Source organism: Pleurodeles waltl, chromosome 11 (assembly GCF_031143425.1).
Source record: "Pleurodeles waltl isolate 20211129_DDA chromosome 11, aPleWal1.hap1.20221129, whole genome shotgun sequence".
Classification (NCBI taxonomy): domain Eukaryota; kingdom Metazoa; phylum Chordata; class Amphibia; order Caudata; family Salamandridae; genus Pleurodeles; species Pleurodeles waltl.
Genome location: NC_090450.1, coordinates 238,547,182 through 238,619,270, shown reverse-complemented (window position 1 = coordinate 238,619,270; position 72,089 = coordinate 238,547,182).

Here is a 72,089-nt window from a genome sequence, read left to right as displayed (position 1 = left end):
AATACATAAAGCCCAGCTGTCACCCCACCCAGACATGTGACCAGGGACGGGCAGTAGGCACCAAATGGCTAAAGTAAGACAATGTCAACTTTCTGAAAGTGCCATTTTCAGAATTCCAACTTAAACTCCAACTTCACCTTAAGTTAGGATTTTAAATTGTGATTCCAGGGACACCAAACTTGGGGGCTTCTCTCTTCTCATTTGAAAATTAAGCTTTTGAGGTGTAATTATGTACATCCAAGGTTACCCTCATGGGAGAGATAGGCTTTGCAGTAGTGAAAAACAAATGTAAGAGTTTTTCACCACTAGCGCATGTGAAGCTTAAAAGTACATGTCCAACTTTGTAAATATGCTGCACCCTCTAGGCCAGGGTTCTGCAAAGTCGGTCCTGGAGAGCCGGGTCCATGCCAGATTTTTAGCATATCTACATTTAGAAACAAGATGTTTCAGAAATCTACATTTTTCTAAATGTGGATATGCTAAAAATATGGCATGGACCCGGCTCTCCAGGACTGACTTTTCAGAACCCTGCTCTTGGGCATACTTTAGGGGTGACATATGTATTACAAAGGAAGTTTTGGGTCTGGTAAAATACTTACATTGCCAGGCTGATATGGCAGTTTAAAACCGAACACACAGGCTCTGCAAAGTGCTACTTAAGTGGGCTATTTAAGTGGGTGGCACAATCAGTGTTGCAGGCACAGTAGCAGAGTTTAATGTACATGCCCTGGGCACATTTAGTGCACTCTATTAGGAACTTAAAAGTAAATTAAATATGCAAACGGGGGATAAACCAATGTTACCACGTTTTAGCAAGAGAGCACAAGGACTTTAGAACTGGTTAGCACTGGTAAAGTGCACAAAGTCCTAAGGCCAACAAAAACAAATTCAGCAAAAAGGTGGAGGAAATAGGCAAAAAGATTGGGTATGACCCTGCAGAAAGGGCCAAGTCAAATGGGGGAGCAAGGTAAAACATTTAGGGCAAGACCACCCTAAGACTGACAAGTCTAACAGCTACACACTGCACATTGTACCCTGATACATCCGTGGTTAGGCTGTCAATCAAATGGTATTACTTCATTGAGCGATCAGCTAAAAAGAAATGAATTTGTTGACACCTACTTAGCATATGCATGGTCAAAACATGACTGACTTTTGCTAAGCTTTTATATTCTCGGCCAACTGAAGCAGAAGAGGAGCGTCCATAGATCAGTCTTGAAAAATAAAATTAATTAGGCTTGTTGTAATGGCTTTTAATTAACTGAACGATAAATGTAATTGACATTTTATTCCATGCTATATGAATGTGTGACGCCTCTACTGATATGGTCGATAGAGGTGCCATCTAAAGCTCATCATATTGGAGCTGTACAGAGTAGAACTTCCTAGACAACTATTTTCACGCAGGCAAAACAAGTCACTTGATAATACTGCTGTTTAGTCCTAAGAAACAACATTGTGAGTAGTTTATGATAATATGTTGCCTCTTCCCTTGTGTTTCTACAGAAAAGCAGCTCTATTTATAATTTGCTGCAAACCTAGAAGCAGCCAGAATAGCTACAGGGGACGTGGAGTTCCAAGTGACAGATGTTTTCTTTGACTCTTTCTTTATGTTGGGCCTTAGCCAAGGAGTGAGGTCTGTATTTTGCCTCATCCCCCATCTATATAAAGTTACGCTTAGAAACATAGGCCCAGATTTAAAAGGGCCTTGCACCATTCAAATGCCACATTAGTATAATTTTTTAAGCTAATGTGGTGTTAGAAGGCAAAAATGCCACGCCATATTTACAAAGTGGCTCAATGCGTGCATTGCACCACATTGTAACCCTTTGCGCTACACTATGCCTGCTCCAGGCATAATGTATGCAAAGGGAGGCATTCCCCCGTTAGTGTGACCAATATAATATCACAAGGAAATCTAAGAGATTTCCTTGCACCATTTTTTCAGCACTTTTAACGCCTTCTCAGAGTAGGAGTTAAAAGGAGGCTTCCATTGGTTTCAATGAGCCTCTGGGTACTTTGTGAGGATGAGCATCAACATTTTTGGGGAACAGGGTCAAAACTGATTTGCATATGGCTGGATCCAAACTGGAATGGGAATGGGTAGCAAAAACAATGGATTTAGGCCCAGATATCTGAACTGGGGGTGAATGTTTGACATTGTTCAGCATTCCTTCCATCACTTGTTCTTTTTGCATTTATCACCCTAAATGGGAAGGGTATGCCCAGATGTGGGTTCCTTTCTCCCTCCCATGTCAATGGAGTCAAGCTATCCTGGCTGATGAAAGGTGATACCCTGAAACCAGTCCCAGGATGCTTATTTCCAGTCCAGGGAGAACCTGACTTGGCATTTTGGGCTGGACTGTTCCCATGGGGAACAGGGTCAAGACTGATTTGCATATTGCTGGGTCCAAACTGGAATGGCAAGGGTAGCAAAATGATGGATTTAGGCCCAGATATCTGAGCTGGGGTGAATGTTTGACATTGTTCAGCATTCCTTCCATCACTTGTTCTTTTTGCATTTGTCACCCTAAGCTATCCTGGCTGATGAAGGGTGATACCCTGAAACCAGTCTCAGGATGCTTATTTCCAGTCCAGGGAGGACCTGACTTGGCATTTCGGGCTGGACTGTTCCCATGGGGAACAGGGTCAAGACTGATTTGCATATTGCTGGGTCCAAACTGGAATGGCAAGGGTAGCAAAATGATGGATTTAGGCCCAGATCTACGTACTGGGGGCGAATGTTTGACATTGTTCAGCATTCCATCCATCACTCGTTCTTTTTTGCAAAAATATGTTGGGCATACTATTGAAAGGAAAGTGCATATAGCGCAGTATAGATTTACTATTTCTAACTCCACATCTACATTCATTGAAGAGATATATCGCATAGCTACAAATATGTGGAGTGAGGTATATAAAATCTATACTTACTTGCCTGTCAATTTTTTGGATTTGAAATCCTGTCCTCGATATTCTGGTCCATCGATATTCTACTTTTGATAATCAGCATGCACACTGTAATTCTATGTGAAGAAATATGTGGATTTTTTTAATGTAAATATTTAAGCACACTCAATCAACTTTCCACAATCCAACTTTAAATACTATCACTTGGATGGGAATTAAGGTAGAGGGGTGAAAAGTTGTAGAGTAACTCAGAGGTTTGTATATTTTGTAAAATGTTTTGTGGAATGCAAAGCTTATGAAGTTCCTTTAAAAAAAAAAAAGAAAAAGCTGACCTTAACTCAGAGTCCCACCCCTATACCTCTTAACTCAGGAATTATATGTCCAGCCTCCACCGTCCAGATTTTGTTTTTGCTTTGACCATCTCAGTTGCAAGGGTTCAAGGGATAAATTAGGAAACTTCATCTGCTTTGTAAAGTGTTAAGTTTTCTAACTCCACCCAACTTCGTAAGGGAAGTTTTAATTTAACTGATCATTAATTGAAAATTACTTTACAGAAAGCTTAGAGCATATCCATCAAGATTATTTTGAGAAATTAGTGGAAAACAGTGTTTTAAACATTCCAGGATTGCAACATTATTGAAAACTAAATAGAATTTAGATGTCATTTTACTGTGGAAGTTTGCAAGGTCCTACAATGAATTTGACTATAAGGCTGTAACAAAAAAATATGGGGAGTTCTATTACATTTGATCAAAAGTACCAGTCAAAACAGCAAGAACTTGAATCAGACACAAACATTAGCATACACCCCTCATAGTTACAAGTCGTGAGAAAGGTGCTGTAGAGAAGGAGACCTTTGTTAGACATCAACCAGCAACAGGTAGGGATGGTAAAGGATAGGTAATTGTGTTAGCCTGCGATGGATCCATTTCAGGCCTTGCTGAGGCCATGAGTTCCATTTCCAGCTTTGAGAGTCATAGATGGGCTGGCAGCACTGCCTTTAAGGCTCGAGTGGTAATTTCATGGTTTCCTACTAACATATAGGATCCTGCCCTGTGATAACATCTCTCTTTGATACTGCTTGCATAGTGCATCCCATTTGAATGGTACAGAGTCCTCCACTTCCAGAATTATGGTCAATCTCCACTCTTTTGCATGCAGTAGTCTCCTTGCATAGAGTCGAATCCTCAAGCCAGCATCCTTTATGTGGCTAACATTTCTTGGACGATAACACACTTTTTTGAGTGGTCAATATAGAAAGCATGGAAGTCTGTCATGTGTACTAGAAATGCTAAATAGTTACTTAGTATTGTCCGGCATTGCTACAGATACAGATAAAAGTCAAGCTTCATGTTATAGAACAGACAAGAGACTTCCATATTTAAATGTACACTGAAAAGCCAAATCACCTCTTAAATAGACATCTGAGCAAGTAGGTTGCACTTTCCAGTGTCTATACAAGCAAATGGAGACATGGTTGATGTGCATTAAAATGGTAACCATCATCAATTTTCAGCAAGGATATATATGAACAAATAACAAAAAGATGCAATTGTTAAGCAATTTCCAAAATGCAATCTGGATCAAGTAACAATGATAAGACCCTATTAGGACTGTAAAAACAACTCTGCAAAGAGATTTTTGGATCTTTCACTAAAGTCCCTTTTAAAAAATAAAGTGCAAAATTGTGCATTGAAACCATATTGGACCAGGTGTATTAGCCAAAACATGATAATGCATTAATTCCTCTTGAAATCTCCAGTCACCTTTTCTCCTTGTATATCTAGCTATTATTTTGTCAATTTAGGCTCTCCATTACTTTCTCTATTCTCTCCCAGTCTGTCAATCTCTGTCCCCACTGCCTCTCTCAATCTGTTCCCCACTACCTATTTATGTTTACTGCTGCATTTATCTTCCTATTCTGGTCTCTCTTGGCATCTCTCATGCTTTTTTCTGTTTTCTGTCCTTTCTTTCTCTCATTCTTCTATCCTTTCCTAGGACCTCTTTTCTCTATTTTTTTCTTCTATCTCATCTGAACTTCTAAATAGTTTCTATTCTCTCTCTAGCCCTCATCTCTGTAGACCATGTATGGCAATTGAAACATTCTCTAGACTGTGCATGGCCATTAGCAGCACCTGCCACTTTTCTTTGGCCTCTGTACTTTTCGCTATTCCTCAGTCCCAGAAGACTACCATCCTGTGGAGCCTCCTGGAAATAAATGAATGGGCCTCTTGGAAATGAAGAATCTCTTAGGTAGTGCAATATAACTATCATACTCATGCAGCCGGCTGACAATTCTTGTTATACCAGACATCTGGCTCTATGGATTTGTCAGGCTTTAACTGCTTTACGGAAGACCATGATCCATTGATGTCCATCACATTACCTTCACAGTGAGGTGGACTCCAACAGGTCATCCACAGTACTGGAAAAGAAAATTTTCTGGTAACACATTTACCAGAACTATTTTCTGTTCTAAAATCAAAGTTGGAGTGCAAGGGACCTGAGTTTTATTTTTTGTTTTGTTGTATTGCACAGCATGTGTGTGCTAAGGTTACACAGCAAAACAAAAGTGAAAGCAGACTAAGCTAATAGAATCTGCGGGGATTCAGAAATGCCTTACTACACAACATATCTACACTAATCCCGATAAAAATAATACCCCACTTAATGTGACTGGTCGGTTGCCTGTGAAAAGAAAGCCCCCCTAAGCCCCGTAAGGAAGAAGGAGACATCAAGATTTTGTCATTCAAATTGACCCATTCTGGCAGCATAGGAAGCTGTGGTATTTAGGCCAGGATCGGTCGGCACTCAGTAACCTGACAGGTCTAGACATTTCTGAAAACAAGGGGCCAGATTTACATGGCCCAAGTGCCTCTTTGCGCCACACTAGCATCATTTTTTATTTATGGTAATGTGGCTCAAGGAGGCAATTTTTGCTGCACCACTTTGCGACCCCTTGTACCACATTATGCCTGCATCAGGCATAATGTATGCAAGGGGAGGGCGTTCCGGCGTTAGGAGGCCCACAAAAATGGCGCAGTGAAATTTGCAAGATTTCAAAGTGCCATTTTTGGTACAATTTTTAACGCCTGCTCAGAGCAGGCGTTAGATATATGCACCCACATTAACCTTTGCTCAACTAGCATCTGCATTTTTGATGCTAGTGGAGCAAAGCACCACAATAGCGTCAAAAATTGTGATGCTATTGGCCTATCGACCGCTATGGTGTGCCGTATTATAAATACAGTGCACACATGGTGTTGTTAGGTGCAGCAGGAGGCGACATAAGCAAACTGGCGCATCAGTAGTGATATGCCAGTTTCTTCTAAATTTGGCCTGAGGTTCCTAAGATAGTCTGGGGTGATGTGACTTGTGTGACTAAATTACAGATTTTCCTCACATTTCTCAGAAGGAAAATTCCAGAATATGCGAGGATTAATGATTAGATAAACATAAAGCAGCATTTCAAATGTGTCAATACATTTCAAAAGCAGATTCGTATAACACAAATCTTAAATTACAATATATAATAATCAGAAAATGTTACTCAAGGGTCTGCAGAGATGTCTATAGATGCCAGCTGCAGAGGCCCTGATTATGGTTTCCATATTATTTGGTTCGAGGAGATGATCCTCAGGGTGTTGACCCAAGTATTGTTATCTAGATATTAAACTATTTTTGAAAGACAGGTTATACTGGCTCATAAGATATGTGTAGCCCTCTGCAGCAGGCACATTCACCTAACAAACTATCTTCCTCCTGCAAACAAAATAAAGATCTGTAGAGAAGATACATTATGTCACAGGCTATATTTCTTAACAGGCTAATGTAGGCTGGAGCAATGTCAGTCAGCTGTTAGTTGTACTCTGCTCCAGCAAAATAGGCTAATCAAAGTATAATGCCATATTGGATACTGCAGTTTTCTGACTGGACATTGCTTCTAAGTGGCTGGTAAGTTTGGGTAGTGACATCCACTTATATAGCAGGTAAGGGAAAGGTCATGAAAGTTACAGGCTTACGAACAACATGACTCAATGCCGTGTATACTTGTGCAGTCTTCTCACACAGCATATTCTTATTTGACACACCATATTTAAAAGATAAGAAATGAGTTCTGCTAATCCCCACTGATTTCTAAACCTCTCACCTGTGACTGTGAACTAGTGCTGGTACCACCTTTAACATTAGCTGTTCACACTCAACACCGTGGCACCCTTCAGAGGTCGATCATATCCCTGTTATTATTCAGCATCTGCCTAACCCCCCTACCAAAACCAATTAAATCATTCAAACTCACCTGGTACAACTATGTAGATGACATCCAGATCATTTTAAAAATGGATGGCTTGAGAGACTTTTACTCTTTAAAACGTGATGACTATCATAAACATATGGATGATGAAGAATCATCTAAAGCTAAATACTACAAAGATAGGGATTGTGACCTGTGGCCAATGGCGAAAATAGCATGCCTGCCATTGGCCTAAGCAAAATGAGACCCCTCTAACAATATTAAAAGGAATCAGAAACCTAGGGGTAACCATGGATCCAGGTCTATGTTTGATACCACATGTTAATAATGTCAAACACAGCACCTTTTACACAATGAAAATATTTTATTTTACCTTGGATACCTACAGAAACTTCAAGCAATACTCAAACTTGCAATCTCTCAGCTTGACTTTGCCAGCAGCCTATACCTTAATGCACCTACAATTATCATACCCAAAATACAACTCATCGAAAGTGCTGCTGCAAGAATTGTTCTCCACCTTTACCTAAGAGAACACATGACTCCTGACTTACAATCACTCTACTGTCCACCTTCAGCAAGAAGAACAATGTTCAAGGCACTTTGCATTGACCACAGAGCCTCCAAAAAAAAAGGACCGCTCTACCTACCAGCTAACTTCAAGCAATGCAAACAAAAGAGGACACTGCGCTATAGGACTGCGCCTCTTATCGTCATACGATCTTACCATAAGGAATCATGGGAGACATTGCTTTCGCAGGGCAAGCTGCCAAACTCCAGAACTGACAGCCAGCCAGCCAGCATTTGAAGCTTCCAGGAACAATTACACTCCCTGGGAAAGACAATCACACCCTCAAACACAATCTTCAACGTACAATCTACAGAGTTAGAAACAACCCAACTAGCAAACTACTTTCGATAGGCAGGCAAAGTGAGGAGGGTTGACCTGTGGTTCACAGGAGCACTATATATTTCATATTTCATTTACAACATTTCTGGCCCAAGCTAGTACTAATACAATAACACCCAGTGGTCGACAGCCAACTTCAACTTACACCTCTTCTATTCACACGGCATATCTGCTATGAGGGTTGTCCATCACCAGTATTGAACAGCCAATAAACCAGCTATCACTGAAAGAACAGGCATGGAATAACTGAAGAGATTTGTCACAAACTTCAGGTCAGTTGGAGGAGTTTATTCTATTCCATGACTGTAGGTCCCAAATATCTGCATACTGTGGCCGCTTATTTACATTTTTACAATGACATTTAGATATGGGATGATAATAACAATACACATCCCAGCAGATCTCTCCACTTCTCTCTCCCTCCTTCCATGCCAGCTCAGACTCACAAGTATACACATACTTCCTGATTGGTAAACCCAGTGCAGTAACCACTGAAGTAGACAACAGTCATAAGAGATACAATAAAGGTATCTGCAGAGCTGTTTAATGCTGCCAGCTTACTGAAGTCCACGAACTGTACGTCTGTCTCTCACACCTCATCATTCACCACACTGCTAGGCGTCGTGCCTCATAACATGATAACCTCACCTCAGTGGTAGACACACATGACATAAAAACATTTTCTACATAGTATTACAAAACAAGGTCAACACCCTTACAACTGCATGCCAAGTGTAGCTTGCTGCAGATATACATAAGCACATCGGTGCGACACAAAGGAATAGTAAGCGCTATACCAATGCTACGATACAATACAATATTTAAAATTTGTGCATCACCAAGATTTGTTTCGATCATATTAAAATCTTTGTTTCCTTCACACTTCAGAATTACAAAATATATGTGCTTCATTTGTGCGTTTACAACTGCTGATATGTGGAAATATTTGTACAGTTCAGCTATAGGTGTTTACATGTTTTTGAGTATTAGAAACAAATTGCAATCCTGCAGAATTTCTCTTTGCACTCCCTGTATGCACAACCACTGTGATTATGTGATTCTGTGGGGCCACTGCAGTTTCCACATAATTAGGAATTTGCTGCATTTCTCACTTAAAACATATTCTGCTGCATATTCTGCAGGTTTTGACCCCAAAAAATTGTTTCTTGGTCAAATGGACTAAAAGTTACTAAAAATGCTGCAACACGAGCTGCTGCACAGTGGAAGGCCCATTGCAAAGGTTGACTGGTCATCTGCTGTTGTTTATAGCTTTTGTAGCTGTATTTGGATGTGGACCTAATATTGATGTGAAAAGTTCGCTCAGGCAGCGCTAACATGCATCAGAATGACAAAATGATAAAGTAATCGTAGCACAAAATGTGCCACCTTAAGCTGCATAATTAGCATTTTCTTGCTACATAATTGAGTCAATCTTGCTACATAATCGTGGCCTCCCCTGCCACATAATTCCAGTTGCCCTGTCTGTACCTCAGTCAAATTGTCACATAGTTTACTTTACGAAATCCTCTGCCGTTTCAGGCAGAAAACCAAAAATAATTAAACATCTCCACATTAGTAAAATAAGGAGCAATTTGTCAGAAGAAATTGCCTGACAATTTACAGCAAATTTACCTGTTAGACTTTTCATCCTTGGCGTGGTCTCCCCTAACATTTTGCCTCTTCATCCTAGGTTGTTGATTTGTGCTGGACTCTGTTTTTGCTGTTGTTGTTACTCTGGGCACTTTACCGCTGCTTGCCAGTGCTAAAGTACAAGTTCTCCTGTATGAAATGTGTATGTAATTGGCTTTCCATGATTGACTTATTTGATTTACTAGTAAGTCCCTAGTACAGTGCGCTAGAGGTGCCCAGGGCCTGTAAATCAAATGCTACTAGTGGGCCTGCAGCACAGGTTGTGCCACCCACATTAGTAGCACTGTACACATGGCTCAGACCTGCCATTGCAGTGTCTGTGTGTGCAGCTTTTAACTGCCAATTTTACTTGGCAAATGTGCCCACTTGCCAGGCCTAAACCTTCCCTTTTCTTACATGTAAGCCACCCCTAAGGTAGGCCCTAGGTAGCCCCAAGGGCAGGGTGCAGTGTATGTTTAAGGCAGGACATATACTAATGTGTTTTTCATGCCCTGACAGTGAAATACTGCTAAATTCGGGTTTCACTGTTGCAAGGCCTATCTCTCTCATAGGTTAACATGGGGGCTACTTTTAAATATGATTAAAGTGTACTTTCCCTTTGGGAGCAGATAGACATTTGGAGTCTCTGAGCTCACAATTTAAAAATACATGTTTTAGTAAAGTTGGGTTTGAGATTGTGTGTTTGAAAATGCCACTTTTAGAAAGTGAGCATTTTCTTGCTTAAACCATTTGGTGACTCTTCCTGTTTGTGGATTCCCTGTCTGGGTCAGTTTGACAGTTGGGCTGGTTGCACCTCTCTCTAGACAGTGACAAAAAGGGAGCTGGGGTGTAGCCTGCGTATCCTGATGAGCCATCTGTGCTAGGAGGGAGGGGAGGAGTTGTCACTTACACCTGAAAGGGCTTTGCCTGCCCTCACACAATGCAGTCTCCAACCCCCTGGTGTGTGTCTGGAGCCTGGCCTGGACAAAGCCGGATTTCACAAACAAGGGAGACGTTCCTTTGAAGTAAGCCTACTTCAAAGGCCAAAATGGGCATAAGAAGGGCACCCAAAACCACAGACTTTAGATCACTTCTGGACATCAAGAGGCACCTCTGCCTCAAGAAGAGCTGAAAAGCTGAGAAGTGCTTCCCTGCCTCTGACTTTGCTTTGTGGAGCTATCCTGCAGTTGCTGCTTCTGCCTCTGCAAGGGGACAAAGACTGTGTGCCTTCCTGCTTGTGAAGAAATCTCCAAGGGCTTGTGCTGAGCTTGCCTCCTGTTGTTGAAGTCTCAGGGACATCAAAGACTTCTCCTGCCAGCACCTGGACTGTCTGCTGAGATTCCTGCCCTACCAATTGGTGCCCTATCCAGTTCAAGGGGCTTTGGAAGGTGAAGCTAGCAGACCAAAACTGAAAATCCACGCACAGACCGTCATGTGGGTAAAATATTGACGCACCTTCCGAGACGTGGCTGTAAAATGACGCACCCCCGGCTTCTTGGTAGAAATTGATGCTCTACCAGCATCACGGCTGGAAAATTGACTCACATAGCTGGAAGAACAACACGCAACACCCGCTGACGGAGGCTGATAACGTCGAAACCCACATTGTGCAGTTTTGCTGATACCGTGCAACAAGATTTTTGATGCAAATCTTGCTGGCTGTGTAAAAATGATGCAACGCCTGCCCGGACCCGGGTGCTGCCCGGATTGACGCATCGTTCCCCTGCGGGGAGGAAATATGATGCACTCCGACCCGGCCGGAGAAGGAGAAACGACGCACGGCCTCACTTGAGGGTGAGAAATCGACGCACCGCTTACCTCTTTCGACTCACCTATTCGTGGTATTTTGACGCTACCCAGGTACTTTTCAAGGCTAACAGTGTTTTACTGTTTGCTACAGGATTTAAGACTCTTTTTGCTTTTTAATTCCTAACTTGACTTGTGTATGATGGATTTTTGTTGTTTTGGTCTTGTTTTGTTTAGATAAATATTTCCTATTTTTCTAAACCTGTGTTGTGTCATTTTGTAGTGTTTTCACTGAGTTACTGTGTGTGTTGGTACAAATACTTACACCTAGACTCTGAAGTTAAGCCTGCCTGCTTGTGCCAAGCTACCAAAGGGGTGAGCGGGGGTTAACTGAAGGTGATTCTCCTTTACTCTGACTAGAGTGAGGGTGCTTACTTGGACACGGGGTAACCCGACTGCCAACCAAAGACCCCATTTCTATCACTGGTGATCAGCGATTGGGATTGAACTTGTATTTGTACTTGACATACAGTGATTAAGTGTGCAATACTGTTTTCAGTGGAGACCACTACGTGACCACATACTACTTGTCTTGTGATTTTGCTTTTCTCTTTTTTGGATTTTTCCCTACTTCAACTTTGTGGTAATCCTTGATTGACTTTTGAACTTCAATGGGAACTTGTTTTCTGCCTTTGGAACTTTGCATTTCTGTTGACTTTTCATCATGTCTCAGTCTGGAGATGCATCAGCTGGAGCTGCTTTTGATTTAGGGAAACTGGAGAGTTACACAGTGGCCCAATTGAAACAGTTCTGTAAGGATATTGCCTGCCCCATTGATTGCAAGAGGCACCGAGGGCCTGGGTGGCAGCCACAGAAGATGAGGGGCACAGGAGATGAGGATGAGGAGGAGGAGGAGGTGCAGAGAATTCACAATGGTATTGTGGGTGGGCCTGTTCTGTCTAGGGTGAGGATCTGCAAGGCAGGTAGCAGTGTCTCATCTAAGGGTCTGACTCCTGAAGAGTTGCAGGACAGACAGGCAGAGAGGGCTCACCAGGTGGATTTGGAGAAAATGAGGATGGCCATAGAGGAGAAAAAGTTGATGTTGGCTCATGAGCTCAGCTTGAGGGAGCTGGATCAGAGGAGACAGTCTAGTAGGGATACTGGCAGCAACATCACAGTGCAGCCTGAGAGGAGGGTGCACATTCCTTAGGACCTTGTGAAGGATTACAAGAGGGAAGATGACATGCTGCTGTGGTTTAAGGGGTATGAGTCTGCTCTCCATATGAATCTGGTCCCTTAATCTCATTCGGGGGCGGGTCTGTGGAGGCACTTTGAGGCAGAGGGAAGAGATACTCTGACATCCTTAGGGGATCCCCAGGAGCTCACTTACCCTATCATGAAGGATGCCCTGATTACTAGGTATGGCCTCACCCCTGATCAGTATAAGGACAAGATTAGGTCCTATATGAAGAAGGAATCCCAAACATGGTTGGAATGTGTTGATTCATTCTGTAGGTCACTGGATGGTTAGGTGAGGACAGTAACATGACAACATAGGAGGTGCTTTACAATCTGATTGCTTTGGAGCACTTGTACAGTTTATGTTTTCTAGAGCTGCGCCAGCACCTGATTTACAGCAAGCTGACTGACCGCAGGAAGCTTGCGCAGGAAGCAGGCCGCTCGCTGGAAGTGCACCAGGGTCCAAAAGAGGTATGAGGGAGACCACACCAAGGGTGGGCAAGGTCCCTCTCAGAAGAAGGGGGGGAAGGGTAAAAAGGGGGAGTTCTCTAAAAGGCCCCAATCTGATTCCCAGGGTAAGGATTCCCATCCCCCCAGTGAAAAGAAGCCATGGTTCTCCAAAGGGAAACCTGTGGCAGGGAGTCCCCCACATAAGTGCTATGCATGTGACCAGGTGGGTCATGTGAGGGGGGACCCCAAATACCCCAAGAGTACACCGGCACCCACTGGTGCGCAGCCCCAGGGTTTGGCTAGTGTAGCACTTGGAAAGAAGTTGGTTCCAGGTGGGTGAGAGCCAGCTTAAATGGCCCATGTCTCACTAGGGGACAATTAGATGGTCCAGAGAACCTTAGTGCCTAAGAACACTAAAAAGTACAGGCAGTGGGTGACCATCAATGGACAGAGGGTAGAGGCTCTGAGAGACACAGGAGCCAGTGTTACTACAGTGAGGAGTCACCTGGTGTCTGAAGAGCAGATAGATACCTGGGCACTTCACCAACTAGTTGCAGTAGACAACTCAGAGGGCCTGTGCAGAGTGGTACAGGTTCACTTTGAATGGGGGGGTCCCAGGTTCCTTGAAGGGAGCTGTGAGTCCAACCATGCCTGTAGATTGTTTGCTTGGCAATGACCTGGGGGATTCACCTTGGAAGGAGGTGGAACACATGTCACACTTGGAGATGTTAGGTATGCGTATCCACCAGGTCGATGGCAGCCCGTCAGGGTGATCAGGAGACCGTGGAGCCTGAAAGAGGGGCCTAGGTGTCTGCCAGAAGGAGGAAGGGCAAGGGGTACGGGAAACCGGCCCCAGAAGTTCCCACGGTCCAGGAGGAGGCCGAACATGAGGGGGAGGCCTTAGAGCTTACAAGGGAATAGGTGGCTGAACTAGGTGAGGGCCCTGAGTTGTCAAAGTGGCAACAGGAAGGGGGGCCCACCAGGGAAGCATTCTGTGAGGCAGAGAAGTCATCCCCTACTCTGGAGGGTTTGTGGCAGCAGGCTGCAGACCAGGCGTCTGGCAAGGAGCCTGAGTCACATTTGATTTACTGGGAGGATGGGCTCCTATATAGTGAGCCTAAGGTTCCTGAGCCTGGGTCAGCCCGTGTGGTGGTGGTACCCCAGTGCTTTAGAGCCTTCCTACTGGGTGTGGCTCATGATGTGCCTTTAGCTGGTCATTTGGGGCAGGACAAGACCTTTGAGCGGCTTGTTACCCACTTCTATTGGCCCCAAATGCGCAGGCACTCTGATGCTCATTGCAGGTCTTGCCCAACTTGTCAGGCAAGTGGCATAAGTGGGGGGAAATGTAAGGCTCCCCTCCAACCTTTTCCTGTTGTCAGTACTCCCTTTGAGAGCGTTGGCGTTGACATTGTGGGGCCTCTGGTTCCCAAGACAGACATGGGCAACAGGTTTGTCCTGGTCTTGGTAGACCATGCCACCCGGTAACCAGAAGCCATTCCTTTAAGATCAGTAACCGCCCCTGTGGTGGGCGGTGCCTTGATGAGAGTTTTTACTCATGTGGGGTTTCCCAAGGAAGTGGTGTCTGATAGGGGTACCATCTTCATATCTACTTACATGAAGTCTCTGTGGAAGGTGTGTGGTGTGACGTATAAGTTCACAACACCTTACCATCCCCAAAGTAATGGTCTGGTTGAGAGATTCAACCGCACTTTGAAAGGCACGATTATGGGCCTGTCAGAGCCCTTGAGGTGGAAATGGGACGTCCTCTTGCCATGCCTTCTGTTTGTTTACAGGGAGGTGCCTCAAAAGGGACCTGGGTTTAGTCCCTTTGAGCTGATCTATGGCCAGCCTGTGAAGGGAACTTTAAGTCTGGTCAAGGAGGCTTTGGAAAAAGCTCCTAGTAACCCCGCCAGGATGTATTTAGTTACATGCTGGCTCTGAGAAACCAGACTGTCCGCTTCAAGAGTCTCACACAGGAGAACCTAGAAGCAAGCCAGGAGGACATGAATCACTGGTATGACCAGAATGCCACTCTGGTCGAGTTTCAACCTGGACAAAAAGTGTGCGTGATGGCACCAGTGGAGCCCAGGGTGCTCCAGGACAAGTGGACTGGGCCATTTGAGGTGGTGGAGCGCAAGAGTGAAGTCACCTACCTGGTGAACTTGCAGACTCCCTGGAACCCTTTGAGGTTCCTGCATGTCAACCGGCTCCAGCTACACTTTGAGAAGACAGAGTTGTCCATGCTCCTAGCGACAGATGATGGGGTAGAGGAAGAGAATGAGCCTCTTCCTGACCTCCTGTCTGTAGGAGAAAAAGACGGGTCTGTGGAGGAAGTAAACTTCTCCCCCTCCCTGACTGCAGAGCAGCAGAAGGACTGTCGCCAGGTGTTGGGACAGTTCGCCTCACTGTTTTCCTTGATTCCAGGGGTCACACACTTGTGCACACATGATGTGGACACTGGGGATAGTACACCCATTAAACAAAAGGTTTATAGGGTTACTGACAAGGTTAGGGCTAGCATCAAGGATGAAGTATCCAAGATGTTAATCCTAGGGGTTATTGAGCATTCCAGCAGTACCATTGGGCCAGCCCTGTGGTTTTGGTCCCAAAGGCTGCTGCTCCTGGTGCCACCCCAGAACTCCGGTTCTGCGCGGACTACTAGGGTCTCAATGCGGTCAATAAAACTGACGCGCACCCAGTTCCCCGAGCTGATGAGGTCATAGGTCAGTCGGGAGCTGCCAAATACCTCAGCACCTTTGATTTAACCTCTGGGTATTGGCAGATTGCATTGACTGAGGGGGCCAAGGAGAGGTCTGCATTTTCTACCCCAGATGGGCACTTTCAGTTTAAAGGATGCCACTTGGAATGAAGAATACCCCTGCCACCTTTCAGAGGTTGGTCAACCAGGTGTTGGCTGGGCTGGATGAGTTCTGTGCCGCCTACCTGGATGACATTGCTATCTTCAATTCCACATGGGAGAAACACTTGCAACACTTCTGTAAAGTGTTAGAGGCCCTGCAAAAGGCAGGACTTACTATTAAGGCAAGCCAGTGCCAAATAGGGCAGGGTTCTGTGGTGTACTTGGGACATCAGGTGGGGAGTGGCAAGGTGGCAACCCTACAGCCAAAGATTGATACCATTCTGGTTTAGGAGCACCCCAAGACGCAGACTGAGGTGAGAGCCTTTTTAGGTCTCACAGAATACTATAGGAGGTTTGTCAAGGGGTATGGCACAATTGTTGCTCCCTTGACTGAATTGACATCCAAGAAGCAGCCCAAAAAGATGATCTGGACTGAGTCTTGCCAGATGGCTTTTGATGCCCTGAATGCTGACATATGGACAGAACCTGTGCTGAAGGCACCTGACTACTCCAAGGAGTTTGTTGTGCAAATAGATGCCTCAGAGCATGGTAATGGAGCAGTACTCTCACAGCGTAATGAATAGGGCCCAGATCAACCTGTGGCATTCTTTAACAGGAGGTTGCTTCCCAGGGAACGTAGGTGGAGTGTCATAGAACGTGAAGCTTTTGCTGTGGTCTGGGTGCTGAAGAAGCTAAGACTCTACTTGTTTGGGACTCACTTCCGGGTTCAGACCAACCACAGGCCCCTCAGATGGTTAATGCCGATGAGGGGTGAGAATCCAAAACGTTTGAGGTGGTCCATTTCCCTACAGGAGATGGTCTTTACGGCGGAACACCGCCCTGGTACAGAACACGCCAATGCTGATGGTCTGTCCAGATTCTTCTGCCTTAGTGATGGGAACTCCCTTGAGGTTGGGTAGTTGCTCCCCACTTTCAGCTGGGGGGACACATGTTAGACTTTTCATCCTTGGCGTGGACTTCCCTAACTTTTTGCCTCTGTTTCCCAGGTTGTTGATGTTTGCTGGACTCTGTTTTTGCTGTTTTTGTTACTCTAGGCACTTTACCACTGCTATCCAGTGCTAAAGTGCAAGTACTCCTGTTTGAAATGTGTATGTAATTGGCTTTCCATGACTGGCATGTTTGATTTACCTGTGAGTCCCTAGTACAGTGCACTAGAGGTGCCCAGGGCCTGTAAATCAAATGCTACTAGTAGGCCTGCAGCACTGGTTGCTGCATCGACACATCGCTCCCCTGCAGGGAAGTAAAACGACGCACGCCGACCGGACCGGAGAAGGAGAAACAACGTACAGTCTTGCTTGCGGGTGAGAAATCGAAACACCCCATACCTTTTTCGACGCACACTCACCTGTGCGTGTTATTTTGACACTACCCAGGTACTTTTTAATGCTAACAGTGGTTTACTGTTTACTAAAGGATTTAAGACTCTTTTTGCTTTTTAATTCATAACTTGACTTGTGTATGGTGGATTTTTGACATTTTGGTCTTGTTTTGTTTAGATACATATTTCCTATGTTTCTAAACCTGTGGTGTGTCATTTTGTAGTGTTTTCACTGAGTTACTATGTGTGTTGGTACGAATACCTTTCACCTAGACTCTGAACTTAAGCCTGCCTGCTTGTGCCAAGCTACCAAGGGGGTGAGCGGGGTTAACTAAAGGTGATTCTCTTTTTCCCTGATTGAGTGAGGTCCTTGCTTGGACAGGGAGAAACCTGACTGCCAACCAAAGACCCCATTTCTAACAGTACCTATATAAAAAAAGGCATTTTAATTGCTTGTTCACCTTCTGAACTCTAGCATGTTTATTATGATGAGACTGATAAAAAACAGAGTTTAAATGGAGTTTTCAAGAAATATTCTGCCAGCTGGCTCGGTCACTTTGGGGGGTGGTGGGCGCAAAGATGACTATAGGCTGGCCCAGCCCTCAAATCCCCCCCAGTGGCTACAGCCCTGCTGTCCCACCTCCTGTCCGCCAGCTCCTATGGGGACAGGCCTCTGGATGATGACACACTGTTCTCTAGCTCCCTACCCTGGGTGGAATCTCCAATCCCGGAAGGATGTTGCTGCCCTCCTCTGCAGGTAGCAGTCCAAGAACCCCCTGTGATTCTTGTTTCAATTCCTCCTCTTTTTCCAGATCCCCTTCCTCATCATCATTGTCTGTGGGGGCCTTGTTGGCGTATGTCCTGAATATTAAAGCCTTTTGGAACTCTGCTTCTTGATGCTCTTCTTGACAGGCAACACCTTGTTCTGGAAAAACTCATTGAGCGGGGCTACTGTGTAACTCTTCAGGGTGTCCAGCTCAAAAATCCATTGTTGCAGGTGCAATCACAGATCAAACAAGCAAGTTGAGAAAAGATACATTTTAATAAATCAAAAATGGCATTTAGGGATAATTAGCTTAAATTGGTCTTAGCTATGGAATGGTAGTGTGCTGTTAGTCCTATCCTCACCACAGATCATCAATGTTAGAAATTGGGTTTCAGGTTGGCAGATGTATGCATCCTGTCCTAACAGGAACCACAATCCTGGTCAGGGTAAGTCACAAACACACCCTGCATTAAGCTTTGCTTACCCCGTGGTAGCCTGGCACAGAGCAGTCAGGCTTAACTTAAGAGGCTATGTGTAAAGTATTTGTGCAACACTTCAAACTGTAAAACAGTAAAAACACCACTCAAAAAGATACCACAACTGGTTAGATTTATAGAGCTTAATTTAATTACCAAAACAAGGCCAGAACAACAAAAATCTGATAAATCGAAGTCAAATTATGAATTTCTGAACAATAAACCTAATTGTAATGCTTTCAAGCCCAAAGCGCCAATTGAGGCTATCTGATTGCGCTGGACCAGGTCAACTCTGAGATGCGCAAAGTCAGGGATGCGTCAGGAATGGAGGCATTGTGCCGCTCTGATGGCACTATGTTGGCCTTGCAGCAGCGGTGATGTGTCAGCGTCGATGGAGTGAAACAACAGCATTGATGTGTGAATTATGGCGCTTGAAGCATTCTATACCCACTTCCAACGGCCCAGGACTGGATTGGCACCACTTGGTAGGGCAATACTCTCAGATAGCAGAGTTTAGGTGCTGTAGGTGATAAACTGGACGTCTTTTGTGTCTCTGGGCCTTCATACGTACAGGAGGCAAGCCAGCAAGCCCTTTTAGTCACTCTGGTTCTGGGTTCAAGTGTTGTGGGTCCAGTCCTTCTCACCGAGGCATAGAGGGCAGCAGGACAGCACCACAAGAAAGCAGTTCTCCCAGAGCAAGTGTCCAGAAGAGTAGAAGTCCATGTAGCAGCACAGCAGTCCTTCTTGATGGCAGTGTATCCGCAGGTACAGAAGTGTACTGAGTTGGTAGAGTCAGAAGTCCAGTTCTTATACTCAGTGGTGCCTTTGAAGTAGGGGAGACTTCAAAGGAGGGCTTTGAAGTGCAGAGAGGTCCTCCCTTCCTGCCCTGACTCCAGACTCACTACAGGGAGCTATACAGTCCTTGGAGTGGGATCAGGACACTGCCTATTCAGGTGTATGTGGCTGTCTAGAGGGAATGCACAAGCCTGGCTGCAGGCACACAGGGCTAATAGCAGGAAAATAGCAAATTTCAAAAAGTGGCACTTTTCAAAATTGTAGCAATAAATCTGACTTAACGATTAAAGAGGATTTATCATTACAATTCCATAGGTACTATACATGTCAGATCAACCTGTGGGAGACTGGGGCGGAAATATGATTTCACAGGTTTGATATTTTTACCAATTTTGTCTTTTTAATCAGTATTTACATGACATAAAGAAAACAGGAGTCCCAGAGAAAGATTTATGCAATGTGGGGCATGGATCCCAGGAGGGAAGGGTGGTAGTGGTGTTTCCTCATCTTGTCAGGTGCATAAATGGACACTCTTTCTTTTCCTTCTTCCTTGTAGGTCTTATGGTCAGGCTAGCCATCAGCCCCCTCCAGGAGAAAGCAAATGAAAGCTTGATGAGTATGATATTCTCTTCTCTTTCTATACTTAATCCCATCACCAGATTAACTGAAATGTGACTTTTGTATTTTTTTATCCAAGGAATAACTGGAAAGAGCAGAAGGAGTGGCTGGGTTTACGGGGTGGGTTATGGTAGGTACACGAGAGGGGGAGCCTAAAAATACAAATTGATCAAAAATCACAACAGAAATCCAATATCCTTCAGTCACCACAACTCCAGTGGTAATAATGGAGAGGGTATTCTGAGGGGTGACTCTCTCTAAACTGAGGCATGCATCTTGAGTACTCTCAGACTGTTTCAAACAATCCCCCTTTCCTTGTAGAGACTCCCCCACCCTGTCCCTCAGACACACCGCACTAGCCACAGCCTTCTTCGGCTGCGGCAGGATGCAGTAGTGTCTCTGGCAGGCTCTCCCCCTCCACGTTGAACCACATGTCAGTTTCCTCCTCCTGTTTTCCAGGACCAGCGTACTACTTTTCTTCTTCCTCTCCTTGCCTCATACTGTCAGCGTCGTCCTTCTGTTCTTCGACCTCTGGCTCCTTGTGGTCGGCTTCAGTCCTGCGCTCTCCTTCCTCCCGTCCTTCACTTATGGTGTTGCGTCCCTCTTCTGCGTCAGACTCCATATTAGTTCTGGCTTCCCCCCTCGATGCCCAATTGGTAGGACTTCTGTGTTCATTAGCCCCGCCCCTTTTCCCCTGCCAAGAATAGTCAGACTTTATTTGTGTTGTGTTTTGGTTACTCTATCCACCACAGTTCTGTTCTGCTTTCTTCCCCTAGGTCGCATTTCCTCTTCTGAAGACCCGTTAGGTGGATGGATGTTGAACATGCGATGTAGGTAAGTGGATGGGTTGGGGTTCCTTTACAGAACCCATCCCAATCAGGAATTACAGCCTACTAAATGTCATAATGAATCCCCAATGTTATCCTATGGGAGGGGTAAGTCTCATAGCCGTGAAAAACGAATTTGAGAATTTTTCACTACCATAATATGTAAAGCTTAAAAGTATATGTCATGCGTTTTAATTACATACCACCCTGCCATATCGGCTACCTAGGGCCTACCTTAGGTGTGACTCATATGTAGTAAAAGAGTAGTTTACGACTAGGCAAGGGGGTGTTAAATACCAAGTCGACTGTATTCAGGCTGCAATGGCAGGTTTGAGAAATGTTTTAAAGTGATAGTTAAGTGGGCGACACAAGCAGTACTGCAGGCCCACTAGTAGCATTTGATTTACTGCCCTAGGCACATATAGTGCACTTTACTAGGGAATTATAAGTAAATTAAATATGCCAATTAGGTATATACCAAAACATGTTTTAGGGAGAGTGTACATGTACTTTAGCACTGATCAACAGTGGTAAAGTGCTCAAAGTCATAAGGCTCTCAAAAAGAAATCAACTAAATATGAGACAAGCAGGCAAAAGATTTGATGGATGGTCATCCTAAGGCAGTCAGGTGTAACAGGGATGGTTGTTGCTAGTTTGACTGGTTCTGTAAAACAACACAGTACAGGAAGAATAATGCCTTAATGTGTATGTCTCTTACGCTGTTTGCCAGATATTAACTCGCTATGATGATACTGGATCTTCTTTGGTGTATGTCTGTACAACCTTTAAATATGCTTGTACTTCAATAAAAACATTTTTTTAAATTCAGGCAGCGTTGAGGTGTTAAGTTTCATCACTGGTAAAACTTATAACCTTTTTTTACAGTGTGTAGGCTGGAATACTATGTCTTCGCTGTGACGGAGTAACCTATCCGCCAACTTCTAAATCAGGCTCTAAGTAACCTAAACAACAACCAGTAAATCAGATTCTACGTGTCCACAATAGTTTATGTGCCATAACTTGCAATATTGTACTACATTTGAGCTTGTAGCTTTGCATCTTCAGCTGTTTAGACATAAGCATGTGTACTAACATATGATGTGTAGGCTACCTAAAAAACATTATATATATTTTTTAAGTGGTTTGCTTTATTGTTGAGAATGTGATTCACCATTGCAAACATGATCAATGTCTCATGTCCTACATTAGAAGGAATATATGCTGTAGCATGTCTAATAAACATGATGAGTTGCCACTACTATGCTAATAAATCAATCCTGTAACATGAATAGTACATTGACATTTGTGTTGTACATCTAAGTACCGGAAAAGTTTCTGAAGAAAACTGTTGTCCCAAATGCACACATACGCACGCACACAACCACACACACACATTTTGTTTGAAGTTACATCCATGTAGAACAAGAACTGTTTTATTGGTTTGAGGTTTGGTTCGATCAGTACAGAAAGTGTGATAGCAGACATTTACTATTCTGTTATGGGCTACACCATGCAAGGAACATTGCTGTTACCAAGACTCCAAAAATTAAAGGTAACAAGTTTTCCATATGGAATACTCCTTCCCAAACACGGCGTAATACATATAAACCATAGTACAAGTACCTTAAAGCGTATGGCACTGGTAAAATGATGGTCCACATTTATGTCACATTTGTGACTGAGGGCCTCATTACGAGTCTGGCCGTCCAAAGACAGCTAGCCTCACGGTGAAGGTCGGACCTCCACATTACAACCCTGGTAGACAAACCCACCTAAAGACAGCCGTCCCCACCAGGAACACGGTTCACAATGTGGTGATGGTGGTCTGAGTTGTAATCAGCCAGGGCAGGGCTGAACTCAGTGCTGTCTGGCTGATTACAACTCAGCTTCCCGCCAGCCTTTCCATGGCAGTGTCCCCGCCAAGGAAAGACTGGTGAAAAGAAAGTGATGGGGGCCACAGGGGTAGCCTCTACACTGCCCATGGCCTTGGCATGGGTAGTGCAGGAGCCCCCCTGCCCAGCACCATTGGAATGAGCACTGTCTGCTTTGCAGACAGTGCACATTCCAAAAGGTGCTGGAGTGCTACGATATTGATCTGACTTCCATAAGGGAACAAAGACCAATACTGTAGCACTGTTCCTGCCGGGAAGCCCAGAAGTAATCGTGTACTACAATGTTCCCATTGGTCAGCCTGGTGGGAACATTGTAATATGCTCGGGAGGACGTCACCACACTGGCGGTGGAATCCTCCCCGCGAGTTTGGCGGTCCCGTGCTGGAATCGCCAAACTCCGATTGAAGCCCTGAGTGTCTTGTCCATCAAGTTCTATAAATGGGGCACAAAGACTGATATAGAGTCTGGTGGACAGGTGCTCTGCTATCCTCTATGCATTAATACAAAATGCTATAGAATATAATGCACTAGTAATAAGGCGGAAAGAAGATTTATGGCTTTTGTGACAGAGCAACCAGAAAACACAATTCTAAATCAGACGCTTTGTAATATTGCATTGAGTGTCCTTTTCTTTTTTATAAAGCCTTTAATGTATAAATTCTGGTTCTCTTTGATGTGTGTCCATTTTGTAAATTTACTCTGTACTCTGCAATGTATCACTGATGTGTCCCTATCTGCTTTCAGCTTCTTCTGAGGAAAGCAGGAGAAATGCTGGCCACAATTTAAAAAGACCACTGGGAGACCTAGTTGAAACGTAGAGCCACAGTCATTGCCAGACTCAGAGACCTGAGGGTGATGGGCATTCTAGGAGGCCACTTCACTATCTGATTCTGAGGCCACCATCTCAGGCCAGCCCCTTGTAAAAGTGGTCAAAACTTCATAGGCTACTAAATTTGCTTCTGTGACTGCCACCACCCCTCCCACCAGTATCACCACCACTCCAGTACCAAGCATGCACACAGTCCATACATGGACTACGGCCTCCTTTACTGCAGGCACCTTTCCCCCACTGGTGTCAGAGGAGGTACTAGAAGTTCCTAAATAACACCCTGTGGGGGAGACTGCATTGTTGCAATGCCATCCAGAATGCTAGTTAACAACTGGCTTAAGTGAGTGACATTCTGGATGACATCCGCTGTGCCTTGTTGCAATGCCATCCAGAATGCTAGTTAACAACTGGCTTAAGTGAGTGACATTCTGGATGACATCCGCTCTGCCCTGTCTGCCACTCAAAGTGGTCCTGTCTGCTAGTGGGTCTTCTGAGACCAGTAGTTATAGCACACCTGACCCTCCATATTCCTCCTTCTGACTAAGCCCAAACTCTGAACCAATTACACTGCCTGACCACATTCCAACATTTTTATGACAGAATGTCTATCTCAACAATATCAATTTACACAAATATCAGTGACATATTTATAAATTACAAAAACATTATTTACCCTACACTTAAACTAAAAAAACACAAGTATGAACTACAAAACTAATGCTTTAGCAAATATTTAAAATATCTGAACATGGACATAAATAAAGTAATAAAAAATATTGTCATCATCTTAAGTATACATACAACTACCAAAGTATCAAAAACAACATTATCAACGACATGAATGCCATTAAAAATACACAGTACTAAGGTTTTTTTTGTAAAATAGTCAAATTAAATTATTTACATAAAGTTATTAAACATGGAGGCACAAAAATAAATATTTAAGCATGTATTATCTAATATTTCAAATGAAAAATAAATCAAAACAAAATGTTTTATTTCCCAACCGTTTTAGAGAAAACAACAATAAAACAACCAAAACAATACCTACAAATGCTATTTATCCATTAAAATCCAAAATTGTCTTCAATTAAATTAAATACATACACTTTCATTTTTTTATAATTTTTATATGTCAAAAACGATCAGACAATCATTGCATCAAAAAAGCTTTTAGCTCAATGAAAGACAACAGGAAAAAAGACTTCAATTCTCAAAGAAAAAAAAGGAAAAACCAAGTAAAGAGGGGTAAACAAAACCATTCTCGAACAACATTGTCCCGAATAAGCCCATAAGTACAATCCAAGGCTCCTGATTAAACCTGGACCAGATGCAATCACATTTTCTAACTGAGCGTAAGCCCCTTGATTTAGCCAATGTCAGTTCTTGCTCATGGATCTACTTTAGAGTAGCCCACCACTCATCCACCATGGGGGGGGGGGGTAGAGCCGAAACCCAGGCACTGGCAATACTGAGCCTTGCTGTTACAATAGCAATGGATAACAATCGTTTAAATCCCAAGTCTGTTCCCAGCCAAAACCCAACATAATTTCCTTAAGTGTAAGATAGAAATACTCACTTATACTTGACTCATGAAGCCAACTCACATCTGCCCAGAAACCCCAAGTTTAGGGCAAGAGGCAAACATATGTAAAACATCTGCAGCAAGAAGCACACATTTAGGATACTTGGGCCCTCATTACAACATTGGCAGTAACTACCACCTACAGCCACGGCGACGGCTGCCAACATACCGCCGTTGAGGCTACTAGCCGCCTACACGGATTATGACCGCGAATGGTATTCCGCCACAATGCTGGCGGAATACCGCTGACGGTCATGGCGACGGACGGCGGTAAGGTGGCGCTGCAGACAGCAGCACCGCCATGTCAGCAAAACACTGCCGACCATATAATGAGCAATGATACGGCCTAGCGGTGTTTTGCTGTCGGGCGCTGCTGCTGACAGCAGCGCCGCGGACCGTCTCCAGCCTGAGGAGCCCCTGTAAGCAGGTAAGTGGGGATCTCCAACAGGAGAGGGGGGTGTTGTATGTATGTGGGGAGGATGTGTGTGTATGTTTTGGATGCGTGCATGCGGGTGTGAGTCGCGTTGAATGCGTGAATGAATGATTGATTATGAGTGGTGTTGTGTATTGTGAATGCATGTGTGCGACAAGGTATGTTGGTGTGTGTTGCCGTATGTGTGTGTGCATGCGTGGGTGGTGGTGGGTATGCATGTGTGCATGTGTGTATATGGGTGCGCGTGTGGGTGTGTATATGTGCGGGGGCAGGAGAGGGAGGGGGGGGTGGGGGAAGTCTCTGGGGAGGGGGAGGGGTGCGGGGGAGACACCTATCAGTGCCAGGGAAGGGATTCCCTGGCACTGATAGTGCCTACCACCATGGTTTTTGTGGCGGTAAATTTGGCACGAAAACCATGGCGATAGGCTGGGTCGTAATCCAGAGGGTGGGATTATGACGGCCGCCGGGCTGGAAACCGAAGTCTCCAGCCCAGCAGCCGTTACCACCCTGCCGGTGGGAGTGTTAAAGTGGCGGTCTTTGATGGCGGTTACCGCCAGGGTCAAAATCCCATTTTTTTTATCGCCGGCCTGTTGGCAGTATTATCGCTGTTTTAACACCGACCGCCAGGGCAGTAATGAGGGCCTTGGTCTTATCCAGGATACTATTCTCAGCCCACTGTGCTGTCCTATCAGGCGTATAGTACAACATGACTATAGTTTTAAATTGTTGTACTTTTAAATTCATTGAGTGTACCAAGCCCTCTAAAGCTCCCCACACTGGAAAAGTTCTGAAGGAGCTATATTCTGACTGAGAACCTTACTCCATTTGACAGCAAGCAGAGGGCTATCATTAGCCCAGCCCTGATAAAGACTTTTATATACTGTACTTATTGAGGACTTCCTTGGGGCATTCTGTAAGCAAAAAAGTAATTCAGTGTGTGGAGGTAACATTGTGAGTCTGCACCTTACCAAACAATAGTCTCTGATCTGCAAATACATAAGGAAAAAATTATCAGGAAGCTCATAAAGACTTTACAGGCCTTCAAATGTATGAATGCCATTCAGGACGTAAAGCTGGCCTGAACACAGAACCCCAAGATTGGCCTAGCCATTACAGATATTGTCATCAATCAATCAATCAATCAATCAGAAAATGTAATAAGCGTGCTACTCACCCGATAGGGTCTCAAGGCGCTGTGGGGGGGAAGAGCAGAGGAGTCGAGTGGGTGCGTGGAAGTTCACTCGTTCGTTAAGGTAGGCTGGTCCAGTGTTATGGAGGGATTTGTGAGCATGGATGAGGACTTTGAAGATGATCCTTTTGCTGATGGGCAGCCAGTGAAGGGATCTGAGGTGAGCAGAGATGTATTTGTGGCGTGGGAGGTTGAGAATGAGACGTGCGGCTGTGCTCTGGATTCACTGGAGTTTCTGCTGAAGCTTTGCTGTGGTACCAGTGTAGAGGGTGTTTCCGTAGTCTAATCTGCTGCTGATGAGTGCATTGGTGATGGTTTTTCTGGTTTCTATAGGAATCCATTTGAAGGTCTTCTGTAGCAAGCGAAGGGTTTTAAAACAGGAGGATGATATGGTGTGGAGGTTTGTCTTGGCGGTGGAAGGGCTCCTGGTGAGGGAGATGACAAGCTGGGTGTCGTCTGCGTACAAGATGATGGTGATTCCGTGGGGGCGGAGGATGTTGGCAAGCGGGGCCATGTAGATGTTGAAGAGGGTAGGGCTGAGGGAGGACCCTTGGGGGACCCCGCAGATGATCTTGGTTGCTGGGGACTGGAAGGGAGGGAGGCGGACTTTCTGGGTTCTTTTGGCGAGGAAGAAGGTGAGCCAGTCCAGGGCCTTGTGCCGGAGTCCTGCATCGAAAAGACGTACGCGGAGGATTTGGTGGCATACAGTGTCGAAGGCTTCGGAGAGGTCCAGGAGGATGAGAGCGACGTTCTCGCCCTTGTCAACTCCCATTCTGATGTCGTCAGTGCAGGCGATGAGGGCAGTCTCAGTGCTGTGGTTCTTGCGGAATCCAGACTGGGATGCGTTGAGTGCGTTATTTTCCTCTAGGAAGTGAGACAGTTGGGTGTTCACTATCTTTTCAGCGACCTTGGCGGGGAAGGGTAGAAGATAAATGGGGCGGTAGTTTGTGAGGACTTCCGGGTCTGCTTTGGATTTTTTGAGGAGTGCAGTGACTTTGCCGTGCTTCCAGGTGTCTGGGAAGGTTGTGGCGTCGAAGGAGCTGTTGATCACGGCGTGGAGCTAGGGAGCGATGATTGGGCTGGCCTTGTTGAAGATTTGGTGGGGGCAGGGGTCTGTGAGGGAGCCTGAGTGGATGGAGTTCATGGTTTTTTCGGTTACTTCATCATCGGTAGGGGTTCAGGTGTGAAGTTGGTTGGTGTGGGGGGGGTGTTGTGTTGTTGGTCATGTTGGTGGTGTCCGTGGTGGTGATGGTGGGTGCGGATGGTGTGAAACTGTTGTGTATGTCTAAGATTTTGAGGTGAAAGTAGTTGGAGAGGGAGTTGCAAAAGTTTTGTGTGTGAGGGGGGTCGATGGTGCAGGACTTGGGTTTGGTGAGCTCTTTGATGATGGTAAAGAGTTCTTTGCTGTTATGTGAGTTACTATTTATACGTTCTTTGTAGTAAGCCCTTTTGGTGGTCCGGATGAGTTGGTGGTGTTTGAGTATGGTAGTTTTGAGGGTGGAGAAGTTGTTCATGGAGGGCTCTTGGCGCAATGCTTTCTCAGTTTTGCGGCATTTACGCTTGGAGGCTTGGAGTTCAGTGGTGAACCAGGGGGTGGTCTTGATGTTGCGGTGATGTTGTTACTTTTCAGTGGGGCGAGGGAGTCTGCGCAGGTTGTTAGCCATTGTGTGAGGTTGTGAGCAGTGATGTTGGGGATCTTGTCCCACATTCAGTAAGGTGTGGTGTGTTGTCAGTAGTCGGTGGGGGGGTTTCGTGAAGGAGAAGTGGACGCAGTGGTGGTCGGTCCAGTGGAGTTCGGTGGTGTGTGTGAATGTGATGTGATTGCTGGAGGTGAAAATTGTATCCAGTGTGTTTCCTGCTGAGTGAGTGGGTGAGGTGACCAGTTGTTTGAGTCCTAGGTTCGTGAGGTTGTCTAGCAGGGTTGTGGAGTTGTGGTCGTGGGTGTTTTCCAGGTGAAAGTTGAGGTCACCAAGGAGACCGCCATTAAGAGGGGGAGGTGGGAGGGAGGAGCAGCTGGGAGGCAGGAGGGAAGGGACCAATGGGTGCGCTAAGGGGGCGGGGCCACAGGGATGGCATTCACAATGGTTGACTGCCCAACAAAGATGGATCGCAGGAGGTCAATAGCCTCCTCACTCAGGGCAGCAGGACTAACTGGGGCAGGGCCTGAGGTGCCTGGGGTGAAGGAGATGCCCACCCTCCTGGGTGAGCGGGCATGAGAAACTTGCTGAGGGGCTGCTGGGAGGGTGGTGCTGGTATGGGGGTGGCGGCTGTACCTGTAGCTGGGGTGGGCAGAGAGGTGTCCACCACTACCAAGGAGCTTCCATCCGAGGAGGTATCCGTGTCCGAACTGTCCCCTCTGTGTCTCTGCCGTGGTGCTCCCCTCGCCCTCCGTCCCACTGGTGCCCTCATAGTCGGTGGACTCTGCCTCCTGGGTCCTGTGGGATGGAGCTCCCTCCGTCACTGGTGCCTCTGCTCCTCCGCCAGATGATGCTAATGCACATAAGGACAGGGTGACAAAACAAGAAGGGGGGAGGAGAGACAAAGGATACACTTGGTCAATGGCGGCACCAACACCACTGTTGGCGTACACAACACACTCACACACAGGGAACAGCCCTACACACTAGGCAATGCACTACCAGTTACAATGCTAGTCACCAGACCATGGGAGGGATACAAACTGCCAACTGCAGCATACCTGGGACCCACACACCCCTGCCCAGTAGTGGATGCCTACTAGCTAGGTTGGAGGAATTTCACATCAGGACATCAGGATCCTGCCCAACATTGGACCTACTCTGCAATGTCAGGCCTGGCCTAGGGGCACCCACAGGCACACATCCTCCACCCAGATACCACCCCACCAGGCATATGTAGGATAGGCCACCGCCAATATGCAGGCCATGAGGGGGTCAAGGTTCGACGGGCACCCCTTCCTCATTGAGAGGCCATCCCCAGCTGGGCCTCCGGCATCTTCCGTGGCCAGCGTCTCAGGTCCTTCTACCGTTTCCGACAGTGGGTGCTCCGCCTGCCGTAGACCCTCAGGATTTGCACGTCCTTGGCGATGGCATACCATATACCCTTCTTTTGATGGGCGCTGACCTGCAGAGGAAACAGACACAGCGAAAGGTATTAATCTGACGGTGCTGCCTGTTACACTCATGGCCCACCCATGCCCCTTCCCATCCCCATTAGCACAGACATGGCCCAGCATACATGCTGCACGTTGCCCAGGACCCATCTACCAACCCCCCCCAAACGAGGCCTTCACACACAGCACTCCACGCATTCATGCCCCATGCATCGTACTCACAGTGTACTCACCTGTTGGTCCGGAGGTACTGGGGTAGGACCCCATCCACTAGTCTCTCCAACTCCACCGAGGTGAAGGCAGGGGCCCTTTCCCCAGTCACACGAGCCATGGTAGGTTCCAGACTTAGGTCACAGCAGCACATGCAATGTAGGTCCTCTCCTGTTGAAGGTTAGGTAGCAAGTGAGTGAACAGATACAAAATGGCAGTGACATCCCGGCGGTGCATACCATTACCACCGGTGTACATCACCATTGGCCACTGTACCCCATAGGGCCCAATGATAACTAATGAGTTGCACGGTGGTTCCCGACCGCCTCCCGCAACGGCACACAACGTCAGCGGAATTACATCATTTCCACCTGTCCCTCCATGCTGGACAAGCGGGCGCCATTTCGGGGGGTGGGCAGGCCATGGATCATAACTGCATCACAGTACACAATTTCACATTCTGGACATATGCCACCAATAAATTGTAACAATCACAATATGCATTGAACTGTAGCGGTTACAATGTACAGATTATAACCAGCTGCTCACTCTTTTGCCCCATAGATTGCAACCGCTGAGGATGAATAAGAGATGGAGACATCCCCCTGTATACAGACCCCTTGTGGACTTGGCAACAATGGAGGACAGGCACATTATCCTCACCTACAGACTTGACAGGGCCACAATCACAGAGCTGTGTGCCCAATTGGAGCCTGACCTGATATCTGCTATCCGTCACCCCAGTGAGATCCCCCCTCTTGTGCAGTGCTATCAGTGCTCCTTTTTTTGGCAACAGGTTCTTTCCAATTGACATTGGGCTTGGCAGCAGGAATGTCACAGCCAATGTTCTCAATAGTGCTTGCCAGAGTGTTGTCTGCCCTGATTAAACACATGTGCAGCTACATCGTTTTCCCCCAGGTGGAGGATTTGGCCACAGTGAAAGCTGACTTCTATGCAATGGGATGTATCCCCAACATCATTGGTGTGATTGATGGGAGATATATTGCTTTTTCCCACCCCCCGGCAAAATGAACAGGTCTTCAAAAATTGAAAAAGTTATCACTCGATGAATGTACAGATGGGGTGTTTGGTGGACCAGTACATCTCCCATGTCAATGCTAAGTATCCAGGCTCGGTGCATGATGCTTTTATCCTGAGGAATAGCAGCATCCCAAATGTGATGGGCCAACTCCAGAGGCACAGCGTGTGGCTAATAGGTCAGCCCTGGTTCCCACCCAGTTAATGTAGGTGTATGGGTATGGTGTGGGACATAAGGGTTAGTGTGTGGCTAATAGTTGTCCCTCGATATTTGCAGGTGACTCAGGTTACCCAAACCTATCATGACTACTGACCCCTGTGAAGAATCCCAGGACAAGGGCTGAGGAACATTGCAATGAGGCACATGGGCGAACAAGAAGGATTATTGAAAGTACCTTTGGCCTCCTGAAGGCCAGGTTTCGGTGCCTCCATCTAACAGGTGGATCCCTATGCTATTCACCCAAGAAGGTCTGCCAGATCAGGGTGGCATGCTGTATGTTGCACAACCTTGCCTTGAGATGCCATGGGCCTTTTCTGCAGGAGGAGGAGGCTGGAGATGGCAGTGGGCCCTGTAGACAATGAAGATGAGGAGGTAGAGGATGAGGACAACAGAAGTGCAGTCATTCATCAATACATCCAATGACACACAGGTAAGACAGTGTTATTTCACATTTCATTGACAGTTTGATGTTTGACATTGTCACTGGCAGGCTGTGAATTCCTACTTCTATGCCCACTCACTGTATACATTGGCATCTCTTTTTGCAGATATTGGTGCCCCACTATTGCTCCTGGTGTGTTCACTGCAGCCAACTACAGGTCTTTCCTATGTAAACATTACTGTCCTGTTGAATTGCAAGGTTTAAACCTTGTTACACATATACATACTTAAATCATTTAACATACTCCATACTTGTATTTTTTCTGTGTGTTTATTGTAGTGCTTTGACAAAAAGGGGGAAGTGCAATGGGCTGAGGTGATGATGGAGGAAAGTCCAGGTTAGAGTCCAGTCTATTTGTAGCACAGGTGCATTGTCCAAGGGAGCACAGGAAGAGGAGCAACGACAGTTCAAGGTGGACAGGGTGACAGAGTGGGACACAAGGGTGACATTCAGAAGAGTCTTATTTACTGGCAGAGGGCTTTCTTGGCTACAGTCTCTGGCTTCTGCCTGGATCGCCAGGAATGTTTGCGGGTGGTTCTCCTTCTGCAGGGGGAGGGGTGCTGGTGGCCTGTTGGTCCTGTGGCGGGGCCACCTGTCCACTATCGGCAGTGGATGTGGAGGGCTGTTCAGGAGTTGGGATAGTGTCTGGGGCCCGCTGGTGTGCCACTGCTTCCCTCATACTCTTGGACATATCTGCCAGCACCCCCGCAATGGAGACTAGGGTGGTGTTAATGGTCTTCAAGTCCTCCCTGATCCCCTGGTACTGTCCCTCCTGCAGCCACATGTTCTCCTGCATCTTGTCCTTGATCTGGCCCAGGGTATCCTGGGAATGTTGGTATGCTCCCAGGATCCCGGTGAGTGCCTCCTGGAGAGTTGGTTCCCTGGGCCTGTCCTCCCCCAGCACACAGCAGTCCTCCCAGATTCCCTGTTGTTCTGTGCCTCTGTCCCCTGAACTGTGTGCCCACTGCCACTGACCCCAGGTCCCTGATTGTCCTGGGTTTGTGAAGGGGCCTGGGGTCCCTGTACTGGTGGACACACTGCTAATTGACATGTCCTGGGGACAAAGGTATGGGCACACTGGGTGGGTGCTGTGGTGGTGTTTCCTGAGGGGGGAGGCTCTGTGGTGGTGTGAGACTGTGCCTGGGTAACCGACTGTCCGGAGGTCCCTGATGGGCCAGGTTGGTCATCCAGATCCAGGCAACCAGAGCTGCTGTCATCACTGTGGGCCTCTTCTCTGGGAGACTGGATGTTGCAGGCACCTCTCCTCCGGTGACATTGGCTGGGATACCTGTGGGGATGTGAATGCAGTGTTATTGCTTCTGTGTGTGACATATTGTGCATGGGTGGGTTGCCCTCTATGGTTGTTCTTGCCCTGGCAGCTTTGCCTTGTGTGAGTTTTTATTTGGTGGGCTAGCTCATTCTCTCTAGTGTGCATGCTGTAGTGATAGGTGTCCCCGCAGGGCTGTGAGTGGTCTCCATTCATTGGTAGACCATGCAGTGCTTGGCATTGGGATGAGTGGGTTGTGATGGTGGGGTGTGTGGGAAGTGGTGGAGTGATGGGAGTGAGGGTAAAGGTGGGGGTTTGTGTTTGCATGCTGGTGGGGGGGTGATAGTAATAGAGAGTTGACTTACCAGAGTCCAGTCCTCCTCCTACTCCTGCCAGGACCGCAGGATGCATGATTGCCAAGACTTGCTTCTCCCATGTTCTTAGTTGTGGGGGAATATGTGGGGGTCCTCTGCCAGCCCTCTGTACTGCGAGCTGGTGTCTTGCTGCAATGGAACTTACCTTCCCCCCGTAGGTCGTTCCACCTCTTCCTGATGTCATCCCTTGTTCTGGGGTACTGTCCCATGGCTTTGACCTTGTCCACGATTCTCCGCTATAGCTCCATCTTCCTAGCATTGGATATCTGCTCTACCTCTGTTCCCAATAGCTGTGGCTCTACCCGTATGATTTCCTGGGGTGTCTTTGCGGTGCCATGGGGTGGTGTGGGTGGTGTGGGGTGGATTGTGTGGTGCTAAGTGTGGTGATGTGTATTGGTGTGTTGTGTGAAGTGCGTGGTAATATTGCTGGGAGAATGTAATATGCGCGTCTGGGTGCTCGGATATCTATTTCTCTGTGCGTGGTACCGATTCTCTAGGAGTGGAGGTTTGTGGGTGATGTGGGTGTGTGTTTTATATTTAATTGGGTGTGTGGGAGTGATGTGTGTATGTGTATCAGGTGTGTGTATTTCGATTTGTCCAATGTGGCTGTGTTTTGTAAGAGTGTGTGTATTTTGAGCGCGGCGGTGTGTACCGCCAATGGAATACCGCAGTTGAAAGACCGCCACGTGGATTCGTGTGTCATGATACTGTGGGCGTATTTCTGTTGGCGTGACGGTGGAGGTTTGGTCATCGCCAGTTTCTCGCTGGCCTTTGGTGTGGCGGACTTTTGTGGATGTCTGTATTTTGGCGGTTTGCCTGTTGTGGGTCAGAATGACCGTGGCGGTTTACCGCGGCCGCGGCGGTATGTTGGCGGTCTTCTGACAGCGGTAAGCGGCTTTTACCGCCAAGGTTGGAATGACCCCCTTAGTGTCATATCCACTCTCTAAAAGGTGACTATGGATCCGTACATACAAGCCAAGAGGCAATTGGGGGACATTTTTATGCCTTTTACCAGGGCCCCTGTGGGGCATTCAATGTGTCCGCGTTTAAGTGTTATCTCCAGGACTCCAGTATTTCTTCCCCAAGTGGAATGTCTTTCTCTGCCCTCCAGGAGGATATTATGGTCTGTGAGATCAATCAAGCAATATCGGCATTTCCCTCTGGTAAGGCATCAGGGGATAAGGCTATTCCATTAGAATGCTATAAGACTTTTATGAAAATCCTCCTACCTCTTTTTATCAAAGTTAGTCTGAATATAGGGATTAGTGGCAAGATTTCATCATTTTGGAATATTAAACCGATCGTCCTCTTCTTGAAGAAGGGCAAGCCTCCAGAGGAACTTGGGTCATATTGCCCAAATCCGCTCATCACTGCAGATGCAGAAATAGTCACAAAGGTTTTAGCTGCCCAGCTCACTCCTTTCATGACTGATTCAGTTTCGCACTATCAGCATGGTTTTATCCTGGGCGTGACACTACGGCACATGTCAATGCTGCATTGTGGCTTTCGATATTCTGAGAAAACTGTCTTTAATATGGAAATTATACTCTTTGATGCAGAGAAGGCATTTAAATTGTGTTGTTGGGAATGTCTCTGGGCCACTATGTCTGCTTTTGTCATAGTGGGTACTTTATCAAATGGGTGCAGGCCTTAAATAAAAATCCAAGTGTCCAACTGTCTTATGCCAGGATTTTATCCATTCCCTTTAGGATCTATTGTGGCACCAGACAGGGGTGTTCATTGTCCCCTTTATTATTTGGGCTCTACCTAAATTCATATCTGCAGTCCTGTATCACAGTAATCACATCCAGCCTTTAATTTCTCAGGGTTGCGAACTTAAGATCAAAGCCTGATGATGTGGCAATATATTCTTTTAGTCGTGTAGTTGCCCTGGATTGCATTAAAGATGAAGCTAGCAAATTTGGTATATTTTCAGGCTATAAATTAAACTTAGCTAAAACCCCGGTGCTCCTTAACTTCCGGTCAGTAAATCTTATACCTGGAGTTATTCCCTTGGCCACATACTTTGGGGTCCAACTAATGTCACAGGTGGAACAAATTTACAAGCTCATCTATGAGCCTCTCTGGTAAGTGGTTGTAGAGAAGCTAAAAGGCTCCAATCACCTGTCAATAGGTATTATTGGATGGTGTAACATCAATAAGATGGATATTTTACCTACATTTTTATACTTGTTCAGGGCAATCCCCATGTGAGTCCAAAACTCCTTCTTTAGACAACTCAACGGTGTTATTGGCAGTTTTATTTGGAGAGATAGATGGGTTAGGCGGGCAATTCAACTTATTTAGCATATAACTAACGGGGATTTCAACTTCCTGACTTTAAGCTGTATTTTTAGGCAGCATTTGCCAGGCGATTGTGCTTTTTTCTTACAACTGATAATCAGGACCCTGTGGCTTTCTACTATCACTTGGTGATCAGACATTAATGCAGAATGTTCATATTTAGACTTAGGGATCCTAACTATTTTAAGCGGGTGAGGTTCAACTGCATTAAAGACATAGGCCCTCATTATGACATTGGAGGTGAATCCCACTTACCACCATGCTGACTTCCACCAACAGACCGCCACCGCAGCGGATATCCGCTAACCACACACACACCAATCTGTCCCTATACAGCCACACGCAGAAATCCGCCAGCCCAAAGGTCAGTGATAAACTGGCGGTATCAAAGCCCACACCGTTACGCCAACAGAACGAAGCCCACAACATTATGACCCATGAATCAACACGGCGGAGATTCAATGGTGGTAAACCATTGGCGATACATACCGCCACGCTCAAAATACACACACTCAAACAAAACAACACCACATTGGACAATTCAAACTCCATCACCTGACACACATATACACACCACATCCACACACCCACACCACTATAAAACACATACCCACATTACCCACAACCCTTTACGACTACAAACAATTGCCACCAGAGAGAGAAAGCAATGGCGCCCACACAACCAGACCCACATACCACCATCACCTATACACCACCCACGCACCTTACATCACACATCCCAACACATCACCCTACACATCCTCACCCACACCACTCACACTACACCCGTGGCACCACAATGACGATTCTCTGAGGAGGAGCTAAGGGTCATGGTGGAGGAAATCGTACGGGTAGAGCCACAGCTCTTCGGAACACAGGTGCAGCACACCTCCATTGCCAGGAAGATGGAGCTATGGAGCACAATAGTCGACAGGGTCAACGCTGTGGGACAGCACCCAAGAAATAGGGACGACATCAGGAAGCGGTGGAATGACCTACGGGGGGAAGGTGCGTTCAATGGTATCCAGGCACAACATCGCGGTTGAGCGGACTGGCGGCGGTCCACCACCTCCTCCCCCAGAATTTACAACATGGGAGGAGCAGGTTTTGGCGATCCTGCATCCTGAGGGCCTCGCAGGAGTATCTGGAGGAATGGACTCTGGTAAGTCTCATCTTCACTACTTCATCCACCCCACCCCACCAGCATGCCAACTCATACCCCCACCCACACCCTCACCCCCATCACACCTACTCCTTGCAAATGTCTCACCATCACAACCCATCCATCCCAACCCCAAGCCCTGCATGCGACCACAAAGCATGGACACCCATCACCAAAGCATGCCCACTGCACATCCCCATCCCCCCCAACCACCGTCACAAAAGCCCCCACACAGGAATGCAAGCACCGGGGTACACGGGCACCCACCCATTGCACGCTATGGCATACACAGATGCAACAACCATCCTTTTATACCCCTGCAGGACCCGAACGCCACGTCACCGCGCAGGAGGGTCCACAAATGTCCACTCCACCCCCAGAAGAGGCCCACAGTGATGACAGCACCTCTGTCGACCTGGATCTAGATGACCAGCCCGGCCCATCGGGGACCTCGGGACAGCCGGTTCCCCTCAGACAGCCACAGGCCACAGCAGACCTTCCCCCCTCTGGGAACACCAGCACAGCACCCACCCAGCGGGCCCATACCTCTGTCCCCAGGACACGTCAAGCAGCGGTGTGTCCACCACTACAGGGCACCCAGGTTAACCCACCACCCCAACAACAACAGGGACCTGGGGGCAGTGGTAGTGGGCACACGGTCCAGGGGACAGAGGCCCAGGGAAACAGGGGAACTGGGAGGGCTGCTGTGCGACAGGGGGGGGACAGGCCCAGGGAACCCACTCTCCACGAGGCCCTCTCCTCCATCATGGGAGCCTACCATCATTCCCAGGAGACGATGGCGACGGTACTGGCCAGGTTTCAGGAGATCCAGCTCCTGCAGGAGGAACAGTATTTGGGGTTCAGGGAGGAACTACGATCCATCAGTTCCGCCCTGGGCACCATTGGAGGGGCTCTGAATCTGGTAGTCACCACATTGCGGGACACTGTGGCACCACAAAGGGCCCCTGATACTAGCATGGACCAAGAACTGCCTTCCACCTCTGCCGGCGCTAGTGGACAGGAGGCCCCCGCCACAGGACCAACAGGCCACCAGCACCCCACCCCCTGCAAAAGGAGAACCACCCCACAAGCGGGCCCTGAGATCCAGGAAGAAGACAGAGTAAGATGCCAAGACCCCCGCCAGGAAAGGATACCTCCCGATTGTCATCCCACTGTCCCACATTGTCACCCTGTCTATCCTTAAACTGCCCCTGCTCCACTTTCCACAGGCATTTGGACAATGCACCTGTGATTCAAATAGTCTGGACTCTGCCATGGACAATCCTCCACCATCACCCCTCACCGATTTGCAGCCACCCACCAATATAGAGCACTGTAATAAACACAGTTATTGCACAAAACAATCATAAGTCTGGCTGTGATTTTGAACAAATGTATTAGACATTACTGTGCCAAAATGCTTATTTACATTGTGATGCCAACATACCAATGTCACACAGCTGTAGTCCATGGGGAAACAAAGCAGATGTCACGCAGTGGGGCCCACATCTCTGAAATCGGAAGGGAAAGTCACAACTCAGTTACCATACACTGGGGGGAAAGGACAGACAGTAGAGAGGTAGTAGTGTTTAAGTATATGTAATATGCCGGTGTGTATTCTTACATGTGTGTCATTGGAAATACTACTGTATTACTTTGTTCCTGTTGTCTATGTCGTCTTCTTCGGCTTCCTCGTCTTCACTCTCCACAGGCTCCACAGCTGCTACAACACCACCATCCGGACCATCCTCCTGCAGAAAAGGCACCTGTCGTCGCAAAGCCAGGTTGTGAAGCAGACAGCAGGCCACGATGATCTGGCACACCATCTTTGGTGAGTAGAATAGGGATCCACCTGTCATATGGAGGCAGCGGAACCTGGCCTTCAGGAGGCCGAAGGTCCGCTCGATCACCCTCCTAGTTCTCCCATGGGCCTCATTGTAGCGTTCCTCTGCCCTTGTCCTGGGATTCCTCACTGGGGTCAGTAGCCATGACACGTTGGGGTAACCAGAGTCACCAATTAGCCACACACGTTGCCTCTGGAGTTGACCCATCACGTAAGGGATGCTGCTGTTCCGCATGATGTACGCGTCATGCACTGAGCCAGGGAACTTGGCATTAACATGGGAGATGTAATGGTCTGCCAAACACACCATCTGCACATTCATCGAATGATAACTCTTCCTGTTTCTGTACACCTGTTCACTCCTGTGGGGGGGAACCAAAGCCAGATGGGTCCCATCAATGGCACCTATGATGTTGGGGATATGTCCAAGGGCATAGAAATCACCCTTCACTGTAGGCAAATCCCCCACCTCAGGGAAAACGATGTAGCTGCGCATGTGTTTCAGCAGGGCAGACAACACTCTGGACAACACCTTGGAAAACATAGGCTGGGACATCCCTGATGATATGGCCACTGTTGTTTGGAATGACCCACTTGCAAGGAAATGGAGCACTGACAGCACCTGCACTAGAGGGGGGATCCCTGTGGGTTGGCGGATTGGTGACATCAGGTCTGGCTCCAGCTGGGCACACAGTTCATGAATAGTGGCTCGGTCAAGCCTGTATGTCAGTATGACATGTCTTTCCTCCATTGTCGACAGGTCCACCAGCGGTCTGTACATCGGAAGATTCCGCCATCTCCTCGCATGTCCCAGCGGACGGTGCCTATGAAGGACAACAGCGAGCACAGAGTCAATCAACCCACAGGTACGTAACCACAGCTTGCACATAACACGATTCTCACTCCATTGAATGGTTTGTATGAGTGTTGATGCAAGGCCTAGGTATGTGTGACGCAGTAAAAAGTAAGCCATGTGGGTCCCTGAAATGGCGGCTGCCTGACCTGTGAAGTGCGACAATGGGATGTGAGGTAAATGCGCTGGAGTGGCACACCGTGGCGGTAGGCGGTCGAAGACCGCGGCGCAAAGCAGCATTGGTTAACATTGAACCCTATGGGTCTCAGGAGCCAATGACGATGTGCGCCGGCGGTCGCGGTACGCACCGCCGCGGTACGTACTGCCGCGGGCGTGACTGCCATTTTCTATCTGCTTAATCACTCGATACCTGATCTTCGACAGGAGAGGACCTACACTGTGCTGTGACCTCGGTCTGGAAGAGACAATGGCTCATGCGACTGGGGAAAGGGCCCCTGCCTTCACAGCTCAGGAGTTGGAGAAAATAATGGATGGGGTCCTCCCCCAGTACGCGCTACTCTACGGTCCTCCAGACCAACAGGTAAGTAAACTGGGAGCATGCTTTATGGGCAAAGCCTGTGTTGAGTGGGGTGGATGAAAGTTGGTGGGGAGGGGAGCGATTGAGGCATGCATCAAACGACGGTGAGAGCATGTGCCACATGGCAAGGGTAGGGATCGGGGGCCACTCACATTGAGCATGCAGAAGGTGATGACTATTTTTCTCCCCCTGTACATTTCACATAGGTCAGCGCCCAACAGAAGATCGATATTTGGCGTGCCATCGCCAAGCACGTCCGGACCCTGGGGGTCCACCACAGACGGGGCACCCACTGCCGGAAGAGATGGGGGGACATCCGCCGCTGGAGCAGGAAGACGGCGGAGGCTCAGCTGGGGATGGCCTCCCAACGTGGGAGGGGTGCCAGTCGGACTTTGACCCCCCTGATGTCCCGGATCCTGGCGGTGGCCTACCCCGATTTGGATAGGCGCGTGAGGACATCACAGCAGACACAAGGGGGTGAGTACACTCTCATTCTGTTGACTTTGCGCACAGTGGAGGTGTCTGGGTGGGGGAGGAGGGCTGTGGGTATCCCTAGGCCAGGGCGATTTCTGTTGGCTAGGCCCCTCCGTAAGGCATGGCCCTGTCCCCCCCCGCCCCCCACCTCTGTAGGGTGCCTAGTACAGCTATTCATGGCCCTGTGTCATCTATGTGTGCAGATGTCGTCCATAGGCTTGTAGGCCATGTCCCACGGATTGAGTAGTCGACCCCAAGTGCGGGGCGTAGTGCAGGGCGCTTCTGTGTCTGTCCTGTCCGCCAACGGTGTCGCCAATGCATGCACTCAACATGTCTTTATTTTCTCCCCCCCCCTTTTTTTGTGGTCTTCCTGTTCATGTGTGCATTAGCATCATCAGGTGGAGGAGAAGTGGCATCGGAGCACGAGGGAGCTGCATTCCACATGGCCATGGAGGGCCATGCAACGGACTCCGAATTCACCAGTGGGACGGAGGGCGAGGGGAGCTCCACAGCAGGGACTCAGGCAGACATCAGAGACACCGACTCGTCCTCTGAAGGGAGCTCCCTTGTGGTGGCGGCAACATCTGTGCCCCCCGCAACAACAGGTACAGCCGCCACCCACCGCACCAGCACCGCCCTTCCAGCAGCCCCTCAGCATTTGCCCCGTGCCTGCTCACCCAGGAAGGTGGGCATCTCCTTCTCCCCAGGCACCTCAGGCCCTGCCCCAGTCACCCCTGCTGCCCTCAGTGAGGAGGTCATTGACCTCCTGAGGACGCTCCCTGTTGGGCAGTCTACCATTTTGAATGCCATCCAGGGTGTTGAAAGGGAGGTGCACCAGAGTAATGCATACCTGGAGGGCATTCATTCTGGTCAGGCTGCCCTTCAGCGATCGTTCCAGACTCTGGCCTCAGCACTGATGGCAGCCATTGTCCCTGTCTCTAGCCTCCCCCATCCAACTTTCTCCACCCATACCCTATCACCTGTCCCTCTGCCTATCCCAGACACACCATCAGACCAGCCTGCACACACCTCAACACCCAAGGGAAGCTCAGCCAGACATAAGCACCACACATCACACAGGCATTCACACAAGCAACATCCACATACAGACATACCAACACCCACTGCCTCCACTGTGTCCCCCTCCTCCTCGTCTCCCTCCTCCCTCCCTGTCACGTCTCCACTCACACCTGCATGCACAACATCTTCAGCCACTACGTCCCTCAGCAGCACACACACCAGAACCCCCTGCACACGTGCAGTCACCACCCCCACTGCCATTTACACGTCCCCTGTGTCCTCTCCCAGTGTGTCTGTGACCCCCTCTTCCAAGATACACAAACGCAGGCAGCCACCCACCCAACAGCCATCCACCTCACGACAGCCTCCAGCCCAAGCACCTGCACCCAAAGACACCAAACTTACAAATCCTACAACCACAACCTCTTCCTCCACTCCCATACCCACTACACCTACCCGTCCCACTGCTCCTAAAAAGCTTTTCCTGTCCAAACTCAACCTCTTTCCACCAACTCCCCCACCCCGTCCATGTCATAGGACTACAGTCAGCACCTCAGCCACGACAAAACCGGCCCCTGTCATTACAGTCTGCCATGGACTGGGGAGTGCCCCACCCTCCAGGGCAGCCAGTTGGGTACGAAGCCAAGGCACGGGCAGCCCACCCCCGGAGAAACATCCCAAGATAGGCAGTGGCCGGCGCGAGAGGGTGAAAACACCAGGGACTCAAACCCCTACCATGGCTCCGGCAGGAAGTGTGGAGACAGCTGGCACACCGCCCAAGGTGGGGAAGGGCCACAGGCGATCAGGGAAGGCTGGGAAGGGCAGCACGCCCGACAACACCGCCATCAGCCCAGCTGGCCAGGAGGGCCCCGCCAGCCCCATCCCAGGTGGGCAGGAGGACAACAGGCCCGGCACAGCTGCCCAGGAGGGCCCCGCCAGCCACAGGACAGATGGGCAGGAGGGCCCCGCCAGCCACAGGACAGGTGGCAAATGACCTCCCCGCCATGGCCGGATCCGCTGAACTGGGCCCTTCATCTCAAGTACCCCTACACTGGGCACCACCGTCTCAAGCACCGCTGCACTGGGCACCGCCGTCTCAAGCACCGCTGCACTGGGCACCGCCGTCTCAAGCACCGCTGCACTGGGCCCTTCATCTCAAGTACCGCTGCACTGGGCACCGCCGTCTCAAGCACCGCTGCACTGGGCACCGCCATCTCAAGCACCGCTGCACTGGGCCCTTCATCTCAAGTACCGCTGCACTGGGCACCGCCGTCTCAAGCACTGCTGCACTGGGCACCGCCGTCTCAAGTACCGCTGCACTGGGCACCGCCGTCTCAAGCACTGCTGCACTGGGCACCGCCGTCTCAAGCACCGCTGCACTGGGCCCTTCATCTCAAGTACCGCTGCACTGGGCACCGCCGTCTCAAGCACCGCTGCACTGGGCACCGCCGTCTCAAGCACCGCTGCACTGGGCACCGCCATCTCAAGCACCACTGCACTGGGCACCGCCGTCCCAAGCACCGCTGCACTGGGCCCTTCATCTCAAGTACCGCTGCACTGGGCACCGCCGTCTCAAGCACCGCTGCACTGGGCACCGCCGTCTCAAGTACCGCTGCACTGGGCACCGCCGTCTCAAGCACCAATGCACTGGGCACCGCCGTCTCAAGCACCGCTGCACTGGGCACCGCCGTCTCAAGCACCGCTGCACTGGGCCCTTCATCTCAAGTACCGCTGCACTGGGCACCCGCCGTCTCAAGCACCGCTGCACTGGGCCCTTCATCTCAAGTACCGCTGCACTGGGCACCGCCGTCTCAAGCACCACTGCACTGGGCACCGCCGTCTCAAGCACCGCTGCACTGGGCCCTTCATCTCAAGTACCGCTGCACTGGGCACCGCCGTCTCAAGCCCCGCTGCACTGGGCACCGCCGTCTCAAGCACCGCTGCACTGGGCACCGCCATCTCAAGCACCACTGCACTGGGCACCGCCGTCTCAAGCACCGCTGCACTGGGCCCTTCATCTCAAGTACCGCTGCACTGGGCACCGCCGTCTCAAGTACCGCTGGCCCATGTGCGGCAGGGGCTGGCCCGCATCTGTGTCGGGCAGGGCTGCACGAAGCACTCTGGGCACCAGGCCCCCTCCAGAACCAGTGGAGACTGTTATCCACTTGTGAGACTGTGGCTTTGCACTCCCCAGGATGTAACAGTGGGCAGGCCACCCACTGTCTGGACTTGTGAGACTGTGGCTTTGCACTCCCCAGGATGTAACAGTGGGCAGCCCACCCACTGTCTGGACTTGTGAGACTGTGGCTTTGCACTCCCCAGAATGTAACAGTGGGCAGCCCACCCACTGTCTGGACTTGTGAGACTGTGGCTTTGCACTCCCCAGGATGTAACAGTGGGCAGCCCACCCACTGTCTGGACTTGTGAGGCTGTGGCTTTGCGATCCCCAGGACGGAACAGTGGACAGCCCACCCACTGTCTGGACTTGTGAGACTGTGGCTTTGCACTCCCCAGGATTGAACAGTGGCCATGGAGGCCCCTCGTGGATCTGGCGTCGTGCACTCATCTGGCTGAGGTGCCCCCCCTTCACTTCCCCCTGAGGTGCCTGTAGTTTTGCTATCTGATGCCCCTGCAGTGTTCTCTCCGTTGGAGTCAGGTATCCTGTGTGGGCTTTGCCCATGTGATTTGGGCCCAGTGGTCCACGAACAATGCCTGCTACAATGCTCGGACTTGTACATTTATGTATTTAAATGTTTTTGATGTGTATATATATTTTTTGGGCAGTAATACAATATATTCCAATGTTTAGAATCATTTCCTTTTGTATTTGCATTCTTCCGGGGGGTTTGGGGGGGTGTCACTCTGATGTGTTACTATGCATTGATGTGTGTGTTGTAGTGGGTGAGGGTGAGGGTGGGTGTGTCGCGTATGTGTGTACCTGTAATAATTTCCCCTCCACCCTCCCCTGTGTCGTAGGTGCAGTACTCACCGTTGTCTTCTGCGCCGGCGTTCGTGCTCCTGGTAGAGGAGCAGGAACACTATCGCTGGGAGTATGTGGAGTTCGGGTTCCATTCTGTCCTGATTCCTCGTGGGCTGTATGGAGGTGAGCGTTTTCCCTTCGAAATGGCTGTTTCCGCCGTGTTTTTATCGGTGGGGCTACTGCCCCGGAAAAGGTGGCGGATTGGTAGGTTGTGATACAGTGGGCGGTACATTGTCTCCCGCCTGTCTGTTGGCGGTGACCGCCGTGATGTTTGTTTGTACCGCCGTGGCGGGCGGTGTGTTGATGTGGCGGTCGCTGTTGGCGGTTTCCGCCAGGGTCGGAATTCCATTTTTTTTCCCACCAGCCTGTTTGCGGGTTGGCCGCAGGTTTAACACCGACCGCCAGGGTTGGAATGACCCCCTAAGACTGTTTGTCTGCAATATGATATGCCAACACGCCCTACTTGCTCCCCATACTCATATTGAAGGAAGCAGTGACTTCAATATCTAGCCGTTATCTTTTCCCTCAGTTCCCTCCCTAACTTAGCTTAATTTTTAATCAGAGAAAGATATACCTTCTGTTGGTTGATGCCCCCTTTCAAAATGTCCTTAGCATGGGAAAGTTCTAACTGTGTCACTAACTGGCAGAGTGACCGCAGGGTAATCGATTTATCTCTGTTCTGACAGTAAATAAAGTGCTGAGTGATCCCTCACAAAAATGCCTTCATAGAGTCCCAGACAGTGAATGGAGAAGCTATACCCATGCTTATTTGGACAAACTCTGTCAACTCTTTAGTGATAGTCAGAACAAATTCTGAATCCATACATAGGTGGCGCTGGTAAGAAAAACAACATCTCTGACTGATTCATGCCTGAAGCTGGCATGAAAAAAGTACAGGGTTATGGTCCGAAGTAACTGTAGGGCACACTTCCAGGCTCCATGTTGGAATAATCATGCGCATAGGCCAAATCAATCCTAGACTAGTGAGTATGCGAGGCTGAATAGTGCGTGTATCCTGGAGCCACTACATAAGGAGCCCTCCAAACATCCATAAGACAATGAAGCTGAGCCAAATCAATTTTAGAAGCCCCAGTTTTAGCCATTCGTGGAGAAGTCCTGTAGTTGGTTGAATCCAAAGAGTAATCCATTACACAGTTAAAATCCCTAAAGACAAAGAGTTCCCCTGACTGCTCCAGTAATTCAAGAGTGAGTCCATTTATAACCTCAGTGTCATTAACAGTGGTGCCATATACTGTACAAAATACATATTTTATACAATAAAGCCACAGCTGTGCAATTACTCAGTGACCCTTGGTGTCCGTCAAAGTTTTTAGAATCTTGTAATCCAACAGTTTATCTCCAAACATAGCTACGCCCTGGATTGAAACAGACTGAGAAATACAGACAATTAGATTATATCCAAGTTGTTTGAGTTGTGATTTATTCTTATACACTATGGGGGTTATTACAACTTTGGAGGAGGTGTTAATCCGTCCCAAATGTGACGGTAAAGTGACGGATATACCACCAGCCGTATTACAAGTCCATTATATCCTATGGAACTCGTAATACGGCTGGTGGTATATCTGTCACATTTGGGACGGATTAACACCTCCTCCAAAGTTGTAATAACCCCCTATGTGCTTTTCTGTTAAAAAGAGAAGATGCGGCTTATACATTTGAATCTCCTCGCGGGCTAACTTACATTTGCTAAGAGAATTCAACCCACACACATTCCAACACATGAACTTGATAAGACCCATTACGTGCCTCCCAAACATTTTGGAGCATTGAAAGTCATCTAGTGTCTGATAAAAACCCTCACCACACCAATAGCTGAGGAAAGAACAATTTTTCTTCCCAAAAAGAAAAAAGTCCCCCCACCCCCATTCCCATGTCCCCTGCCACCCTACCCCACCTCTTAGCATCTGACCTATCCACCAGATGCTGGTTAAGAGAATCACCCCATCTGTCAGCCATGAAAGCATCCTCCCTCCATGCCCCTGACCCCTACCCAAAACCAACTACGATATCCCAAGTCGGAGGCCCATGATAAGACAAGGAGCAAGCAAGAAGAAAAGAAAAAAGGAGAAAGACAGAAGAAATGGGACAATGATAAAAAGAAGCTTAGACAGTCAGCACAAAAAAAGAAAAATGGATAATCTAATAGCTAGTTCATATCCAAAGGGGATCGACAGTCCCCCTGCCCCCATAGGTAGGAGAAGTGGTCAGCGGATTACATCCCTTTGTCCTTTCAGCCCTTCCTGGCAGATAGAGCCTGTGAGGTATCCTGCTCTGTAAAACAGAATTGCTTCTGACCATTCTTAATAACCTCGAGGCGTGCTGGCTCTTGTAAGAATGCCTGAGCACCTGCAGCCTGAAATGGCTCTATAAATTGGTGCAGCTTCCAACGTCTATTCATTCAAGATTTACGGAGATCCGAGGAAGCTGAAATTGACAAAGAATCAATAGCTAGAAGTGCCGCAGGACGAGCTTCAACATAAATAGCCTGTCTCACCAAGACATTTCCGAGGAAGATAAACATGGGACTGGGGCACCCGGAGTTGGTACTGGATCCTGCAGTATCTGATTTGCCAAAGTTGTTAATGGGGAGCCGATGTGCCCTCTGAATTTTCAAGTGCTAATCAGACAGCTCCAGTAAAGCCTTTTCCAGTAACTGCACCATTAACTGATGGTGGTCATCACCTTCTTTCCCCTTCAGTATGCCAAATAACAAGATATTTCCATCTCGGCCGATTCTCCAGATCCTCAAGCTTAAGTTGCAGAGAGTCAAAGGCATGATTGTAGCCATCTAGAGACTTCCCAGCTGCCATTCCTATGTCCTCTAAATCTGAAACACGCTGTTGGAACTCAGTCATATCAGTAGCAAGTGAAGCCACCTTGCGAGTGACCTCTGTGAGAGAGCTCTGGATAATAGTATTGTTAGCTCTAGCTTGGGCATAATATTGGTGAGCCTCATCCTGTTGAGCCTGTAATGTCAGCATGATAATGAAAAGTGATGGTTCTTGCTCAATAGCAGCCTGAGAAGAATCAATTAAGGTCTCTGGAGAAGAACTGGAGGAGGGAATCGCACCAGGAGAGTTGGCACCGGACTCCGGCAGGTCGGGATTCTTAGGGATGCTGGAGGTACTATAAGTAGAAGAGGGCAATCTGCCTGGCCATTGCTTACACTCTTTAGTGGGTGCTTTCGAGAATGTAAAGGCAGTCGATAGTTGTGAGATTAAAGCTTTCACCTCTCCCCTAGACACCACCCAATCTCGCATGGGGCTGCCTGTGGACAAAATACTCGCAGTCTGGTTTCTTCGTGTGAAGGGACCCCCCCTTGAAGCACTCAGACTCATAAGCTTTTCCTAAGGATTCTTAAGGTAGCCACGGTCACTTTTGAGTAGCTTTTTAATTTGCCTGCTAGGAGCGGCTTACTGTGTCCAGAATCCATCGCTGGTCGCATCTGCTGCTCTTTCTTTATGTTGAAGCCCCCCTGTCTCCTACTTGGGGTGTAATTACAGGATGAAGGGCTGACAGCTCTGAAGTGGTCACATCAGCAGCTACAAGAGCAGAATCAGAAAGTAGTGCAAGTTGAGAATTTTGAGATTGCACTAGAGAGATATCTGGACAGTTGGTGCTTTGGCCCTCTAGACCGTCATTTCTCTGCTTCTCATGGTGACTGAGATTGTGATTGCTCACCCCTCCTTCACCTTCACCCACAGCCAGGGAGGAGATATCCACACTGCTGTTGTAATGCCCCTCTACACTGAAATCTCTGCCCATCAAGTCATGTAACACCTTCCTTCCTCACCCCTCCTTCATCTTCAACCAGAGCCTCTGAGGTACAGCTCGCAACAGAGGTGTTTGAGTATGTCAAAGGCAGAGGGAGGGCTGCAACTTTGTATCAATGAAATGGTTCCCTCAAGCAATCCTGCTACATCGTTCTCTCTTACCACAGTTCCTAGAGGATCAATAAGTCCGGCTAGTGCTGCCACCATTAATCAGCAAGCAAGGAATGGCCTGCCATGTCCAAAGTTATATACTTTCAAAACAAATATATTTATATCACATTAAGTTATAAACATTAATCAGTACCCACCAAATGAGGAACAAAAAGAATAAAAGAGTTCACTCAAACACAACAACAAACTGCATTAAACGTACAAGAAAATAAGTGATGCGTTTTACTTATTACATTTACATTACAAAAGGGACAAAAACGGTACCTTAATTTACAACAAAAATACCAACACTTGAAGAAAACCATACTTTGCAGGATTAAACAGAGGAAAAAGCAAGAAGCAAACTACAGTGTAAAGAAATCAGACCACAAAAAGTAAGTAACAATCACTACAATGCTAATAAGTAAATAATGTAAACAGCCAAACTTTAAACCTATTGATACATATAGAATAGCATTTAGAACTCCCTTATATAGATAACTACAAAAAAGAAAAGTAAAAAAAAAAGATGAAAACTGATCTTTAACTTCTTTACACTACAAGGTCAACAAACGTTGATAGGAAAGTAAACATAAAATAACATAACGCACTCCAAACCCTCAAAACTTTTAAAATAAAACTTGAATGACCCCTGAAAGTAATCAAAACTATATTTTTCAAATATTTCAAACTTACAAAGCCTTTTTTTAAAAGGCAAAGATGTTTTAATATGTTTAAAAAAGTAATTACTATGTAAAATTAAAACCTATGTTATAAAAGTAATGTACAACATTTAATTTTAAAGGGCATAACAACAGCACACTACAACCAACATGTCTTAAACTATACCATTTAAAAACGGTTCATTTACTATTCCCAGATGAATGGTGATAACCTGAAACGAGCCCCGGGATGCTTGTTTCTGGTCCAGGGAGGACCTGGTCTGGCAGTTCGGGCTGGACTGTCCCCATGGGGAAGAGGGTCAAGACTGATTTGCATATGGCTGGGTCCAAACTAGAATGGCATGGCAAGCAAAAAAAAAACTGATAGATTAAACCCAGATCTGTGATTGGGGGTGAATGTTTGATTTGCTCTGCACAATGTCCATAATTTGTTGTTTTTGCATTTGGCTACACAACATAGTTACACAAAGCAACAACAGCACACCTACAGCACATATACAAATACAAATCACAAACTCACATTCAACACTGGCCAGGGACTGTCCACACATGCAACACACATATCAATTGATGTTGCATGGATATATACAACACCACAAAGAAACAACCCTGCAATGAGGTCACACTTTACACACATCCATCACACCACAAGAGGAGCTCAATGGCATACACAATAGACAGAGAGACAAATAGATAAAATAGACAAAGTGCACCATACCACAATACCTGCACAGTTGGCCAGTCCAATAAAAGTCCCAAAAAATTGAATTATGTTGTGCCCCTACTTGACTGTCATGTAACCTCCACAGTAAGGGGCATCAAGGGGGCAGGCAGGCACCTCAGGGATTGTCTTGGGGAGGGCGGGGATCTGGGAGGGGTGTTTGTTCTTGGAATAGGGGTATGGGTCTTTGCATTGGGGGCAGGTGAGGCCTTGGAGGTGGAAATGAAGGCTGTGCATACGGATGAGGACCATTTGGGTGTGGTACTGGGGAGCACACAGGGATGGTCATCAGAAGTGGGTCAGGATTTGGAGGTTGAGGGGGTGGTTCTTTTATGTGTAGTTGTGGATGTCTTGGGTGCGTTCTGATGGGAGGTATGCTTGTGTGTGGTGGGTGTCTGCTGGGTGGTTGAATGGGGGTGTTTATGTGTTTAGGGCTTATGGGGTGGGTGTGCTGGGGAATGCAGTGGTATGTCTTTTGGGGTAATGACTGCAGGCATGGTGGATGTCCTAGATGTAGGTGTGTCAGTAGCTGTGGTATCTGCAGGTGTGGTGTTTGAGGTGGATGTCTTCGGGTCTGCTGGGGTGGTGTCTGTTGGTAGAATGGGTGTGGTGGCTGTGTTTGTGACTGTTGTGGTGGTGTCTGTAGGTAGGCTTAATGTTGTGTGTGTGATGCTGAGGGTGGTGGGGGTGTCATGGAAATAGTGACTGCTGCTCTGTCTTTGGGTGGATGTTGCCCATGTGCATGCCGGTGGTGATCTTGTGGTGCTTGCATTTGTGTGCGCTACATTTGTCTGTTGAGATGGATGCCTGAATATCTGTTTGTGTGCTTTGGGTAGGTAGCAGAAGGGGGGATTTGGACTTAGGAAGAGGGAGGTGGAAGGGGAACGGAAAGTGGACTGTGACTGGCTGCCGTCAGTGTGGAGGCCAGAGCCTGAAAAGATCTCAGTAGGGCAGGCATTGCACCATGAATGCCTTTCTGGAATGCATTGGTCTGGTGGAATTGACCTGCCAATCCCTAGATGGCATTCACAATGGTGGACTGAGCCACAGCGATACTTCTCAGGTCAATAGCCTCCTCACTGAGGGCAAGAGGGCTAACAGGGGCTGGTGCAGAGGTGGTTGAGGCAAAAGAGATGCTCCCACTCTGGGCAAGGCCAACTGGGTGAGGAGCAACAGGGAAGGCGGTGATAGAACGGGGTGGTGGACAATGATAGTACTGGGGGGTCTTTGATGGGTCGGCCACCACTAGGGAGTAACCACTGGAGGAGGAATCCAATGATGATGAAGAATGTTCAGTCTCCCCTGTGGCACTCCCCTCACCCCGTAGGCCACTGGGTCCCTCTGTGTCAGTGGTATCTTGACCGGAGGTCCCGTGGCCAGATGCTTACCCACTTGGTAGTGCACCATCTCCTTCCTTCTCCAGTCAGGATGCTGCAAAAATAAAGATAAGTTGGGTCACGACATGTACCTGATAACACTTCAACCACAACTCTGAGTGACAAAGAATACCATCAGGTCAAGTAGGCCTCAGGAACAAATTACACCTAAGTGGGACATACATTTGCTGTAACATATGCTTGCATGCCATCTGGATTTCCCAAAGTTATCCTCAAGAAAAACAGGATGTCAGACAACTACAATTGCATGGAGGAAATCTGGCAAACCATACAACAACTAGATGACCTCTCCATTTCCAATAGTGTGCCACATGCAGCAGCCTCCAGTTAACTTGCAGCCAACAAAAATATCCAATTGTAAACTTCACACCCATTTTTAACATACAAGACAGTGCACACATGGATGTTTCACTTTCATGATGTACCAACAATTTTGGATGAAGCCAATGACACCCAGCTGACTCTGATACAAAAGTGCAATATCCTAGAGTATTTGAAATGAAAATGCCCATGTCATAATGGACACTTGTCAACAATGTACAGATCTACTAGTGACACCTTTCACAATTGAGTCAAGGAGGCACTATCAGTGTCACATAGAGAGGCCTTACATGTGTAAATGAAAGACACACCATTGACGTCAGGTTCAGATAATGAAAGTTTCCTAAAGGGAAAATGACAAGTTCTGACATGTAGGCACACTGAATGTTGGCAACAGTCATGGGGTGTGATTCATGTCAATGGACATTGACCACTTACAATGGGAAAGTGGTTTGAAATATCTGCAAACAATTATCCAGGTAAGCCATGTCACATATATGATAGGCACCAACACAGCAGAGACTGCAGTGAGGCACCATTACCTATTATATACTGAGGATAACTTGCTTTTGGATGTCATATGTCTACATACACATATGCTCAAATACATGGCAGAGGACAGTGATCCATAAATACAATTACCTTTTGTCTGTGACATTCAGGGGAAGTCATTATTGGCTCAGAAATAACACCCACTTCAAAAACAAACAGTACATGAATGAGTACCCTCATTTTGGACCCTGCAGAATAAGTTGTTTGTGAATTCCCCCAAGGTTTGTACTAGGTCCCGTGTTCAGAAGGCAAGGTACACCACTTAGATACACATGACATGTCAATACAAACAATCTCCCAAATACTCTGTGACACATGGCTCATCCATAATTGTTAGGGGAGCAGTCAGTACCCCCACCCAATTACCTGGCAATGGGACAAGCAGGACGTCTGTGTGTAATCACCCCCTTGTGGCTGCTGTGCTGCCCTCAACTGCCCATCCTCTGCCAAAATACGAGCCATTAGGGGGATCATGGTCTGAAGGGCACCCCGCCCACATTGGGAGGACAGCCCCAGCTGGGCCTCTGCGATCTTCCGGCCCAGCGTCTCAGGTACTCCCACCTCTTTCCACAGTGGGTGCTTCACCAGCTGTGGACACACAGGGTCTGCACCCTTTTTGCAATGGCTCTCCAAACCCCTTTTTTATGGGGTTTGACCTGCACAGATACACAAACACAAGACAGGAAATTATGTTAAATGGCAGAGTCACATACACGTCAGTAAACGATGCAATGAACAATCTGTTTAGCCCAAAAAGCCCAAGTGGGTCACTACCACTCACTGAGTACATGGACAAGACTACAAACATTTCCAAATCTGCAGACCAAACTACCACCCTGCCCAGGCCCTCCACTAACTAGGTTGGTCAACTGACATCTTGTGGGATATGCCCGGCATTCTGACACAACTTAACTCTGTGGCTTCGTGAGCCACAGCGATTATAGCTCCATGGCCTTTACTACAAATTTTTGCACACATGGTCACAATCTAGCCTGAGAGGAGGGAATATATGTTGAAGTACAGGGAAGAAAGTAGACATGAGGCACCTACCTGCTCCTCTGGTGCACCATGCAGCTGTCTATACAGGGTAGGACCTCCTCCACCAGCTTCCCAACTCCTCCGGGGAGAAGGCAGGGACCCTATCACCTGTTGTCTGTGGCATGATTGCTCCCAAAGGTGGTACACAGCAGGTCAGGTCATGGAGGTCTTGCTGGTAGCAGTGTCCAGAGTTAAGTGAGGGATTATTCAGAACATGGCGGGCACAGCCACCAAGTACACGGCTGTCACCGCCAGTGGACACATCCATTGGCCCAAGACCAACACTGGCAACAACATTAGCCTATGGTTCTGTCCGCCACGGTTTCAACCCCTACTGCCATGATGACTTCCGTTGGTGGACGAGGGCTGTTCCTAATGTCTAGTGGAATAGGTCAGGCACCTGCCATTTTAAAAGCATTGTATGTAGTGTTTGGCTAATAATAAATGTGTCGCAACTCCAAATAATGGTCTAAAAACTGATCTTGTCCTGTCCCATATGCCATTCTACTTTGACAGCCTTTGTATACATTGTCATGAACATATGACATGTTTATTGAAGCCACAGACACCCCCACCCTGTCATTTCAAATTTGGGAACTTATGTCACATTCCGAGAAGCATGTCATGGAAAAATGTGTTGCTGTCCAGATAGATGATGTGTATACATTTGCGGCATGTAATGGGGAAACATGCTACTTCTGTGGAATTGACATTGGCAAAGTGTACTGAGCATCATGTCATTAAATCATGGCATCCCTTGTTACAGTATGTCAATAACGTATTATGTATGTTGCAAGAAAAAGATTTGATGATTGCTATACTAATTTCTTGTCCCATATAGGTAACCAATGGAGGGGAAGTATCAGACATCCTCCTGCCTACGTCCACTGCAAGGTCTTCAGGCCATGGAATACAGACACATCTCCCAGATGTACCGTCTGAATAGGCAAACAATTGTGGTTCTCTGTCGTCAGTTGGAGTCAGATCTACTGCCTGCCATTTCTCATCCAAATAACATACCACCCATTGTGCAAGTTATGGCAGTGTTGCACTTCCTGGCCATAGGGTACTTCCAAAATATAGTGGCCCTATCTGTTGGGATTTCCCAGATTATATTCAGTCATGTATTGAAAGATGTATTCTCAGCAATGTTGAAATACCTGGACAGCTATATTCGGTTTCCTGAACGTGAGGATTTCGCACACATGAAGGCTGACATCTGTAGTTTGGCACACGTCTCACATGTGGTGGGAGCCACTGATGGTACACATGTTGCCGCAGTTACACCGAATGGCAATGAACAAGTCTGTCGGAACAGAAAGAACATCCATTCCATCAATTTCCAAATTGTTTATTTGTCGGACCTCTACATTTCACAGGCATGTGCCCGTTATCCGGGTTCAGTCCATGATGCCTTCATCATGCGGAACAGCACAGTTTAGGGATTAGGGACTGTTATACTGCCCTCTGTCTGAGTCATGGTATATGTTAAGTTGGTAGTCCCGGTTTTGTTATGTGATAAGGCTTAAGCTGGTGACAACATCCACTCATTTTTTAGCCTATTCTATGGGACAAGCTCTGACATATCCCTTTCTTCTGGGGCCTGGTGGACAGTACCTTGAGATATCTAACCTGACTCAACATAGTTATGCCATTCTTGGCTATGACAGTCCAGTCATTTTGGCAGCCTATATGCAGTACAGTGCAATAAAATGTTTGGTGTAACTAGTCAATTGTGTCATTGTGTTAGTAGTCAACCTCTGCATGTCACTACCTGTGACATATCCCTCCTTCCATTACCATCTTATGTATTCATCATTGGCATCACATGGATTTACCATTCAAATTCTCTCAATGATGACAAATTACTAGTAGGCATTGTTTTAGTATTAGGTGTGTTTATTAACATGTGCACACAAAACGAAGGTAAAACTCTAAAAAATAAATTAACAGTGAAGGAATCAGTCACAGTGGATGTAATTATTATGGTAGATGCCACAAGGTTTGAAGTCAAAAGTCCAGTGTCCTACTAGCATGGAAAATGAAAAGTGTTTGAAGAACAGTCAACAGAATGAATTAGTGGCACACAAAGGAGTTTCATCAGGAAGGGTTCACTTCCTGGCATTGGTTTGTGTCTTGCCATCTGCACCTCCTGGATGCTTGGGGGGACGTCACCGCTTGCAGTGGGGTTCTCCAGCTTCAGAGGCAGGGGTGCCTGAGGGAGGTTCTTCCCCTGACAGGGCCTTCCTTCCACTGGCTGCCACAGATTCAGAAGGGGGTCGGGTCGACTGGCCAATGGAAGGGGTCTGGTGTTGGTTACAATCCCTGGTCAGACTGGTGTTGATGTTTCTCAGCACCACTGTTAGGAAGGACATGTTGCTATTGTGGGCCTCCCATGAATTTCTAGATGAAAATCCCAATGTAGCTCCTTGATCTCCCTGAGTTTAGCAAGTACTTGGCCCATCATGCCTTGGGATTGTTGTTATGCTTCCAAGACTTGAGTGATGGTATCCTGGCCAGAACCATCTTTAGCAACCACATGCTGCTCGCCCACACTATCCCTCCCACGTACCCTACCTGCACGTGCCTGCACCCTTGGTGCAGCTTGCCCCCTACTACTGGTTCCAGGACCATCATTGTCAGAGTTGTCTTGCTGTGATGCAGGATCCTGGACTGAGGGCACAATATTGTTGTCACTGTCCCTGGGACACTGGTTTAAGTGTGACTAGTTGCCTGAGATGTTGACACAACCAGGCTGGGAGGAGTTGATGTGGTCACAGTGAGGCTGACAGGTGTCGTCTGACCAGGATGCCCAGATGAGCCAGAACCATCTTCAATGTCAACACGTAAAGTAGTGTTGTCCTCACTGAGGGCTTCATCCGTGGGGATAGTGGCAGTCTCTTGAGTGGTCTCTGTGTTCCAAGTGGCAGGCAGACCTGTTGATGTGAGAGACAGAAAGTTACAGGTTGTATTGTGACATCTACCTCTGTTGTAGAGCCATTTTAGTGATGCCTCTTGGTATGTTATTTTAGCAACTAGGCCTGCTGCTTGTGCCCTTTAGCCTAGTAACATTTTATTTTATTTCATTTTATTATTTTAGAATTGGTCACATTCGTGGTGGGGTTTTATTTTCTTTATCTTGTCCTTTCACCTAGGAAAGCATTACATATTTTTAGCACAACATTCTTTCACTCTGAACTTTCCTCAAGGCTGCAGTGAGATAGCATTATCGGCACAAGTGGTACATTGCGTCTCTAACATTCACAGAAACACACACATTTTTGCATGGGGACATTTTCTAAGAATATCAGTCATTTTATTATGAAAACATTTCCCTGTCCCATGCACATTAGAGGGAGGTTCCAGCCAGATGACCACGACCGCATGCTGTCTTACCTCGTTACAGCTGCTCGCTGAGACCACCGGTTCCTTGGACCACATGGGAGTGGTGTCTCTATTGATAACAGGTTTCTTCACTACTGTCATACTCAGGTATGGGGGATGATGTCTTTCCAGGGGAGATTCCTGAAAGGCGGATTAGGGCTTATCCTGCTGTGGTCTAACATAGCTAAGGTAGGAATTGCACATCTTGTGCATAGTGATAGTATGGCAGGTCTTTCCCTGTGTTTCACTTTTCTTAACACCATTTTGCTTCTAGTACGCTTCATCATTCTAATTAATGCATTTCATGCCATTTTATCTAAGATGCAGCTGGTTCAATAAATCTTATTGACCCACCCTTTTTCTGCCTCTGTTTGTATTCTTACTTACTTACTTAGGCTTTATTTCGGTAGTGAAAAATACCATAAAAGCTCATCATATAATGCAAACATAGAAAATATGAAAGAGCAATAATATAAAACTGTCGAACTGGATAATACTTAAAAATAAACAATTAAAATGCAAAATACAAGATTCTAAAACACAATCAAAAATGATAAAAGATCGCTAGTATAAGAAGACAATAGTATAAAATCCTTCAACTAACAAGCTTAAAATGCAAAATAGAAATACAGTATGGCAGCATTAAGATTATAATCAAATATTACAAGGGAGTCACTAGATGATCTATGATTCCCCATGAAAGCAACGTATTCAATTTTGTATACAGACTTAGGGGGTCATTCTGACCCTGGCAGTCATTGACCGCCAGGGCCAACGACCACAAGAGCACCGCCAACAGGCTGGCGGTGCTCTCAAGGGCATTCTGACCGCGGCGGTTTGGCCGCGGTCAGAAAGGGAAAACCGGCGGTCTCCCGCCGGTTTTCCGCTGCCCTATGGAATCCTCCATGGTGGCGCAGCTTGCTGCGCCGCCATGGGGATTCTGACACCCCATACCGCCATCCTGTTCCTGGCGGTTCGCCCGCCAGGAACAGGATGGCGGTATGGGGTGTCGTGGGGCCCCCGTAAGAGGGCCCCACAAAGAATTTCAGTGTCTGCCTAGCAGACACTGAAATTCGCGACGGGTGCAACTGCACCTGTCGCACCTTCCCACTCCGCCGGCTCCATTCGGAGCCGGCTTCCTTGTGGGAAGGGGTTTCCCGCTGGGCTGGCGGGTGGCCTTCTGGCGGTCGCCCGCCAGCCCAGCGGGAAACACAGAATCACTGCAGCGGTCTTTAGACCGCGGAGCGGTGTTCTGTCGGGGGAACTCTGGCGGGCGGCCTCCGCCGCCCGCCATAGTTAGAATGACCCCCTTAGACTTGCTTTAGTGTGATGCACTGCAAAATACCCCTAACCGTTTTGCTCTTATGTGCCAAATTGCATCTCAGAATCTTGCCAATGCACATACCACAATCCCATGGGTATTTGTTTTGCAGATTCCAAGGGCTAGGGGCCAGTTGTTAATGCCAATGGATCTGCAAAGTGGTATAATCCATCGAGTCCGCTGTTTGGCATATGCGGGACAATGGAATAACACGTGGGCAATACTTTCAGATGACCCACAGCCCATTGGGCATAGATCTTGTTGGTTATCCTGCTGGGACTACCTGCAAGTGAAAGTATGTAGTGGTAGCGATCCAAGCCTAAACCTGATGTAAAGTGCACGTGCTCCAGGGGATAAAATCAAATCCATGTAATTTTCAAATTCATAATGGCATTTAACTGATATAAATCTATCTGTCAAGCTGAACGAAGGCACCTCAGCTAACTTTCCTACTTTTAAATTTAGCCACTATGCATCCTTGACAACTTGTGCAGCATTTTTGGGGAGACAATGGGGGTCTGACCAGAACAAGCCCAACCCTAGTTTGGTCAAGCTATTTTCAACATGATTACACCATGGGTTTTTTCTTGTTATATGTGTACTCAGCAGAGCATTCAACCATGTTCTGTATGGGCTAAAAATATATGTGGACCAAATCCTAATCCAATACAATATTGGTCTTCAGGCAGCTATGTGGGTGATGGAATCTAAATTTAGATCCATCCGAATAGGCAACGTAGGGGAGCTTGCAGGTATTTTGTAAAAGGCCTTTATGAATGAATTTTCAGCGAGCTCTGTCTCTCAAGTTGCCATGCCCCCATAGCTCTGCTCCAAATGTTAAAACTGAGTATGCTACACTGTTCTGGTTTTAGTAATGTTGGAACAGTGCTGGAATTTGTAATGCTGTCAATCCCTGTACTACACCTTCTATTCAGAGATGTAGTTCTCCTAGGTGAATCTAGTTCACATGATGGAGGCCAGACAGGGGTTTGTGGACAGGTGGACACTGGACTGTTGAGAGGTACGACAGTGAGAGTGGCAAAAGGTGAGCAGTAATCATGCATACCAACACATTTTGGTGCTATTTTTATTGTTGTGACATACCCGACTCTAGACCCCAGGTATTCCTGTCAAGCCCTCAAGATGCAGGATGGCCAAGACCTTCTCCTCCCAGGATGTGAGTTGTGAGGGAGGAGGTGGGGGCTCAACACCAGTGTTCTGGACATGCAGATAGTGCTTCCCCTGAGGTCATTCCACCTCTTCCTTATGTCGTCCCTTTGAGGGGGTGGGGCCTACAGAATTCACACCGTCGACTATCCTTTGCCACATTTCCATTTTCCTTTTGATAGTAGTGTGCTGGACTTGGGCTCCAAATAGATGTGGCTCTACTCTGATGATTTCATCCACCATGACTCTTAACTCATCTTCTGTGAAACGTGGCTTTTTCTGGGGTGACATGGTTATGAACTGCAATAATCAATGATGATGATAGATGCTGGGAATTGAGAAGGTAAAGGAGAGTAAATGGAGTGGAGGGGTGCAAATGGGTGTGATGTGGGTGTGTTGAGCGTGTGGGATATATGCTCAGTGAGAGATCGAGGGGTGCCAATTTACTTGCCTATTTTATTTTTCTTGGCCCTCTGGATGGTGTATGTTGCGTGGGAGTTGCAAAGGATTGTGGTGTGTGAAGGTGGTGTGTTTATAGTGTGGTTTGTAAATGTGTCGGGGGTATGAATGTGTGTTAGCTGTGTTGTTTTTAAATCATCCAATGTGGTGTTGTGTATTAGTGTGGTGGCCGCAACACGCCATTGGAGGGCCGCCATTGGAGGACCACCACGGCATGACCGTCACTGTAATTTTGGACTTATAATAGGTGCGGTGGTTGGTTGTCAGGGAGACAGTGCTGGTGGTTGGACTGCCAGTTTTCCATCCTCCAACTTACTGGCAGTGTTGTTTTTTTGGCTGGTTTTGGTGGCCCTAGCTGTGTCACTCGTAATACAATGGCCTGTATGACTGCCAATGTGGTGGCTTATGGAGGCCGCCACTATGGTGTTTGGCGGTCCGACCACCAAAGTTTTAATGATGCCCTATGTCTTGTTTGGCTGCTATTGTGTCCACTCCTCCCATTAATCGCTCATACCACGGGCCTCCCAGGTCCTACACCAGGCCCAATAATCCCATCCTTGGCGTCAAGTCAATTGGTTGTTCCAGGACTTGGGATAATGTGTTACCATTCAACTGCCAGAAGCAGGCTAATTGGAAGCAGGACCAAACCATACAAAAGAAATCAGCATTAGAATGTTGGCATCTGAACAAGTGGGATGCGGGAGCGTGCCAGTTTGATACTTATGCCTGGGAATGAATTAATTTACATGCAAATACTGTAGCTGGGTATCACCAAAAGATTTTCAAATATTATCACATTTTCTTTAATTCAAAAACTATAATATTCAAACATGTGTATTCATATTTTTTTAATAAAAATTACTAATACTTTCAGAAAAGCACTCTAGCCTTTCCCCCATTGAACCATTTGTCCACCATTAAAAAAAAAAAAACTTAAACATTTACATCAGCATACCAAAAGAAAAAAATATACTCCATATTTTTTTGGATGCTGACGTCAAAATATAGGAGTTAGCGTCATGTTCTGGATGCGGCAAACTACCTTGCGCTAATTAGGTGAAAGATAGGCGTTCCCGTCCACAACATGATGCTAACCATGTAGCGCCATATTTATACTGTGGCACAGAAATGACACGCACAGAGCAGGCGGACCCATATAATGGCGCTAAGCCTGCTTAGTGTCATTATTTAATGCCTGGGTCAGAACAGGCGTTAGGGTACCTCTGGACCCATTTCCATGGCCAAACACGATGGAGTGGCCCACAGATGTCCACCCCAATCCCTTTTGAACACCCCCCCCACACACAGCAGAGGGACACCACAGGACACGGTACCCCATCCTGGGTAAGTATTGATAGGTATATTTAAAAAATGTTTGTGCCATTGGGGGCCCCTAACATGCGCCCCCTGCCTGGCACTAGGTCTTATTGCCATGCCCCGGGGACACTGGTCCCGTCTGCTGGCCATTGGGGCGGTGGGCATGACTCCTGTCTTTATTAATACAGGAGTCATATTTGGGTGGTAGAGTGTCAGGAAATTACGCTAGGCTGGTTAGCTGCATATTTATTGCCGCTAACCAGCCTAGTATCATTTCTGACTCACTGGCGCCTTTGTCCCTGCGCGACCCTCCTGGCTAGCATCTTTTTTCTATACGCTAGCCATTCCTTAGCACCAGCATGCGTCCTTCAATAAAGTTGGATCCCGGCTGGCGCTGTGGAATGGCACTAGCAGGTGCTAAGGATTTTGACGCAAAACTGCATTAGTGCAGTTTTGCATCAATATCCATAGATATGCTCCTAAACGTTTAAGGGCCTTATTATGAGGTTGACGGTCCTCGGACCGCCAAACTAGTGGTGGGGGTCAGACTGCTGCACTCCTGTCTTTCAGACTGCTGCACTCCTGGCTGTCCGATTGCCAGATTATGATCCTGGTGGTTGGGCCACCTAGGAGACCGCTGCCTCTGCTGAGATCAGGGATCTGTCACGATTTGTCTGTGGCTTACCGTCCAGGCCAGATGGGGATGGCATGCGGCCTTTGTTCTTCCAAGTCCTACTCTGGCTGAGGTAGAGGCGACCCCTTCAGGTAGCCACGGTGCTGCTGACAGTAGTACGCCACCACAGTCCATGCCCTCCAGAAGGAGTCCCAGAGGAAAAACCCCATAGGGAAAAAACCTCCAGACAGGAACTCCCTGGAACAGAAGAAGGACAGAAGAAAGTCAGGACTTTGATGCCAGGAATATCACAGGAAGAAAAGAGGAAAAAACAGGAGCAAAAACTGGAGTCCAATAGAAAACCAGCCGGAGCATGACCACCATAGGAGAAGTGTTGCAATACAAAGAGAAGAAGAATCTATCCCCTTGTATACGCCGTGACAGGAAGTGACATGCAGGAAGAAGAGAAATGCCATCTTAGATTGGGAAAGGGTCTATAGAGCAATATAAGAAAGACACCATTATGGCAAGGTGAACAGATGCATGCAGGGAAGGTGAAGGAGAATGGTATGCTGGGAAAGAGAAATCATGGCTCCTTCATGAAGAAGAAGGAAAAAGAGAAGGCCCTAGAATGGGGCACCAGGTAAGTGGAATGACCGAGGGGAGGGCGTGGGCACCCCGTGACAACACCCGCGCCGCGCATTATGCGCGGCAAGGACTGACACCCAATCCTGGGCCTTTGGCCTCGCCGCGGCAGAGAAAACAGAGCGCGGCCATAAAAAAGGGTCACAGCAGACCTGAAACACGGACCGCGGCCCCCACCGCGGCCTGAGCGGGAGATGCCACAGAAGCACGCGGCATGACAGGATCCCGATTGGCTAGCAGCTGTCGAAGTTGTGGTCAGCCATGGCGGTGCTGAGTTCAGCACCAATGTGCTGATCATAACTTTGCATTCTGCCAGCCTTTTCAAGGTGGGGGTCTCTCCTACAGCAGACAGTGTGCATTCTGAGGGTGCTTTGTGCGACGCCATTGGCCTCAGCTCCCTAAGGGAGCCGAGGCAATGCTGCCGCACTGTTTCCACTGGGCTGAACGTCATATTACGTTGGTTCCTGCTGGTCAGCCTGGTGGAAACATTGTAACATGAAGGCTGGTGAGGCCGTCGTCTTGACGACTGCCTCACTACTGGCGTATTGGAGTTGTGGCAATTGAATCGCTCAACTCTTAATCGGGCCATACGTCTCATTTTGTAAGAGCAGGCAGTGGTCCATTGGACCACTGCCTGCTGTTAATTTTTTGTAATTAACATACTCAAAGTGGAATGGGTCCCAATGGGACTCTTTCCCACTTGACAATGGATTACCACCACTTTTAAACTGGCAGCAAAGTATTACTGATTTCCAAGTGGAATTAGGTTGCAAAACAGTAACATATAACATACTGATTCGGTATTTGGAAGGGATGCCCTTGCCAAATATCGAGTGGTATTTGTTTGCAAACCCAAATTGTGATTTGCAAAAAAGTTAGCTGACAGGTCAACCACCCAGTTTAGATTTCTTAATATTTAGGCGATTAAGATTATGAGTACTGGCCTAGTAGAGTGGGAGAGTGATATGTGGTTGATTGATACCACTGAAACTAGTCTGTTGCGTGAGAGTGGACCTCTTCAATGGACACCACGAAGAACCAGGCATAAGGACAACTAAAATCATTTTCTGAAAATACAACCAATATAATATATGTCTGAAAATGGACACATGCTCCAGTGTCCTTCAACCTAATATCAAATAAAACAGGTGAATTCTGTAATACCTGGAGTTTGGATAACCCACACTTTTTAAAATTCAAAGATAGAGACTATTGCAATAATCCATTTTTGATAGGACTAGTGCTTGTGCAGCTAACTTCTGACTGTCTATCATCAGGAATGGAACTAATGTCTTTAACGACTTAAGATGGAAGAAGCCTGTTGACATAATTTTTATTTATCAGGGAATAAAAAGCTAATTCCTTATCTAAATAAACCCCAAAGTTCTTTACCACCGAATGCAGTGTCAAGGGTCTCCCACCTTCCTAGGCCACCAATATTCTGTTAAGGTAGCCATATTCTGCCCAGAAACCAGGACCACCGTTTTGTGAGTTAGGTTTCTGAGCATTGTTATTCATTCAGTTACCTGCAGCCATCAGAAAATTCCTAAATTGTCAGCTATTTAGACTCTTCTTCCCATCTAGTCTAAGAATAAGCTATGTGTCATATGCATGCATCAGAAAAATACCAAATACCTAACCAGTTGGGCCAGCGGGGTAAAAGTGCCCTGAAGATAGTCTGCTTATTAACAGAAGGCCAGCATTTCAACTCCTCTCACAAATAACCTATCAAACAGAATTCTATAACAGATGGAGTCAGAGCTGGCTGAGAGATCCAACAATAACAGAGCTCCATTATCACCTTGTGCCAGTACTTATGTACTCTCACCCACTACTGATACAAGAGCATAGTTAGTACTATACACAACTCTGAATGCAAATCTTGCTTTATGTTACTGGTTTGTAAATTACAGGAAAGATAGGTTTATAGTTATTTTTCTAATAGTGTAATTATCATGGGAGCAAGGATACTGGTGGGTAAGTAGTAGGGATAACTGGGTCTGATGCAGGTTTCTTTAAAATAGGGGTAAATCTGCCTTCTTTCAGCTCAAATTATCCACTGTGGAATTTAATGACATATTACAAAGTTGCATTGGCCTAAGGAAACCTAGATGTAAATGTCATTCAGTGTAAGAGTCCTCAGGAGATCTGGACATCACCAAAAGCAATGACCTCTGCACCACATTCAACTCAAGTGGCTCAAAATCTAGAAATACTTCCAGATCTACCTAATTAGATCTTCTATCTGGGTTTAAGCTCTATTCGACCTCCACCTCACCAGTACTAAATGTGTGCTAGGAATTGGTTGTTGGTTGACTGAGAGGTTTTCTGAGGAGGTGCTCAGGGTCATGGTGGAGGAAATCATCCGGGTAGAGCCACAGCTGTTCGGATCACAGGTGCAGCAGACATCCATTGGAAGGAAGATGGAGCTATGGCGGAGAATTGTCAACAGGGTCAACGCATTGGGACAGCATCCAAGAACATGGGATGACATCAGGAAGTGGTGGAACGACCTGCGGTTAAAGGTAAGTTCAGTGGTATCCAGACACCAGGTAGCAGGACAGAGGACTGGTGGTGGGCGCCCACCTCTTCCCCCACAACTAACAACATGGGAGGAGCAAGTCTTGGCGATCATGCATCCTGAGGGCCTTGCAGGAGTAGCAGGAGGACTGGACTCTGGTAAGGCAAATCTTTACTATTATATCCCCCACCCTACCTGCATGCCATCACAAACTCCTACCCCTACCCTCACCCCCATCACTCCACTACCTTACATATACCTCACTATCACAACCCACACATAACAATATCAAGCCCTGCATGTCACAACAATGCATGGACACCCATCACAGACCTGCATGGACACCCATCACCAAAGCATGTCCAGTGCAGCGACTCAGCCAGGGCACACAATCACTACTCACACAAGGGCCAAGGTGATAATGCAAGCACAGGAGTAGAGGGAAACACACCCATTGCACAAGATGGCACACACAGATACAATAACTATGCATTTACACCCCAACTGGACCCCTACCCAACGTCATCGGACTGCAGGTGCCAGCCATATCCAGTCCCCCCACAGAAGAGGCCCACAGAGACGACAGCACCTCTGCACGCCTGGATCAAGATGACCAGCCCGGCCCATCAGGGACCTCTGGACATTCGGTTCCCCTGCCACAGTCCCAACCCACCAAAGAACCTCCCCCCTCAGGAAACACCACTACAGCACCCACCCAGCGGGCCCATGCCACTGTCCCCAGGACACATCAATCAGCAGTGTGTCCACCACTACAGGGACCCCAGCCAACCCCACAAACACAGGACGATCAGGGACCTGGGATCAGTGGCAGTGGGCACACGGTTCAGGGGACAGAGGCACAGGACAACAGGGAAGCTGGGAGTACTGCTGTGCGACAGGTCCACCAGGGGTCTGTACACCGGAGGATGAGGCCATCTCAACATCAGCCCTAGCGGATGTGCCCTGTGGAGGAGAATGGTGAGCAGAGGGTCATGTACCACATAGGTTGCACAAGGGTGTTTAGCACTATTGTGATTTAATTGGTGTGTGGTTCTGTCTGTCCATATTCCTGCCCAAATGTGCTGTGAGCCCTGCCATGTGCCCTCCTAAATGGCGGATGCCTGACCTGTAAGGAGGGACAAGGGGAAATTAGGTAACTGCGCTGGCGTTGTGCAGCGTTGCGGTAGGCGGTCGAAGACTGCTGCGCAATTCAGCATTGGTTATCATTGGGCCCTATGGGTTCCAGGAGCCAATGACGATGTACCCCGGAGGTGATGGAACGCACCGTCGTGGACGTGACTGCCATTTTCTATCTGTTCACTCACTTGATACCTGACCTTCAACAGGAGAGGGCCTACACTGCAAGTGCTGCTGTGACCTCAGTCTGGAAGAGACAATGGCACATGTGTCTGGGGAAAGGGCCCCTGTCTTCACCCCGGAGGAGTTGGACAAACTGGTGTATGGGGTCCTCCCCCAGTACACGCTACTCTATGGTCCTCCAGACAAACAGATGAGTACACTGTGAGCATGATGGATGGGACATGAATGTATGGAGTGGTCTGGATGGAAGATACATGTTGGTGGGGGGGGCTGTGGCCTGCATGTGAGGATGGTTAGTGTATATGTTTCAGGGCATGGGTGGGAACTGGTGGGCAATGAGTAAGAAGAACCGGACGGTGGAGCAAGTTCCATTCTTATGTTACCTTTCCTCTAGGTCAGCGCCCACCAGAAGAAGGGTATCTGGCGTGCCATCGCCAAGGAAGTGTGGACCCAGGGGGTCTAGCATAGACGGAGCACCCACTGCCGCAAGAGATGGGAGGACCTGCACCGCTGGAGCAAGAAGACGGCAGAGGCCCAGCTGGGGGTGGCCGCCCAACGTGGAAGGGGTGCCCGTCGCACTATGACCCCCCTGATGTTCCGGATCCTGGCGGTGGCATTTCTGGAGTTGGATAGGCGCTTGAGGGCATCATAGCAGCCACAAAGGAGTGAGTACAGTCTTATTCAGCTGACTCTGCACGCTTTACGGGGTGTCTGGGTGGGAGATGTGGGCTGTGGGTTCCCCTAGGCCAGGGCTAACTTGCTAGGTTAGGTCCCTTGTTAGGCAGGCTTTGTGCCACTCAAACACCAATAGTGGTAGTGGGCATCTACAATTAGTCAGGCTCCTGTGGGTTCCAGGTGTGCAGCAAATGGGGTTAGGCATCGTCCCCCATGGCAGGTGATTTTCCTAAGAACTGTTAGCGCATGGGCTAGTGCATAGGGCTGCTCCCTGTGTGTTTTGTCCGCCAACAGTAGTGGTGTTGCTGGCATTGACCATGTGTCCCCTCTGTCTTTTTCCCCCTTTTTGTTTTGTCACCCTGTCCTTGTGTGCATTAGCATCATCTGGCGGAGCAGCAGTGGCACCGGAGCAGGAGGGAGCTGCAACCCACATGACCCAGGAGGGTGAATGTACGGAGTCTGAAGGCACCAGTGGGACGGAAGGCGAGGGGAGCTCCACGACAGGGACAGGAGGTGACACCAGCGACTCCTCCTCTGATGGGGGCTCCCTTGTGGTGGCGAGCACATCTGTGCCCACCGCAACAACAAGTACAGCCACCACTCCCCTGCCAGCACCGCCTTCCCAGCAGCCCCTCAGCGTGTTTCCCGTGCCCGCTCACCCAGGAGGGTGGGCATCTTCTTCGCCCCAGGAACCTCAGGTCATGCTCCAGTCATCCCTGCTGCCCTCAGTGAGGAGGCTATTGACCTCCTGGGATCCCTCACTGTTGGGCAGTCAACCATTTTGAATGCCATCCAGGGTGTCGAGAGGCATTTGCAACAAACAAATGCATACCTGGAGGGCATTCATTCTGGTGTGGAGGCCCAACAGAGAGCTTTTCAGGCTCTGGCCTCAGCACTGATGACAGCCATTTTCCCTGTGTCCAGCCTCCCCCCTCCAACTTCAACAACCCAGACCCAATTCCCTCTACCTCAGCCTATCCCAAGCACACTATCAGACCAGCATGCACACACATCAACACACAAAAGTGGCTCATACAAACATAAGCACCACACATCCCACAGGCACTCACACAAGCACCATACCCATGCAGACACACCAACATCCACTGCCTCCACTGTGTCCTCCTCCTCCACGTCCTCCACCTCCCTCCCAGTCTTGTCTCCACTCACACCTGCATGCACTACATCCTCAGCCACTTCCTCCATCACCAGCACGCCAATCACTAGACACCACTCACGTGCAATCACCACCCCCACTACCATTCACACGTCCCCTGTGTCCTCTCCCAGTGAGTCTGTGAGCACTCTTCCCAAAGTACACAAAGGCCGGCACACACCCACTCAACAGCCATCCACCTCACAACAGCTTCCAACCCATGCACCTTCACCCAAACTCAGCAGACGTACACCTCCTACAACCACTACCTCTTCCTCCACTCCCAAACCCCCTCTATCGTCCCATCCCAGTGTGTCTAAAAAACTTTTCCTGGTTAGCATTGACCTCTTCCCTACACCTCCCCCCGTCCTTCCCCTAGGGCCAGGTTGTCTAGAGCCCTGACCAGCACCTCAGCCACCAAATCCTCGTCCAGTGTGGTCCCTGCAAGTCCGGGAACATCGAAGGGGCACCCATCAGGGCTGCCAGTGTGCCACCTAGTGAAGCCAAGGACCACCCTATTCCGCCACCTTCCAAGGTAAAGAAGGGGCCAGCATGAAGAGGGGAAAAGCTGCACCAACCACCCAGAAAGGCCTCTTACAGAACCAAAGAGGACACTGCCAAGGTCCCAGCAGCGACTTCCAAGGTGAGGAAGGGACACAAGAGCAAAGGGAAGTCAGCTTAGGGTTTGGAGCCTCCGGGTGAGGGACTGGTGTCACCCCTTCCGCAAGACAGCCCAGCAACCTGTACCGTGGTGGGCACCGCCGCAATGACCGCCACCTGCACCACCACCTGCACGGCAGCTGGCTCAACTACAGTCACCAGCATCATCCCCAGTGGGCACCCATCTGAGGCTGCAGGAGACAGCCTGGTGTCTCCCTCCACAAGTGCAGACACCTGCACCACCGGCAGCATCTCCGCCGCAGACACCGCCGCAGCCACCGCCGCAGCCACCGCCGCAGCCACCGCCACCTGCCCCGCGACGTGCCCAGCCAGTGCCACTACAGCGGACATCAGCAGCATCCCCAGTGGGCAGGCGTCTGAGCCTGCAGGAGACGTCCTGGACCCTGCAGACACTCCATGAGGCACCACCACCAGCACTGGCACTTCCAGCAGTTTGCAGTCTTAGTCGTCGCAAGGATTGTGGCTCTGCCTCCATGGAGTATCATGCTACCTTTTACTGGTAAATCTCGTGGCTCAGACACGCATGTGAGGGAATGGGAACTGCCACACCGCTGGTGCAGCATCACTGGGCACCATGCCCCCTCCAGAACCAGTGGAGATCAGCATCCACTACCCCAGTCCTTGGCAGGATGAAGCACTCTGGGTACCGTGCCCCCTCCGGAACCAATGGAGAACAGCATCCACTACCCCAGTCCTTGGCAGGATGAAGCACTCCGGGCGACATGCCCCCACCAGGACCAGTGGAGAACAGCATCCGGTACCCCAGTCCTTGGCAGGGTCAAGCACTCTGGGAACCAGGCCCCCTCCAGACCCAGTGGAGAACAGCATCCACTCGAGAGACTGTGGCTTTGCACTCTCCAGGAGCAAGCAGTGGGCAAACCACCCACTTGAGAGACTTGAGAGACTGTGGCTTTGCACTCCCCAGGAGAAAGCAGTGGGCAAACCACCCACTTGAGAGACTTGAGAGACTGTGGCTTTGCACTCCCCATGAACAGGCAGTGGGCAACCCACCCCCTTGAGTGAGAGGCTGTGGCTTTGCACTCCCCAGGAGTAAGCAATGGGCATGGAGCCCCCTCGAGGAGCAGTGGCGTTGTCCCATCATCCGGCTAAGGTGACCCCCCTTCCCCCTGAGGTAACTGTGTTTTTTTCGAGCTGATGCGCCTGCAGTGTTCTCTCCGTTTGAGGCAGGTGTCATGTGTGGGCTTCGCCCATGCTTTTTGGGACCACTGGTCCACCGACCTTCAATGGGACAGTGTACGGACTTGTGTACTTGCTGTAAATATTTATATATACTCATTTCATTTGGTCCTTGCGTTCTTCCATGGGGTAACGGGGTGAATCTGTGATGTTATGGATGTTTATGTATGTATATTGTTGTGGGTGGGGGATGGGGGTGTTGCGTGTGTGTGTCACTCTCTTTTTCCTCCCCCTCCCCTGTGTACTAGGTGCAGTACTCACCATTGTTGTCGTCGCCGTCTTTGATGTTCCTGGTAGATGAGGAGGTAAACCAACATTGGTAACAGCTATAACTCGGGATCCATGGTGTCCTGGTTCTTCGTTGGGTGTCGAGATGTGAGTGTTTTCCCTTCTGTGTACTGTTTCCGCCGTGCTTTTGATGGCATTGGTACCGCCCTAGAAAAGCTGGCGGATTGGTACCTTGTAATAGTGTGGGCGGTACATTGTCTTCCGCCTGTCTGTTGGCGGTTACCACTGCGGTGTTTGTTTCTACAGCCGTGGCGGTCGGATTGTTAAATTGGCTGTCTGTGTTGGCGGTTTCCGCCATGGTCGTGATTCAATTTTTTTTACTGCCGGCCTGTTTGCTGTATTGCCGCCGCTTTATCACCGAACGCCAGAGTTGTAATGAGTGCCATAGTATGTATCTATGCATATATATATTTAAACAATATTAGGAAAAGTCTAACAGTAATAGATGCACTATTCCCACTTTTCCCCGTGCAACATTAGCGAAAGCATTGGAATGTCGGATGGGTAAGATTTCCTATTCCCGCTTCAGTCTGTGCAACAGTAAAGAAAATGTTGGACTTCTCAGGGGTATATTTCACTATTCCCACACCAGCCTGTGCAACAGTAGGTAAAACGTTGTACGTCACAGAAGTTACATTTACTATTTCCACTCCAGTCTGTGCAACAGTACGGAACGTATTGGACTTCTGAGGCATTAAATTAACTATTCCAAATCTAGTCTGTGCAATTGTGGTGTTGAAAAGAACGAGTCCACAGTATAAAAGTTTCCATAAGATTTATTGGAGCCAACACAGTACACGACTGGACCCTCAGGCATCTAAATCCATTCTGCCTCACAGAGTTTCAAACAGAATATACATAAGAAAACTGGCGGTGCATGCTACAGTTGAATGATAACACATAGAAATAAAAGGCACAATACCTGAATGTAACACATCTCCCTCCTAAAGAGAAAAATAAAAAAAAGATAAAGACGTAGAAGAAAATATAATGAAAAAGGAATAATAACACAAGAGAAATATACAATAAAGGAAATGCAATAAAACAATATATACAACACTCAGAAAAATCCCAAACAATAATATCTAAGGCCCTCATTATGACCCTGGTTGTAAATCCTGCATAAGGTCACGCTGACGGCTGCCAACTTACCGCGGCTGGGGCGTAAATCCATTCACCATATTATGACACACACACACCAATCCAACAGAATTCAGCCACAGACACAAATCCACCAGACCAAAGGTCAGTGATAAAGTGGAGGTATCAAAACCCACACTGTTACGCCAACAGAACAACTTCCACCACATTATGACCCACGAATCACCACAGCGGACATTCAACGGTGGCAAACCATTGGCGGTACATATCGCTGTGCTCACAATGGACACACACAGACAACACAACACTACATTGGACAATTCAAACAACACACACTTGACACCCATACACACACCACACCCACACACCCACACCACTATAAAACACCCACCCACATTACCCACAACCCTTTACAATTACAAATCATTGCCACGAGACTGACACCAAGACCCCTGCCACATCTACATACACACACCACATACACACATACATCTCTCACACAAACCACACTTCACACACCCTAACACATTCCCAACACACCCTCACCAACACACACCACATAACACCCATGGCACCACAAAGACACTGTTTCACTTAGGAGGAGTTAAGTGCCATGGTGGAGGAAATTGTCAGGGTAGAGCCACAGATCTTTGGAGCACAGGTGCAGCAGATATCAATAGCCAGGAAGATGGAGCTATGGTGGAGAATTGTGGACAGGGTTAATGCCGTGGGACAGCACCCCAGAACAACGGACATCAGGAAGAGGTGGAACGACCTACGGGGGAAGGTACGTTCCGTAGCAGTGAGAGAGCGTAGTTTATATAATCTATATTAACATGAAACATTTATATATTAATACATAACGATGCTACATAGAAAACAATAATAATAGCAGTTTTGCTTAAACTTGCACTTGAATTGTGATTACGGTGTGTGACCACCAATGTATACGCAAACTAATAATGATGAGTAAAATTGTTCATGTTATGATTAATCAAGTTTATATTAACATTTATGATAT